Source organism: Cydia fagiglandana, chromosome 8 (genome assembly GCF_963556715.1).
Source record: "Cydia fagiglandana chromosome 8, ilCydFagi1.1, whole genome shotgun sequence".
NCBI lineage: Eukaryota > Metazoa > Arthropoda > Insecta > Lepidoptera > Tortricidae > Cydia > Cydia fagiglandana.
Genome location: NC_085939.1, coordinates 449,807 through 519,075, shown reverse-complemented (window position 1 = coordinate 519,075; position 69,269 = coordinate 449,807). Strand labels below are relative to the sequence as shown.

The window sequence follows — 69,269 nt, the reverse complement described above, 5'->3', positions numbered from 1 at the left end:
AAAGAGCTTGTAAACCTTCTTAAATTAGTAATTGACCAGAGGGACGATATCTCGTATCGTGTCTCATGTATTGCGGTGCGGTAGTCTGTAGCTATTATTCGCGTTTAGGTTTTTTATTTTATTTAGATTAATCAAATATCACCATAAATCTAAAGATCGTGATTAAATTGTAGATTGGCGCGTATTTCTTTTTTGATCATCCCGTCTGGATTGGCCTTTAACGTCACGATAAAGTTGTATCCAGACGAGACAATTTTTCGCCAATCTGATGAAATTCTCGATCGAACAGGGCCGTGCGGACGCAAATACCAATTCGATTCCCCGCACACACAAAAATGCCAATTTTCATAGTAGAATGCAAATTGTTGATTTAATTTGTGTACGTGTGGACGCTAGATGAGATTGACCAATTATTTTCCTGAACAAATCGACTGATTTCGTCAGTCCCATCTGGATACCCCATAAAGCAGCGGACTAAAATATGTTATGCGATTGTACAGTCAACGGTAAAAATATGGGTGTAGTCAACTTACTCAAAAATATGTCCCATAGTTCTTAATTCACTGACATAAGAGTTATGGGACATATTTTTGAAATTATTTGTACACCCATATTTTTACCGTTGACTGTATGCAGGCAGTCACTCTTGTACAATTTTTTTTTTAATATAGGAGGCAAACGAGCAGACGGGTCGCCTGATGATAAGCGATTACCGCCGCCCAAGGACATCCGCAACAGCAGAGGGGTTGTAAGTGCGTTGTCGACTTTAAGATGGGAGTACGCTATTCTCTTAAGGTCGCATCGGTCCGGAAATACCACAGGCGATAGTTCATTCCAGTTTAGCTGTGCGAAGCAGGAAGTTTCTGGTGAACGCACAGTTGCCACTGGCAACCATCTAGATAACTGGTGGAATCCAGAATTAAAAGAGTAAAAAAAAATATTATGAGGCTCTTTTTCGTAAAAATATTTTAAGAGTATTAGAATCATGCATGTATTATAAATAACTTCTAGAGGTAGTCTGTGATGAAAGAGACGAGTAATATAATGTTTGGTTCTCTTATTCCAGGACTCCTCTCTTTTCGCACAGTTATGCACTACGAGTACTTTTAACTCATAAATAGATTTACCCGAAACCCCAAATTATATAAGGTAGAAGTACTAGTGCTCGACGCTGCACTAGTATTCGACATGGGCACTTTATGTCAAAGTGACAAGGATTAAATTTGAATATAGAAAAATCTTCGCCGTTCAAATTTAACCTATATTACTTTGACATAAAGTGCTCATGTCGAATACTAGTGCAGCGTCGAGCACTAGTACTTCTACCTTACTCATTCTAAATTGGGCGTAGTTCAAAGGAGGAGGTAGAAATAAAAAAAAGATTTATTTGACCAATTAAGTTTGTTTTATTGGACATTCTGCTATTAGATTTCTAAGTCTAAACATAGGTATCGTAAAAAGAGGACATATTTTCACGAATATTTGGTGCCAGCTTTCATTTAAGGAAGACTTGGAAAATTAAACAAGATAATATTATTAGCAAGAGTTAAAGTACCTCTCCTTCATATAATAGGTATGTATTATATTGAATGAATGTATCTTTGGTATTATTAATGATTACAATTATGTATTTCTAAGCATCATAACGAATACATTTTGCAAAGGACGGCAAATTAAATACCTATTAGGTACTTGAACTCTAATATAAGGTTTCAATATTACACATGAGTCTTAAATGTAACATTTACTAAATAAATTTACACACACACAATATACCTCTTCATGTAAACAAATTAATTCATTGAATAGGCAAGACTTCGGTTTTTATATGATATAACTTGGTTACATTAAAATAAAAAGATGTATCAATGTTGTTTTACACATGATAGTATGAGTATTTGGTATAGGTACAAACATTATGGTATTAATTTATTTCTTTATCAACGAGTGTAAGGCCCCCCCCACATCTGGCGTCTTTCGAGCGTCGGCGTCTGTCGGCGTCGGTCCAGCTCTATGGAAAATGACGTCGCTGCGCAGTTGCGTCGACGCTGCGACGACGTTGCGTTGACGTCGGCCATATAATTGTAGACGCCGACGCTCGAAAGACGCCAGATATGGGGGGGCCCTAATGGGTTCAGTAAAGAGATCCTATGCCGTGTACACACTCAACCAACCAAATCGAACGAAGGGTATTCAGCGTTTGCCTTCGGAGATACACATACCTCTCGCGTAGAATCATCGTCAAGATGACAGTTATTTCAAACATTTTGGCTGCGCTTAGTTACTAACTTTAATAAGAATAATTACCGGATTTTTATTACTTTAACGTAACGTAAAGCGGGCCACTCACACACCTGCCGCAGGGGCAATATTGGAATTGGACCCTTAATTGCCTCCTTAATTGTGATGTGTGTAGAGAAGCAGGGGCAATTTTTAGATTGGGCCTGCAGCAGGGCGGCAGGGGCGCAAGACCTTCCTAGCTCCCTAGATTGTATCTACCGCCCTGCTAGGTTGTTACATGTGTAGTACGATTGGGACAATTCCAGTCAGTTCATTGGCGACTACCGAACCAAACGGAGGTCACTTGTCACAATGAATAAAGAAGTCTACGCCTCGGCTAGTCTGTGGCCATGAGTAAGCCCATTCTAATTAAAAAAAAAAGAACGTGAAATTTGGACACGGGTAATAGATGTATACAGGGTGATTCAGGAGACGTGAGCAGGACTAACACTGCACATTTCGTAAATTATAAGCAACTGCTTCGTATGAGTATTAGTGAGGTTAACGTTAATTTTCTAGTCGTGTTGAAAAAAAAAAGTTTATAATTTATTTACGACATGCATGGTCACCCTAAAATTAGAATACAACTAGGTACCGATATTCTGTGTCAAATTGAATGAAATCCCTGTCATCACGGTCAGTTGAGAGTTCATCAAAGAATATAATACTCACTAGGAGAAGAACGGTAACTCCATACAAAAAAATGTCCCCAAACGTTTATACGTTTATACTAGTAGCGCCGCGTTGTGTACCAAGAACTAAAGTTGACAAGCGGTTTAGCCTGGCGGGTATTGGTAGGTAGTAATTCTGTTGATAAACATATTTGTTATCTTCATATCACGAAATATATGATAGATGCAAATATTACCCCTTGTTTGTGGTATTATCAATTGATTGAAATAAAAGGATTATTTATGTTTATAACATTGTATAATTTTATTCATTAAAAATATGTTTTACATATAGAAATATACACTGAAAATTAAACCCTGACAACTTAATAAAAAAATTGACATTAACTAATAAAGCGCATTCACAAAGTTTCCAGTGTAATACAAATAACATTAGGCATGCCTACCTATTACACTTTAAACACAGATACACTACACTTTACACACGGCATTTTTACACAGATTTCTAACTTGTATTCTTACATTTCTTCACGGTTAATTAATACGCTTTCCAGATGCATTATGACTCGGTTCCTTCTAAACCCACTAAAACTGTGAATTTCACTCTGGCTGCTTCAACAGCCGTTGCTCCGCATTTAGCACATTTTCTATGTGCATTGGTGTAATCCATGTAGGTTGTAGGTACAGACTTACAGTCTTAAGTGGTAGTACCGCTACGTTGTATTTATTATTTACAGATTTAATAAATAAAATTTTCGTTATGAACTTTAACCACAGCAGTTGGACAGAGTCATTGACAAATATATTTTTTATTATGGTGGGTAGACGTACCTACCCTCCATATATTTTATGGACATTGATAAAGACAGTTGGAAGCAAATATTCAATTTTAAAACTGAATCGCGTATAATTAAGTTTTAAGCGTTTTAAGTCCCGTTTTATGATTAATAATGTATAAAATTCGTGATAATTTAAATCAGAGTTGGGAGCAATGTTGCTGTAGAAAAATGTTTTTATTTTTATTACTCGCAACTTTTTCTCGGAGGCCAACGCACACATAGAAGCTTCAGGCGCACACATGCGCAATTGTTTGGGGACATAACTTTCTTAGGAAGTGAACAGGCCTTGGAGTTCATTTTCTTCGTAATCAATATGCTGTCATTACGGTTAAAGAGGTTTTATGTTTATTAATTAGGTCTTGTAGGGTGACCATGATAGTAGAGAATTAAATTTGCCCTCACCAAAAAGTTAAAAAATAGGAAAAAGTGTGGTTGTTTTGCCTAAATACAACGGTGATCTATCAATTATCAGTTACTGAGTGTGCAGGATTAGTCCTGCTCACGTCTCATGAATCACCCTGTATAAGGGCCGGCCCCATATGTGGGATAAAAAATACAAAAAATATTTTTTATTCTCATCGCGAATTCAATACTACCAGTTAGTACGCCAAATTAAAATAAAGAGGTCTTAAAATTCTGCTGTTGGCATTGTAAACCTGAAAATCAATGAATAAATAATGTTTATTTTTAACACAGGAGCCCTTCTCGTCGACGTGCATTCAGCGGGACTATCACTTACACACTGAGTGACAGGCTAGTGTGTAGAAAACAGCCTAAAATTGCTCCGACCGCCGTGCGACCGGTATTGCCCCTGCGGCAGGTGTGTGAGTGGCCCGCTTAACATTTCACGTGACACCTACGGCATATATAAAAAAATCATTCGACGCGAGGTAAGTATAGTGATCTGTTGTCTCAAAAAGTTAATAAGGAATTAACATAAATGAGGACAATACCATTCGGTAGATATAATCTACGTATAAACATAGTACTTGCATTCAGCTCTATTACAAAACTTACTTTCCTGTCAGCTGGTATACAATTTTGGCACGTAGGGTAGGTTTACGGTTAACTCCGACACTTTATCCAATTTTAATTCGTGAAAGTTTATAAAATACTTGTATACATTTATGACTGAAATTTATAAAATACTCGACTTGTCAAATCAATACAAACCTCTTAGAGAGCTAGATAATATCTACCTATATAATATAACGTTCTCAATTTGCGATCTAATAATCTAGATCTAGTCTGGATCAAATGACAGGTTTTGTAGATGACGCTGTACTGTCTGGTCTATTTTGTGGTAACTGTGATGACTGGCCAGTTATTACTTAGTTAGTTACCTAACACACATTGCCTAAGGGTTCCCCCAAATATGTCAACGCGGAATCGGCAAAATCCGATGGAAAAAAGCTTTATGTCTGCGCAATAAGAGCGAAAAAGTCGTCGTTCGGCTCGGCTCGCATCGGCCGGCGCCGGCCGACGCGTCGTCGGCTTCTTTGCTCTTATTGCGTGGACATAAAGCTTTTTCCTATCGGCTTTTGCCGAATGCGCGTCGATATATCTGGGGAGACCCTAACAGAGTAGTAAGAAATGTTGACAACTATGAGGACGGCAGGCGTAAACAACCATAACATCGACCAAAGTAAATCATATAGTCTGGCAAGCCAATATTCTCCGAATAAAAAGGAGGAGGCGGCTACTTAGTTGCGAAAAATGTAAGCGCAAGGGGGCTTTTTCTGCTGAAACATTGGTTTGTGAGACTGATAATATCAATAGATAGGCGTACCGGACCGCTACGTTGGTCCGGTACGCAAGTTTCTTTCTCGACGTTACTTATACCTGAGGGCCTCCCGCGAACCACGTTCGACGTGTTGCCTCTCTGCCGCACTCGTAAATTCGTACGTAAGTGTGACAGGGAGGCAACACGTCGAACGTGGTTCGTGGTAGGCCCTCTGCGTCGTTATCGGACGTACGGTGAACCACTTTCTCGCGATCAAACAGACCTCGAACCCTACCAAGGGGGCGGTCCGGTACGCCCGTCTATTAGATTTTTACAATGGATGTCGGCTTAGCCGAATCTATTTTACATATAATCATAAAATAGTGGTGTGAGCATAGCAAGGTCGATAGATAATTCAACGAATGGGCTAAGTTTTAATTAAAGTCAATGTGGTGCTTCACCGTCTATACTTAAGGGAAGATCATCTATAAGCTCTACATACTTTGAACTGATTTTGTTTTGAATGTTTGTGTTTCAATATTTTTCTATTTTGAGAGCAACATATATACAATCTACTCTTAACTAATCCACATAAAGTAGATAAAGTTTCTTTTTTTAACCATGTTGATGCCTATTCTACTTAAATCAGCAATAGTGTAATGTCCTAAATGTCACCCTTTTGCTTTGGTTTGCTTGCTGAAAATGTGGGACTTATTAATATCATAAGAGATTGCTTAGAAACAAATTTATAAGAAAACCCTGCTTTTAAAACTAACTAACACAATAACTTACAACTTCAAAAGAATCAGCACTCAATAAAAAAAAATATGGTACCTACTAACTAAAGACACTAGACGCTATATGGAGGGTAAAATGTTACCTTACAATATAATCTTTTAAAATTTTTAAAGTTATTTTTTTTAGTGCCTTCCATTATATGAAGAAAATAGGTATAATGTTCATTTTGCAATAAGGTCAATGCGGAGAAGACCGTATATGAGGGAAGACCGTCTACAAACTGTTTCGTCGCTTTTCACTCTTGCGTTTATACACATCAGCCGGCCTAGCCAAGCTTACAATCGCTATCGCTTCGACATCGAAAAGCATTATGTCTCTCTATCACTCTTCCATATTAGCGCGACAGTGACAGTTGCGCTTCGATCGCTACGGAGCGTAAGCGATTGGCATCTTGGCTACGCGGCCAGGTCAATTCGAGTTTTAATTATTCAAAATTATTCGATATGATACTGATCTGATCTGATCTGTCAATGTCATACAAAACTAGTCAAAAGTGGCATTTTTGGTCGGAAAAATATTAGTTTTGACTAGTATCATATCGGAAATATATCGGGTAACTAAAACTCGAATTGGCCTGACGCTCTTACGGGGTATCGTCTTGGGTCGTCCTATTCGTTTTTCGTCAAGTTCTTAAATTAGTCCTATTCTGCTTTCGTCACCCATTCTACATTGAAAGCCACCGACGATTGTGACGAATGTAGAATGGGTGACGAAAGCAGAATAGGACTAATTTAAGAACTTGACGAAAAACGAATGGGACGACCCAAGACGATACCTCTTACGGATGGTTGATGAATGATGAAGCAAGAGCTAAGTTCTTCCTTTCCGACTTTGCCTGAACAGAGTACATACTTATGTAGGTACCTATAGTATACAAGAACAAAAGTTCTTTCCCTATGCGCGTCTACCCAACAATACATTCGGTCTTACCCACATTGCGCTTCATCAATCATCTAATACCTAAAACTAATCAGATTTACTAGATGCATTGTAGTTAACACCAATTTGTAATTAATTATCCACTTCGAGTATTAAAATATAGTAACTAGACAGAAATTGACACATCTGTCAAAATAAGTCAATAAACCCTCTCGTAGAAGATTCGTAAACCAGATCTAAAACATTTTTGAGACACATTTGAATTACCCTTCAATTGGCCAAAAACTTGGATGGTTGTGAGTTCAATCCTCCTTTGAACGCAATAAAATTTAGGATTCAGTAGGCTTAACATAGGAGCACCACGACAGTAAGAGTAGGCGCGCACGAGCGACTTTGTCTCCGCAACTTTATATTTCGTCTCTGTCGCACTTGACTTCGACACATGAGTGCGACAGAGACAAAATATAAAGTTGCGGAGACAAAGTTGCTCGTGCGCGCCTACTCTTACTGTCGTGGTGCTCCTGTGCTAAGCTTACTGTTGCAGAAAAAAATTGCAAAAAGACGGTCAAAGGTAATCACGGGCCTCCCGTTTCCTGTTGCCAATTTAAGGGTTATATGCATGCGAATTTATAACAACTTTAGATTACAATGCACTAGTACAGTAAGGAACTAATACCTCATTGGATAAGTATTATAATGATACACAATTAGAATAGAATAGAAATTCAGTCCACATGTCGATTATTCTTGCGAGATGCGTAGGCTTCGTTCGCCTTTCAATGTATCTTAATCTAAACTCCACTCATGTCCACAATTATAGATATAGACGTAGGAACCTGACAGCGGTTTAACACAAAATATGGTTCAAGCATATTTTTTACAAAATGCCAACCTTGCAATACACGTAATGTGGAATTTATTGAACCGCTTTTGGGCTCATAGTCGCAGCCGGCTATAAATAATAATGGCTCATAATAGTTCGAAAATTTGTAATGTACAGTCGACGTCAAAGATATGTTTACAATTTTGCACCTTACTCCTTTGTAATAAGGCGAAAAGTGTAAACATATCTTTGACGTCGACTGTACTCGTACTATTACGCTAAAAAAAGTTGAAGGTGCGACGCGGTAATCTTATTACACGCCAGAAAACGTCAGTTCACGCTAATTCTGGACACCAGTGTGTGTATAACGCGTTCGAAACGCAATTATAACAAAATATCGTTAAGGGGTCCACTGATTAACCGTCCGCCGGACGGTATCGGCCTGTCAGTCAGAAAAAAAATTTGACAGTTCCGAACAAGACCGTAGTTATGCAGAAAACGACCAACTCAATTTTTTTATCAATGCAGAAAGCGACCAAAGCTACTAAACTTGAGTTAGGGTGTAAGTCACTTTGACAAATATAAAATGTTGGTCGCTTTCTACAGAACTATGGTCAACTGACAGACCGATACCGTCCGGCGGACTGTTAGTCAGTGGGCCCCTTTACTCTATAGTTCGTTTTTTTTAGCATTAGAAAGAACTCCGCAGAAGTAAGCGTACAGTTTTTATGAGGCTCCTTAATTGTTAATAATTATTGAATTATCTAATGTATCATGGTCAATACATATAATTTACTTCAAATTATTACCGCTAAAAGTGCCGGATTTGGAACCACGAGCTTACTTCTGCGAAGTTCTTTCTAATGCTAAAAAAAACGAACTATACATGGTGGAGTGGCACATTTATAACAAAATAAGCATCCATTACATATTACATGTAATATGAATATGATTTACAATAAGAAGTACCCCAATTGTGGCTAAGGTACGTATAATTATCATAATTCATAAATTGAGAAGTATAAAAAAAAACAATATTAACTTAAAACTATCATAAGCACCATAAAAAATAATCTTTGGGTTCAACTGGCAAGACATAAGATAACAAAATCACATTTAAACTTAATAATCTATAAAAATAATACCTAAAACTAACATAGAATTCAGTGTCCTGTCCTGAGTATTTAGTGTGACATATATCTAAATCAATAGACAATGATATAATGTGAAACATATAATATACAGCAGTCAGTTAAACTAATGTGTTATGTACGATTTATGTATTTGTAAAAGTCAACCGGCGTGAAATGTCTGGATAATCGCATATAATATGACACTATACAAAGAAAATTTTACAGAAAAATGTTGTGCTATGTACCTATATTGTGCGTATCTTAACACATTCATTACAGATACAGTACACGCTAGGTGTGTTCATTTTGTATTGGAAATGGGGCGCTTGGCACTGAAAGTGTTATACTATGCTGTATTTGATGCATATTATCGTAAACATCTCTTTCTTCAATTTTTAGCGCGTCTTAGATGCATGATGTATGACATTGGTAAACGTAGACGTGCAAACGAAAAATAATTAAAGATCACACAAGAAGACATCAATGGACAAATAAGAATAATTCACATCAAAGTTTTTTTTTGTCAAAGGAATTTGAACCTTCTATATAGTAGTTACATTCCATTTTTTAAAGCCGCAGGCGCACGGGGCTTCGATTTCTCAAGACCTCGCCTCGCCTTTTCATTATTTACGATCAATCGTTTCTGCTTCCTCTTTGGTTTTAACTTTTCCAACATATAGGTACCCAAGTACAAACTAAGTACTACTGTAAATAACCAAGAGCATAAGGGGTCGTCCAGAAATAATGTGATCACATTTGGCCTATTTTTGATCCCCCGATCTGCCAACAAGATCACGTGATAATTCTGCCCTGCTTATCGCATGTGCAGTACTTGCACGAAAAACATCGTTTAAATAAAGACTTATTCAAAGAGAACAAGATAAACAATAAAATTGCATGTCTTTTCAACTGCGATTACTGCATATGTTGTTAGCACGGCAGAATTATGATGCGGGTACCCTTAGACGCCTCGTGACAGTTTAAATACCTTGCGTGAGCGAGTTCTCCAGCACGATGTCGAACTCGTCGAGCGGCTCTAGTATCTGGCGCAGGAAGGTGAGCAGGCCGCGCTTGCGCAGGAAGCTCTGCTCCTCGTACATCTCGCCGGTGACGCGCGTCTGCGACATCGGCACCAGCATCCTGTGCAGCCAGTGTTCCCTGCACCAAACATAACATTATACCAGCGGTCGGCAACCTTTTAGCAGCCAATGGCCACATAGTAGTTAACGGGGGTGACGCGGGCCGTACTTTGTTAATATTTATGACTTTATGAGACACTGTCGTTTGTCACTATTACATACAAAATAGCCAAGGCGGCACTCGGGCCGCAAGTGACAGTTTCACGAGCCGCAGGTTGCCGACCGCTGCATTATACAGATGCAGTGTATAATTGATTTCCATCGTATATTCTCGGAAACGTTCGTGTTTGTCATGCTACTTCAATCAACGTCAGCACTTTTTGTACCAAGACTGACTGAAATAGCAAGACACGTTCGCGCGTTCGTACGTTTCCGTTAAAATACTATGGAAAATAATTATCTGCATCTGTAAATCAATCAATATTATAGGACAATAATAACAAATTGTCTGGTGACAAGCAAAAGTCACTAACTAACACCATTGAAATTATTGGACAATAAACCGTGTTATAAGAGTAATAAAGTGCATTGTTACTTAAATTTTTTTGATAGTACTTAGTGACTTTTGCTTGTCACCCGACGAAATGTACCTAATCCCACAGTAAGCTCAATAAGCCTTGTTGCGGTTACGATATAATATACAGGGCTTACCAAAAATGGTGCTGGTTTAAGGGCAAATTTGGTATTGTGTTTTGATTAGAATAAAGTAAAATAGAAAACACAAAACAGAAACATAAACACTTTGCAGATGACAAATCCAGGAATCTCTGTAATCCGTCAATAGTTTTTTTGCCTGTCCGGATTAGCGAGGTCCTACTGTAATATGTAGAATAGGCCGCTCCATAGAACGAAGCGGCGCGATTCGGGCACGGCTACACAGATTTCATCGCGAAGCGACTCAATCTGTCAGCTGCAATCTGACAAAGAAAGCAATCTGACAGCCAGTGAGGGGTAGACCATACGTAATCCAACTTACCTATTGAAGTGTGAAGTTTTAAAATAGCTGGCAACATACCACAAGGAATATTCAGTCATTAGAACGGGTCGAACGCGATATAATTTCATTATTTTTACTTATCTGTCGTTTCAGCTGGGTTGTAGTTACCAGCTGTAACCACGGATGACTGACGTCCCAGCAAAATGTCAACAGAGATATGTGTAAAGAACGCTAACGTACCTAAAAAGCAGCAGCAATAGACCAGCTCACCTCAGGCTCAGACAGATGAAGAGCTGGAACTTGCCGTCCTTGCCGAGCGAGCGGCCGGCGGAGCTGATCTCGTCCACCAGGTGGCAGTAGCAGCGCCAGATGGCGCGGTGCTCCTGGTCCTGGCGGCAGTTGTACGCCACGCCGCACTTGCTCGCCTGCGCCTGCGGGCTCGGCTCGTCGCACAGGCTCATCTTGAACTCCTCCTTCACTTTCGCTATTGTCAAAACTAATCAAATCAATATAAATGTTATACATCATATTATGTGTTAAGGCTGAGCTTAACCATACAGCGGGGAAATGCGGCCAGTGTCCTGGGGGCTATGCCTGAGGTGACATAAAATGTCGTCGAAAATTGATGAAGTAAATATGTAAATCTATATATATAAATGCAAGTGTCCTGACTGACTGACTGACTGACTGACTGACTGATTCATCAACGCAGAGCCGAAACTACAAAAGGCAGAAAGTTGAAATTTGCACACCGGTGGCCTATTTTATAAAGCTACAAGTTACAATTTACAAGCGGAAGTCTCGTTCTAACACATAGGGTTAGAAAGAGACTTCGGCTTGTAAATTGTAACTTGTAGCTTTATAAAATGGCCCACAGATTGCATTTATAAAGTGTACAAGAGATAAGAAGCGATTTTGAGAAATTCAACCCCTAAGGGGGTTAAAAAGAGGATGAAAGTTTGTATGAGGTTAAAGTTTTCTTTTAAGCTAGGAATTTGAAACTTCGTAAATAGATATATTATTAAAATACAAGAAAACTAATTTCAGCGTTTTTGAAAATTCATCCCCTAAGGTGGTGAAAAAGGGGTTGAAAGTTTGTATGGATATCAAAAAAAATTTCAAGTGGTGGACTTGAATCTTTGTATTTAGGGACAAATTTATCTTTGAATCTTTGGATTTGTATCTTTTATTAGAAGACAGGAAAAGTAATTTCAGCGTTTTGTAAAATTCATCCCCTAACAGGGTTAAAAAGGGGTTGAAAATATTAATCCATTACAAATGCTTTGAAACTTCGTAGAAAGGCATAATAGCCGATTACAAAAAAAGTGATTGCAACGATTTTGGAAATTCAACCCCTAAGGGGGTTAAAAAGGGGATGAAAGTTCGTCTTCGGGTGCAAATTTTATTTTAAGCTAGGAACTTGAAACTCTGCAAAAAAGTATCAAATTCAAATACCAGAAAACTAATTTCAGCGTTTTAGAAAATTCCTCCCCCAAGGTGGTGAAAAAGGGGTTGAAAGTTTGTATGGATATCAAAAAATTTTTCGAGCGCGGGACTTGAATCTTTGTATTTGGGGATATTAATAGAAGACAATAAAAATAATTTCAGCGTTTTGTAAAATTCATCCCCTAACAGGGTTAAAAAGGGGATGAAATTTGTATAGGGTTAAAGTTTTCTTTTGAACTACGAATTTCAAACTTCCTTAAAAGATATATTATTAAAATACAAGAAAACTAATTTCAGCGTTTTTGAAAATTCAACCCCTAAGGTGGTGAAAAAGGGGTTGAAAGTTTGTATGGATATCAAACATTTTTTCGAGTGTGGGACTTGAATCTTTGTATTTGGGGATATTAATAGAAGACAATAAAAGTAATTTCAGCGTTTTGTAAAATTCATCCCCTAACAGGGATAAAAAGGGGATGAAAGTCTGTATGGGGTTAAAGTTTTCTTTTGAGCTACGAATTTGAAACTTCCTTAAAAGATATATTATTAAAATACAAGAAAACTAATTTCAGCGTTTTTGAAAATTCATCCCTATGGTGGTGAAAACGGGGTTGAAAGTTTGTACGGATATCATGCATTTTTTCGAGCTTGGGATTTGAATCTTTGCATTTGGGGATATTATTAGAAGACAATAAAAGTGATTTCAGCGATTTGTAAAATTCATCCCCTAACAGGGTTAAAATGGGGTTCAAAGTTTGAATCCATTACAAATGCTTTGAAACTTCTTAGAAAGACATAATAGCCGATTACAAAAAAAAGTAATTGCAACGTTTATGGAAATTCAGTCCCTAAGGGGGCTAAAAAGGGGATGAAAATTCGTCTTGGGGTGTAAATTTAATTTTAAGCTAGGAACTTTAACTTTTTGCAAAAAAAGGTAATAAATTAAAAAACATGAAAACTAATTCAAGCATTTTTGAAAATCATCCCCCAAGGTGGTGAGAAAGGGGTTGAAAGTTTGTATGGAGATCAGATATTTTGTGAGTGCGGAATGCGGAACTTGAATCTTTGTATAAGGGCATAGGTAGGTACCTATTATGAGAATACAAGAAAAGTAATTTTAGCAACCAACATCAAAATCCACTTGACTTAAAACTTCATACAACTTGCTAAAAAAGAAAAGTACTTAATTTCCTTAATTTCAACATTGCTTGGATATGAAAATTATAGGTACTAAAGATGTAAAATGTTGAAGATAAGATTCCACGCGGACGAAGTCGCGGGCAACAGCTAGTACATAATATATGTATTATGTTAGCAACTTGTGAGTTACTATAACACTATATAATTTAGTATTTGCGTCGAGTGATGGTTCCTATGAGAATTCATTTTTATATGAATAGCCGTTACGTAGAGTTTCGTATCATCGCCTGGGTTTTGACACTTTTCCCAAAAAATCTCTCAAATTTGAAAGCATTTTAATCTGTTAAGGCGAAAAAACGTTTTTTTAGTATTCCTAATTATCAGTATACACCACTAAAACTTTTCAATTCATTGGTTAAGTTGGTAATAAATGGCCCCGAAGGCAATAGGCGATGTTTGGGCATTTTTCCCAATGTTCGCCTATGGCATGCCTTGCCGCTAATACTTACTTTTCTGTGACTTACACATGCTAAGTCGTATCTCCTTGGAATGTGCTAATATACTATGAACCTTAACTACACCAGATGAGGCATATATTTAAAAAACGGGGTAGTAGGCGAAGTTTGGTAACAGTTTGAAGTTGTTTTCATACATTTACTATAATGAAGCTAGGGCTGCCAAAAATTTACCAACATGCCAAATAAAGGGTAGTAATGGTAAATAAGTTAAAAAAAAATATTTTTAACAAAAATTTTTAATTGTTGCAAAATTGTTGTTATTATCGTAATTGACATCAAATCAACCTTATTTACACAAAGTGAGACATAAAAATACCTATTTGGTACCTACTCAATATCGGTAAGAGTAGAAATAAACATTTGCATATAGCGTAAACTAAAATAACCAAACAAAAGAAAATATTTAAATTTGGGAACAAGTAATGTCATCCACCAATGAATGTGGTACAAAAAATTTTTCAACCCTAGGGGTAGGCGAAATTTGGCAACAAGATGGACGCAAAGTACCCTCACCAATGTTTTATCCAATTAGGATTGTTCATTTTCTTTCAAATGTTCTATTTCGAAAACCATTTCGAGATATAAGGTTTTTAAACAGTTTCCGACATTTGCTGCGATATAATAATTGAGGATATTGAAGATATTTCAACAAATATCCTTATGACCTTAGTTTGACCTTCTCCTGGGCTGAATGTAAAGTCATTGCATAATAAAAGTTATCGAACCATAGTAAATAAATTGTCATTTAAATGTCATGTCAAAGTTATCATTGTCATCGATTGTCATAACAAAATTTTTCAGTTAAACCGCTGCGCTTGTTTGTTACAATTTGATTTATAATTAATACCTAAACAGTATATTTCATTGCTTGATAATATATCAAAAACCTTGTTCCTATGTGTGGGAATGATTCACAAAAATAATAGTTCGAATCCACGAAGACCTACGACGTGAAAGATGGTGCCGTGAATTAAACTTGGAATACCTACCTACTTCACGTGTTACACACAGTATTGCTGTGAGAATCACGTCGATGTAAGTATAAAATTAATATTAATTTACTACAATTAAGTATTTAAAAGCTCACTTTATTGGTAGGGTCATGGTATCTATTTATTTTCTGTGGTAATGTAGCCAGAGTATCTAAAGGCAAACCGTTAAACAGAGATGGTGCCTACTAGAAAGAAGGAATATACAAGAATACATAGCCATACTCAAAATTCAGCCTGAAACTGCTTTAAAAAGATATATTTTCTAATTTCCAGGTACATGTTGCAGTTCAAGCTGCTGATATCATGGTGGACAAGACTTAATAAAGAGTTGTGAATAATAAAACATGTTTTTGTTTACCTACTTTTTTATTAATTTGGGAAATATGTTATATATGTTTCCAAAAAAAAATAGTAACTTTACATTAAATGTATGTTTATCATGTTCTCCACGAGCATCTGACAATGATGGCTTCTTGTTGACCATCCAGAAGAGAAGTGTATGGTTTGTTATTTACTCTGTTCCCAGGCATTATTTACGGTCGTAAAGTATTACGACGATTAATAATTTATATGACGTTCATTTCAATACAAAATGCTCAACTTTGTTCTGGGCCCAAGTGCAGTTACATATCTCACAGCTGTATCTAAATAGGAATCACGATGACCTGAAATAATAGGATATAATTAGTAAAATTGGCATGTTCCTAATATAGTAGTATAAGTATGTAGTACAATATCCAAACAATGGTGACAAGCCGGTAGAAAGCACCCACTGGGTGCTAAGCTACCTTTAGCAATGGACGCTTGTAACGATTTTATGAATCCAATCTTCTTACAAATCGAATCAGTTAAAATATATATGATGTAGGTAACTTACATTTGTATTTTTGCTCCCTTGATTTCAGCCAAGTTATGGTTGGAGTTGGATGCTATATGGATACATACTCCAATAAAACTAAGTTATATTATATAACTTAGGCAGATTTCTGGAATCAGCTTTCTCAAATTTATAGCGTAGGTATTTTGAAATTAATGATTCAAAATAAACGATCTATCACCGTTTAAAACTGAAGTTAAAACACTGGTTTAAAAAAACGTGTGGTCGGCGTCGCGAAAAAACCTCACTAAAGGTCAACTGTGTGAAGTTAGCCGCAGAATGTTCGAAGAATCTTGACACCCGTAAAAAATACTTTGTATTTAGCAGTTTTATGTAAGGCTTACATTAGAAACATTTTGTTAATAGCAACTTATGTCAAACTAGGCAAAAATAGGTAGCGCAGGCAAAGATACGAAACTCTACGTACGTAAAATGTTTGTAGACAATTTTTTTAGAAATGTAACATTTAAGTTACAAAAATACGGTAAAAATATATTTCTTCATCAGTATTTTTAGGGTTCCGTACCTCAAAAGGAAAAAACGGAACCCTTATAGGATCACTCGTGCGTCTGTCTGTCTGTCTGTCTGTCCGTCTTTCACAGCCGATTTTCTCCGGAACTACTGGACCAATTAAGTTGAAATTTGGTACACATATGTAAGTTTGTGACCAAAATACGGACATGTAACGTAAACAAATGAATTTTAAACATGGGGGCCACTTTTGGGGGGTAAATGATAAAATTAAAAAATAAAGTATTTCAAACTATATCAATGTTACATATCAAATGAAAGAGCTTATTGTAAGGATCTCAAATATTTTTTTTTTATAATTTTCGAATAAACAGTTTAGAAGTAATTCAAGAGAATAGGCAAAAAATGACCCTTTATCTCCGAAACTACTGGGTCTAAAATCTTGAAAAAAATACATCAAATAGGTGTATACCTATAGATGACAGGAAAACCTATTAGAAATGTACAGTCAAGCGTGGGTCTGACTTAATTACTTAGGTTTTGATCCGACCCCTACGGATTTTTTAAAGAGATTTCACTCACGTTTCACATAAAGAAATACATTTTTAAAAATTGTGTAATGTACGGAACCCTTGGAACGTGAGTCCGACTCGCACTTGGCCGGTTTTTTTCAAATTAAACCCAATTAAAAGAGGCTTGAAGGAACTGTCATTCCATAAATGTCAAAATAATTCGAAAACTGACCAAAGTAATCCCAAATGAAGAAGTTCTTGCCGAAGAGGCGACTGGACTTGAACCCGCAGAGGAAGGCCTGCTCCAAGCACTTGACCAGCCCATTCTCCCCGCACAGCAGAACACTAAGCGAGTTCGCGTCCTTGTCTCTTTTCGACTGATAGTGCCATTTCACTATCGCGTTCACGCAGTCACCTGTAGGTAGAAGTTATGTGTACTTTTATTGTGCAGTGTACTGCAGCGCACATGCACCGTACCCTTTTTTATAGCGCGTCCCGTTTTCGGTTTAAATACAATACTGAATAGTTTCTTTGAAGGAGCTCAGTTCTAAGGAGACTATATCATAGAATAAATAATAGTAAAAGGAAACTTCCTACAAAACCGAAGATTGACAGCGGTTCAGGGTCGATGCCTTTCGGCTACTTAGGGTTGTTAAAATTCAAGCCATTATCTTATTTGCACGCAAAGGGACGTCAAGCTGTGTCAACCCTTATAATGGCTTGGAGCTTTTGCTGAGCCGAGTTTGGCCGAAGTCAGAGGAGTTTCGCACCCCTGAGTAGAGTGTGAGTCTCGTGCGGCAGAGGGGCACTGACCGATCATGTGCTGTATGGTGGAGGTGGAGAGGTGCGTGGCGGCGGCGGCGGGGGTGGCGGGGGTGCGCGGGGCGCGGCGCGCGGCCACCAGCAGGCGCTCGGTGGAGCCGTCGTCCACGCCCGAGCCCAGCCAGCGGTGGCACGGGAACCTGCACACCCACACACAAACAATATATATTATATCTACGTTTCACAACATAACTAACATAAAATTATCGAAGAAAGATAACAATTTTTGGACGATAATTAAATTATGAATGAAATTTTCATGGATGTGACTTTAGATGCGGTGGGTTCGGCCAGCAGTTTTTGAAAAATCGTGGCGCTTTACAAAAAAATATGAATATCGATATTGAGGCTGCGACCTGCTGTAAAAAAGGCTTCAACTTTTTACCTAAAGGCGTATCCAGACTAGTAAATTTTTCGCCAATCTGATTAAATTGCCCGATCGAATTAGGACGTGCAAACTCAAAAGCCAATTTGGGTCACCGAATTCAACCGCCGATCCTGAAGTGCGAACGCAAGAATACCAATTTGTGACGCAATAGCATTTTTTTTATGTAGAAGGCTCTAATGTCACCATAAATTGAAAATTGATGCCAATTTTATTTCTGATCAAATCAGTGGATACCTATCCAGACAGGATGATCAAGTCGACTGCTTGTAGGTACAAGCTTCAATCTACAAGAACGCAAGGTACCAACGTGTAGGTATGTCCCGTGACCTCGTTCCTCACGTACACTTGGTCGAGCAGCCACCGCGGCGACAGTCCGGAGTTGTCGTGCCCGATGCGGAGCGTCGACAACACGCCCAGGTCTTTACCTAAATCTACAAGAACACAAGGTACCAACGTGTAGGTATGTCCCGTGACCTCGTTCCTCACGTACACTTGGTCGAGCAGCCACCGCGGCGACAGTCCGGAGTTGTCGTGCCCGATGCGGAGTGTCGACAACACGCCCAGGTCTTTACCTAAATCTACAAGAACACAAGGTACCAACGTGTAGGTATGTCCCGTGACCTCGTTCCTCACGTACACTTGGGCGAGCAGCCACCGCGGCGACAGTCCGGAGTTGTCGTGCCCGATGCGCAGCGTCGACAACACGCCCAGGTTTTTACCTAAATCTACAAGAACACAAGGTACCAACGTGTAGGTATGTCCCGCGACCTCGTTCCTCCAGCGAACTGATATACATGGAAGTATTCTGTCCGCTCAGTTATGACCCAACGTAAACTATTCGATTGTAGGCGGTGCTTACAAACTATTCGATTCGCAACTTCAGTTCGTCCGAGATGACAGTCAGTGACGGATGGCTAAATTGATTTATAAAAACAACGTTTTTTTGTAATTAAAAATGTCTTCATGTGTCGTGAAGTAGTGAAGAAGTTATTTTAGTTTATACCAAGGATAGTGGAATCACTTTTCACTTGTAGTAAACAGATAACTTCAGTAAAATTTGGAATAAACATGACGATTTGTTTTCAATACTACCGTGCTAAGCTAAAACGTAACAACTGCATACGACTTTCATAACAACATACGACTTTTTAAATTGCAAGGATAATAGGGATGGTGTTATGCCAAATGAAGTAGACTATTTTATTAACTTGTGCTTGGTTTAGGAATTTTCTATATAATTATAAATGTAGTAATGAATTCGTTCTTACAGATTTGTATTTTCCTTTTTTATTTCATGAGATGGAGCTGTAAAAAAACTACCTAATTATTTCAAATTAATAATCAAATTTGATATTATCATTTTACATTACTTTCCATTCAGATTCCCACAAGATGCCATTCGCAGAGAACTATGGAAAAAAGCTGTCCAATTAGAGAGACATGAAATTAAGTGGAGGCCTGGAAAGATATCTAGAATATGTTCTATTCATGAGATATAACTCGTGAGATAATCATACCCGGTCTCCTATATGTAGATACACTTCCACTGAATTAATTTAACAAATACACACATTATCTGAAAATGTTGATCATTCGAATCCACCCTCTACCGTCACATATATGTAGGTTCTCTCTCAAGCCATTTCCGTCAGTAGCAAAGAGCGGCAAAGTTAGAAAATGTAAGCGCGCGAACGGGTGTGGTCCCATACAGAATTTTAATTTTGCACCTTTTTCTACTGACAAACTTGCTTCACCGGCTATATAAAATATTTCCATTGGAACTGAAAGTGGGGATTTATTGTGACTCCGCCTATTCAAATATTTTTGACCCGATTCGTGTACCCATGTAAATTTTGCAGGCTGTATATAGCCAGTCCGAATTCTAAGATCAAGTTTACCATACATTTACAATGGCGTACTTGATCTTAGAAAAACGGACAGACTATACCTGAACGTGACTTCGCACTGCCATACAAATTGATAATAAAATATACAAAATACTTATTATAGCGGAATACATTTAAATACAACAATGATATATTTACTTATGTTGAGTTAGTCTGTCATTTCATAACAACATTTTAACTAGTTATCTTTTAATCTGCATTAAATTATTATACGTGAATTATTTGACTGGTTCATCAATGTATGGCATAAACCTATCCCTGTCCAAGTCATATTCTAATCAAATATGAACCGCAAACTCTTAGCGGCCAGTACGTACAGCAAGAAGGTTATTAGCGGATTAATGTCGCCGATTGGTAGTTATTGACATTATATGCATTTCATCTACACTTAGCTATGTACCATTAGTGTAATAAAGATGACTATTATTTTGTTTACCAGCTTTGATTACAGGCTCTGTAAACGCGTCGTCTTATTTAAATGTAGGCGTAATTTTGTATGTGTGTTAATTTGGCCCGAGAATTTGAACGGTAATGTTCCTAAAGGCGGTTTCCATACTAAATATATGCGTTCACTGCGTTCCTCACGTACACTTGGGCGAGCAGCCACCGCGGCGACAGTCCGGAGTTGTCGTGCCCGATGCGCAGCGTCGACAACACGCCCAGGTTTTTACCTAAATCTACAAGAACACAAGGTACCAACGTGTAGGTATGTCCCGTGACCTCGTTCCTCACGTACACTTGGTCGAGCAGCCACCGCGGCGACAGTCCGGAGTTGTCATGCCCGATGCGCAGCGTCGACAACACGCTCAGGTCTTTACCTAAATCTACAAGAACACAAGGTACCAACGTGTAGGTATGTCCCGTGACCTCGTTCCTCACGTACACTTGGTCGAGCAGCCACCGCGGCGACAGTCCGGAGTTGTCGTGCCCGATGCGCAGCGTCGACAACACGCCCAGGTTTTTACCTAAATCTACAAGAACACAAGGTACCAACGTGTAGGTATGTCCCGTGACCTCGTTCCTCACGTACACTTGGTCGAGCAGCCACCGCGGCGACAGTCCGGAGTTGTCGTGCCCGATGCGCAGCGTCGACAACACGCCCAGGTTTTTACCTAAATCTACAAGAACACAAGGTACCAACGTGTAGGTATGTCCCGTGACCTCGTTCCTCACGTACACTAGGTCGAGCAGCCACCGCGGCGACAGTCCGGAGTTGTCGTGCCCGATGCGCAGCGTCGACAACACGCCCAGGTTTTTACCTAAATCTACAAGAACACAAGGTACCAACGTGTAGGTATGTCCCGTGACCTCGTTCCTCACGTACACTTGGTCGAGCAGCCACCGCGGCGACAGTCCGGAGTTGTCGTGCCCGATGCGGAGCGTCGACAACACGCCCAGGTCTTTACCTAAATCTACAAGAACACAAGCTACCAACGTGTAGGTATGTCCCGTGACCTCGTTCCTCACGTACACTTGGTCGAGCAGCCACCGCGGCGACAGTCCGGAGTTGTCGTGCCCGATGCGGAGCGTCGACAACACGCCCAGGTCTTTACCTAAATCTACAAGAACACAAGGTACCAACGTGTAGGTATGTCCCGTGACCTCGTTCCTCACGTACACTTGGTCGAGCAGCCACCGCGGCGACAGCCCGGAGTTGTCGTGCCCGATGCGCAGCGTCGACAACACGCCCAAGTTCTTATGCTGCAACGTGCAATCATTACATTTATGGACATCATTAAACATTTATAGAACATCCTATAAAAATTTACTAAGTCCCGCTTGTTGTTGTTACTGAGATAACGATATACTTATATTAGAGATGTCACGAATATTCGACAATTATTCCGTATTCGGCCTATTGGGTCACTTTGCCGAATATTCGGTATTCGGCCAAATTCACTATTCGGGGCATCTCTAATATGTATATATAATATTCAAATATGTAGGTACATATTTAAATGTATAGAAAACCACTATGACTCAGGAACAAACATCTGTGTTCATCACATAATAAATGCGCTTACCGGGCCTCGAACCCGTGCGGAACTCACATGAAAGACGAACTCGTTGGTGTTGCGCGGTATCGGTATCTTGGGCGTGGAGTCGCCGTGGACGCCGGATATCGCGATCCAGCAGTTGGCCGTCGTCTGGCTGGCCTTGCGGGACGGCGCGATCAGCACCCGGTACGGCAGCTCTAAACATACACGACAGGTTATAGGTGATTCGCCAGTAACTATAGACACGCCGCACGCCTGCCCCCGCCCCCGCCCCGCCCGCGCAGGCGAGCACTCGGTTAAGCGCGAGGTCTATATAGCCGGTTTTAGTAATTGGCCACCAAATGAATTCTATTCGCCTATAAACAAACTTCATTTTAGTATAAAGTTGCAATAACTAGCCAGTCTTCAATAACTAGCCGCGTATACTAAAATTCTGTTTATAAGTGAAAATCATTCATTTTTAGTTTAGGGTGGGCAATTACTGGCGAATTAGGTACCTTAAGCTTCTAACATATCATTTTTACAACATTTCTTTTATGAAATTTCATCACTTATCCAATTTATATTTGGGCCAATTTTTAATTTGTTGTCGTTTTCATCTTTTCGTCAAATTGCGAAAAAAAATTGTGGAAAAATAGATTTCTGTTTTATAGCGTATAAGCGCAATATATGCCATCCTAGAAACGTATGGACATTCGTAACGCAATGAAAAATGAAGTACATACATTTTACGTGCGAAGTTGAGATTTCTTTTTTATTTCGTCCGTCTTCAAACTTATCAAAAAATCTACAACAAAATAAAAACCTGCCCATTTACGATAACTTTATGACAGTTTGCTTATTCCGTCGGCTCAGCGACCCAAAATGAGACTTGGCCTCCGACATAAGACAGCGCCACTTTTCTCGGACCTGTGCGACCTCTCGCCAATTGTTGTCTCAAAGTTCGTTGAACTTCGAAGTATGAAGATCGAAACATGAACAGAGCATACCTGGGCCGTCCAGCAGGAAGACGTCCTATCGGATGCCCCACAGGTATCGCTGGTGCAACATGATAAATGCGGTACTGCGCGTCATGCCTATATACTTACTTAACTTTCAATAGACTAAAATAAATCTCAAATACGTACTAGTGGTGGGATAAGTGTTGGTGAAGCAGAAGTAATCAACAGCGTTCAAAGTCAGCAGATGATACAGGAACTGCTCTCTCTCCTCCTCACATCTTAAGAAGGCGGTCTTCTTGTACTGGGATCGGAGCAGCGTGGTGTCGGCCAGGAGCTCTCGCAAGTGCTTGGAGAGCAGTTTCTTCTCTAGGGAGAGACGGACCCAGGCGCGGGCGTAGCCTATCTCGGTTTTAATGTCGGTCATAGCTTGGATATTCCTGAAAATAAAATGTTAGCTAAGCGACTCACCTAGGTTTGACGTTAAACTTGAATGGGAATATAGCAAACGTAAAACAACTTTGGGGCAAAAAATCGCAGGCAAATTCTAATCGTATGAAAAATCATGACAAGCGTGGTTTCAGAATGGCCGAGTCTATCCTTTGAATTATTCGCACAGGTGGCAAGGTAAGAATTCATCATGAAACGGCACTTTTTGATTGCAAATCCTTGATTAAATTTGTTGATGAAAATACAATAATCGCTATATGTATGCTTATAAGTTTCGAAGAATTCCTTGATTCATCACGGATACCATCATCAGAACTGAGTTAAAGTGAGAAAAAAACAACGGGTTGCACTCCGGGAGTGCCGACAGAAGTGAAAACTCAATGACTAATCCAAAATGTCTGCAGCACTATGTATAATTGACCCATCCTCCTTTCTATTGAAAAACTTTAGTTCCGAAATTGCTGGCCAGTGAGCTTAAATTTGTAGCGTTAATTGTTTAAAATTCGTATAGAAATTGTAAAGTTACCTTGCAGACCTCGCATCTAAATATATTTTTTGGTCATGATATTTTGAGTTTTATTCACCAGTACTAGAGTTCACTTTTATTTGCGATTTCATCAAGATGTACCTTTATTGAATTATATTTGAGTGATATAAAGAAAGTAACTGTGAGGTCTTCGTATTTCAGCCCGTACAAGATTAAAACATTGAGCTTTATTGCTTAATATAAAAGTCTAGTTTTAAATAATTGACCTGATTACGATACGTTATGACTAAAGTTCTTTGGTGAATAACATTGTCCGTGACACATGACGTCAGTGTTACGTTACGCGTTACGCTGAATCGAGTTTATCATTTTTTCCCCACCTCAAAAAGTGCTCAGCGCCGCTAAAGAAGTTTTCACTTAAAAAATGGGATCTATTTGGAAGTAGGATAAACCTTTAAACAAAAAAATAATTTTCCATATCCAGATGCGATCCAGAAATGACGCAACAATTATAAAAAAAATATTCAACTGAATTGAGAACCGTGTTGAAAAATTCCAAACCTCATATCGAAAGTGAGGCTCTCCGGCAGCGGTCGCAGCGGGCTGTGCTGGGCGGGGTTGCGCTCCAGCGTGCCCTTGTTGCTGAGCCGGTCCCGCGAGGAGTCCCGCGAGCCGCCGCAAGAGCTGTCCCGCGAGCGCGCGCCCGGCGAGCCCTGCGCCGTCTGCGCCCCCTGCGCCTGCTGCGCCTCCACCTCCGCACCCACCGACGATAAATCTATACATACATTCACAAATGTTTTCTCCGATATGCTCTAAAATGTTCATTGAATCAAAAATAACACGCGAAAATCTTTAATCTTCATTATAGACGAAGTCCAATTAAAAAGACTTGTACTGTTTTAGCGAACGCGAAGTAATCTTTATTATAGACGAAGTCCAATTAAAAAGAATTATACTGTTTTAGCGGGCGCGAAGTAATCTTTATTATAGACGAAGTCCAATAAAAATAATTTGGCCAAGCCCGAGATAGCTCGAGGCATTTAGTGTTCCGTACGGCTACCATCAGTTTGGCATTGACATAAACGATATCGTGAACGTAATTTACTTCCTATAGGTATATCTCTTTCGCACTAATATGTCAGTACGAGCGAGATGCATAGAAAGTAAATTACGTTCACGCCCACGGCAGCGTTTATGTCAATGCCAAACTGATGGTAGCCGTACCGCTCGCATCGTTACATTTTACAGAGGTTGTTTGCCTGTTTTTAGGATACCGTATTCAACTACACACACAGAACAATAGTACAAAGTGTCTGAGTGCGAAGGCCGAAGGCCGAGCTTTAGCAAAATGTCATCGCTTTAGCACAGAGCAATAGTACAAGTGTCTAAATGTGAAGGCCAAAGGCCGACCTCCGTGTAGCCCGAAGGCCCGAAGCGTCCAGGATGTCAGTGCTTTAACACAGAACAATAGTACAAGTGTCTAAATGCGAAAGCCGAAGGCCGAGCTCCGCGTAGGGCCGAAGGCCCGAAGCGTCCAGGATGTTAGTACTTAAACACAGAACAATAGTATAAGAATCTAAATGCGAAGGCCGAAGGCCGAGCTCCGCGTAGGGCCGAAGGCCCGAAGCGTCCAGGCTGTCAGTTCTGTGTTTAACCACTGACATCTTGCAGGCTTCGGGCCTTCGGCTCTACGCGGAGCTCGGCCTCCGGCCTTCGCATTTAGACACTTGTATTAATTACCTGTGTTTAGAACTGACCTCCTAGATGCTTCGGGCTTTCGGCCCAATGCGACTTCAGCCTTTGGATCTTGCGACTTAGACACTTGTACTTAAAAATACTTGGAAAAGTTACGGGAGGCGCGCGTCTGTCGGACGCTTCGGATCTTCGAATCGCTCCTTCGGCCTTTGCATTTAGTTAGATTCTTGTACTATTGCTTTGTGTTTGAATACCGAAGTCGAGCATCTCGCGAATGCTTGATGTATTATAATAATTTAGAGTAAGGCCAAGCGCGTACCACGATTTTTTGTCCTGCGATAATTTTGTCGCAGAAATGCAACGTATGTGTTTATATGTTAGTGCGCGCATATGCGACAAAAAAATCGCAGCGATTTTAAATTGTGATTTGTCACATTTTTCCGCGATTGTTCGCGACGCGATTGTCGCAAAGTGAATTGCAGCATGCGGAGTTGTATGGCCCCGCGCGCACTATGATAATAAGATCGCACTATGGTAATAAGATAAGGTCGCAGATTGATGTATTTCTGTTTTCTTTTGTATTGTCTTATTTTATTGAGGTGTGCAATAAAGAGTATTTGTATTGTATTGTATCGCACCCCGGCCGGACCTCAGTCGGCATTTCGCTCTCCAAACCCCAACATCTCGGCACCTGCATCTCCAATGGAGTCTCAAAATGAGACGCTAGATGTTGACCATTTAATTATGGAAATAGACGGGGATCACCTTTGTGTTATAAATGCTCAAAGTCATACAGCAATCGCATATTAAAGACACGTTTCATGACAAGCGACTGGTACGAAATCCATGTTGAGAATGAACAAATCGTCGACTTTTTCATCGCAGTGCGCGCAGTGAATTTTCTGCGATATATTACAGCGCGATTCTAAAATCGTGTCGCAAAAATTAAAATCGTGGTGCGCGCTTGGCCTATAATACCTTAAATGTATACTCCTTCAATTTGAATTTTGAACTTTATTTGATTTTGTTTCTAGTTCTATGCCATATACAGGGCGTCCCACGGCTATGCCACATGGAGGGAAAGTACCCTCAATATTGTAGATGGAACATTTTACTGAAAGAAGACATTATTTTAATTTAAAAAACAATTTAAACTGCATTCATAGATTTTTAAATAATTACACGATTGAACCGGGAATCAAACCCGCTACATCAGAAAAAAAAATCATCCTGTAGCTTTATCATACCGATCGAAAGGCTTCATCATAAGGATTATTTTTTGCTAAATAACATGGTGTCAGAAACAAAAGGAAGACCATGAATTTTAACATTTGATGTGAAATTTAGCGAAATAATCAAAAGAGTGCGGCTATGTATTCAACAGATTGAGACTCATTTTGAGGATTAATAAATTAAATTGATTAATTTGGAATTAAAAATGTTAAAATTCATGGGCTTCCTTTTATTTCTGACACTATGTTATTTAGCAAAAAATAATCCTTATGATGAAGCCTTTCGATCGATTTCTGACACTATGTTATTTAGCAAAAAATAATCCTTATGATGAAGCCTTTCGATCGGTATGATAAAGCTACAGGATGATTTTTTTTCTGATGTAGCGGGTTTGATTCCCGGTTCAATCATGTAATTATTTAAAAATCTATGAATGCAGTTTAAATTGTTTTTTAAATTAAAATAATGTCTTCTTTCAGTAAAATGTTCCATCTACAATATTCAGGGTACTTTCCCTCCATGTGGCATAGCCGTGGGACGCCCTGTATATAGATTTTAATATTATTTAGAACTGCTAAAAAACAAGATCGGCTTACTTTAAATATTTCGCCAATTTTACCTTTGTTTCTAAAGACTGTGATATTTAACTGTCATATACTATTAACGTCTTCCAAAATTATTTTCTCGTAACAGGACTGAGGGGCTACCGCGAAAACCGAAATTCGCGATTTGCGGGGATCTTTCTCTTTTACTCCAATGAAGGCGTAATTAGAGTGACAGAGAAAAATGCTCGCAATTTGCGAACTTCTATTTTCGCGGTTATAGCCCTGAATCTTGTTGTTCACCGATCCGTTCAAAAATATACATAAGTACTGAATATAATTAATAGATATTATAATTATACAATTAATACAGAAATGTAATGGTACTTAATGAAAAGGAATATTGTGTATATTGTTTCGACGAATCAGATACTCTCAATAAAATCTATACATGAGGCCAAAGCTGTTCATAAATATTAAATGACTTTATTATTTCTATACGCCTTACTAACTCTATGTGTCCTATTGTGGAAAAAAAAACACAACGACAGTCAAGAACGGAATTCTTAATTTGAATTTTTCAGATTTTTGAGATGCCTAGTCCATTGGTTGGAAAGCCCGTTCGAAATTTAAACTTATTTGCAATATAATAAGGTCGTATTTTGTAGATCTCTCTCATACTTATGGTAGGCTATTGAGATAAAATTAAACATCCCACAAAAATAAGCAAGCAGAATTAAACTTTGTGTCAAAGACATAAGTCATAAATTTCAATGCCAAAGTTTTAACTAAGGATGTTTCTCGCTAAAATTACTGCCTTATATGAATTGACCAGTGTAAGCATCAGTTAGCTAGCCCTAAGCAACCAAAGGTCAAGCTGCAGTTGAAAAACTAATAAAAATAAAGTTAAGCTGATAATTTTCCCGCCGTCTCCATGCTTCTTTAAGTTGGGTATTGACTGGTCAGCTGCCTGTTAGCTATAGTTTTCGCGAAAATCGACAGGACAGAGGTGAAAATTTTTGTATGAAAACTTGCAACTTTAAATGCATTTTTTGACGAAACTATTGCAGTCTAAAATGAAGTCAAAATCAGTCCATCGACTAAATTTTTTGCAAGCTTTCTAATGGTACCCCACACGATTCTTACAAATGAAAAAAGTTTCAGCCTACCCCTCTCAACCCCCTAAATTTCCCCCTTTAATAAGAAATAAGCAGTTTTGACTTATTTACAATATGAGTGGTGGTAATTGCTATAACTGTTCCAAATTTTAGGTATCTATGTCAAACGGTCTCTGAGAAAAACGTATTTAACTGATTTGCAAGACCGAAGTGATCCCATAAGTGTTCCGTAAACAAAGTTTTGTACGGAACACTAAAAATGTAGGTACTGTTTTAGCGGACGCGAAGTAATCTTTATTATAGACGAAGTCCAATTAAAAAGAATTGTACTGTTTTAGCATAGGCGAAGTAATCTTTATTATAGACGAAGTCCAATTAAAGAGAATTATACTGTTTTAGCGGGCGCGAAGTGCATTACTATATTGTTTTTTGCCTGTTATATATGCCTCGTCAGGAATAGCAATTCACGGAATCAGCTTTGTCCGTCCGAGAAAATCGAATCTCATCCACGAATTGCCATTTCCCGGTTTCTACAATATTAATCTCTTAGGCATTAATCTATGGAGAGGTTTTGATAAGAACGGATATTTTGCGCTTGTCTACGTGAATAGCCATATGAATACATTTAAGCTGTATTTCCCTTTCCATTTTGTGATTGTGTTACGCGCTTCATCAGACGCCAAGCTTGTGTTTTCTAGTGTCATTTTCGTGCGAGTGCCGTCTATGGAGAATAATTTATTAATGTTGCAATATAAATTAGATACATCGTGGGCGCATTTGGAAAAGTTTTACATATTTTCGCTCCGATGTAATAATAAAATAATATAAAAATTTTACCTTCCAATAAAATTATTATTATGTTTCCTATCCACATCGGATATCTTCATTGAGAGAGTAACGCGATCGTTGACCAATGATGCCGCTAGCGTCTATGTAGTCGCTCCGCCCCACGCCGTGACGTAGTTCCGCTTCCACTTCCTGCGAACCGTTGCTCGCTTCCCGCCACTCGCCACCGCCATGTCATTGTTGAGGAGAAGTACCGTCGGCATAAAAGTAGCATAGTAGCCTGCCAGGAAGGCATTACTCAGATATCCGATGTGGATAGGAAACATAATAATAATTTTATTGGAAGGTAAAATTTTTATATTATGTGTTCCGTACTCCACATCGGATATCTTCATTGAGACCTGTTTATTATCTCCTGGTGGCGAGTTAGCGGGCGCGCAAGCGATAGGGCTACACCTACTGTCATAGAACTCAGAGAACGAATAAATATGTATACACCATATTGCAACCCATGAAATCACAGTGACTCGTTATAATGTGAATTACAGGAAATTGAGAATTGAAATTGTAATCTCAGGTTCGAATCTGACGTTAAACTGGTTTAAGAGAATTCTCATTCGAAATCGCATCCGATCCGCAGAATCTCGGCGAGTCATGTTCCCAATTAACATAAGCGAAAATATCGCTAAGTGAATAGCTTTCCAGCCAATTTAGTTATTAAGTACATCGTGGATCAAAAGCAATCGTAGGCGAGGCCGGCTTGGATGAGACTGTGGCTGAAAGAAATAAGCGAAGTGTCCCCTAACATTTTGTGTAATTCTCGCAAGGTGACGTACCCAGACTACCCACTTATACTGGGTCTATACTTTATTCCGGAGCTTCTAAGAGTCCAGTCGGTAAGACACGTTATCTGGTTTAGAGCCGAATTTCGGACACAAAATAATAGCGTTAAAGTTATCTATGTAATTGCCCGGGCTACAGTGTAGTAGAGTAAGGTCATTGACCCTGCTGCCTGATGCTAACAGCAAAAGTGCGGCAGCTATTCTATCGTACTTCTTCTAACGTACCTAACGTTGTAGGGCTATTTAAATTAGGGCAAGTAGATGTCTCGCGTCCCAAGCTGGTGCTTTGGGAGGCGCTGGTCTCGCTATTAATGGCGTTGGAAGAAGGCATAGTGTCCGATAGTGGTTCATACACAGCACTTGTGAGAGGCTTATGAACGAGTATCGTTCTGAAAGCTAACATGGATAATAGAAATAGACGTCTGAGATAGCTCGCTACTTCACTGGATAGAGGTACCTGGCAGTTGATCTTATTTTTGATGCACCATAAAGACCGTTTCTACATTGTGGCCGTACATGCAGCCTAGACAAGGGGACGATCTAGGGGCTCCCGTTACTGTTTTCTATACAAACACAGTACCGGAATCGGGAATATCCGGTTCTTCCATATTAGTGAGACAGTGACAGTTGCGTTTCGTTCGCTACGTAGCGTTAGACCTTGGCATGTTATATGCATGCGCCAGTCACGCCAGTAGCGGACGTCACTCCTGATCCCGCCAGCTCGGTGTTGGAGCGTCCTATCTGACAGGAGCTACGCCTCATTCTTAAGGTCGTTGACTCGTAAGGGAGGGCGGTCTGACGTTGTGTTCACTAGGACCGCCAGTAAATTGCAAGCTTACCACAGCTGCTTTAAGACTCCTTATCACGCCGTCGCAGTACACAGACTAGGCTGGGAGGTGGAGACATCCATGCCAAGTCTCACAGGCAGCTGCCAAACGTCGTGGTAGCAGTTCAATGAGTCTGTTAAGAAATACCGTGGCACAGTGCGAGGGCTCTCGAAAGCGGAGGCCGGCCAACAAGGCGCCTGTCAGGTGAAGACAGTCTCGGCGTCTGCTGGGCGCAGCTGCCACTCGGGCGCGCAGTGACTTCTTGATAAACCGTTGCCCTCGGGGGTTGTACCGACCTGGCAAGTAGCAAGCAACCAGCGCGACCTGTAGACGATCTGCTGGCATCAGCAGTTTTTGCGACAGCCGTAGTAACGGAAGGGATGTAGTGTCGCCGTCGTTTTATGTATACTGTACCGGTGCGGTTGTATGTTTACACTTCTGTCGTCAGCGCTGCAGATGCGGCCCGTTAACGGTTACTCTTCGCTGAAAGGGCCTTACCTCGTACATTGTCTACCAATATTGGAGATTGTAACGGACTGCTTGCATAAGATGAGGAAGAAAGTGGTGCGAGGCTTTCGGCAGCTCCGTGTTGCTGGGGACTGCGAAGGCTTCACCTTCCTCCATGAACTAAAGTTTGCGAATTTGAGACTGAACAGAAGGCATTGAGTCTCATTTCTGCGAGAAACTCTGCAGCAAGGCAGGCCTGTATGTCGCGAAAAAGAAAACTTTCAACCGGGGTGTTGTGCCGCGTGTCCCACGTGATGTCTAGGAGCGTGATGGTCTAATTCGCTTTATCCGAAGAGACACCCTATATCGAGTTAGTATAGGGCATCGAGTTAGTAGCATGCTTTTAAGGAAATCGAACTGATGAAATCAAGTCTAAAATCGATTTTGGCGCTTAGCGTAACAAAACTGTTTCGATAAAGTCGAATACAGACAGATGGAAACTGCTGGAGTCCTCCTGGCCCCTTTCTCTTAGCACCGGAAACTCAAGCTTGTTCAGGCGCAGCGGGTTTATTTGTCCCATTTTGTTTATTATGGGCTTTTCGCACGAGTTCGTCTTTGTAAGACGGAACTTAAGCTGGAGAGCGCGAGCAAGCAGAGATAATTATGTGAAGTCTGCAGCCCTTTTCGATGCCTTTCACCTCGGTTTCGAGCGGCCGCACAGGGCCTTGTCGCTAGCTGTTCTCCGGTTGGACCACTCCATGGCCTCGAGAAGTCGTAGGAACTTCGAAGCGACACAGCGAAGTCGATCAGCACCTTTATGAAGCCCGGGAACACGACGTATTTTCCTCTGAGTATCGACATATCTTACCGCTTTCAACTCCGGGCAGTCGAGCCGCGCTAGGACGGGGCTCTTTACGACCTTGTCTGCCGTCGCCGGAGGATTCTTTAACCGAAACCAAGAGCTTAGCGGTCTGTTCGTGCTGTGCCATACCATACCTATACCTGCACCATAGCTATAGGCGCTCCTGCGTACCTCAATGGAACCACCGGTGCCTGAGGCCGGGCGGCTCATGGCGGCCGCCACTCGTTCGGGAAGCGCTGGTGCGTGAGGCGAGGACCCATCGTGGCGGCACGCTCTAGAGGCGCTGTCGCGTGAGGCGGGCGGCTCCATCGTGGCGGCCGCCGCCACCGGCTCGGGAGGCGCCGTTGCGTGAGGCGAGAGGCGCCATCGTGGCGGCCAGCTCGGGAGGCACCGGCGCATGAGGCGGTCGCCGACTGGCTCGGGAGGCACTGGTGTGAGGCGAGAGGCGCCATCGTGGCGGCCAGCTCGAGAGGCGCCAGTGCGCAGGTGGTGGTGCCATCGTGGCGGGCGGCATCATCGTGGCGGGCAGCGCCATTGTGGCAGCCGCCGCCGCCGCGTCGATGCGTAATGCGAGAGGCGCCATCGTGGCGGCCAGCTCGGGGGGCAGGCGGTGTCATCGAGCGGGCGGCGCCATCATGGCGGCCACCGTCGCCAGGCTCAGGTGCGAGAGGCGCCGTCGTGGCGGCCAGCTCGACAGGCGCCGGTGCGCGTGACGGACGTTACCGGCACGGGAGGCGCCGATGGCTAGGCTCGTAGTTGCACGCATCATCACGGCGACGCTGTTGCCCTCGGCGGTGCCATCGTGGTGGCCACCACCGGCGCGTAGGTCACCAGCGACGTCATGACGGCCGGCAACCAACGCGGCGATCGTCGCTGTACTCGTAGCATTTCCACTGCTTACACGTAACTTACCTTCCTTCCGCTCGAGCAGTCGGGACGCAGAAGCGGTCCGCCTTCACCTTGGCGCGATCCACCCGCGATGCGCCCGCAGCTGCAGGAGCGGGCGTGTGACGTCTCGCAGAGCCACGCGGATCTCTCGGAGTCCCGCTGGACTGGAAGCGTCCGCACCGCAACTGCAGCAATAGGAGCGGGCGTGTAACGTCTCTCGGAGTCCCGCGGACTGGAGGCGTCCGCACCGCGACTGCAGCAACAGGAGCGGGCGTGTGACGCCTCTCGGAGTCCCGCGGACTGGAGGCGTCCGCACCGCGACTGCAGCAACAGGAGCGGGCGTGTGACGTCTCTCGGAGTCCCGCGGACTGGAGGCGTCCGCACCGCGACTGCAGCAACAGGAGCGGGCGTGTGACGTCTCTCGGAGTCCCGCGGACTGGAGGCGTCCGCACCGCGACTGCAGCAACAGGAGCGGGCGTGTGACGTCTCTCCGAGTCCTGCGGACTGGAGGCGTGGCCCGCAGCGTCGCGGTGTCTCGGAGTCACCTTGGACGACAGCAGAAGACGCGGCGCGCGCGGGCGGGGGCGGGCGCCGGGGGACGGGGCGCCCCGGTCGCGCCGCAACTAACAACACGAGGTACTCCCAGGCTCCTGCCTGAGAACCCTCCGCGAGTGACGAAGTAACTTCTGAACGCCAATAAAATTAGAATATCTTAAACTGGCTCACCGGATGGTTCGAGACAATCCAAACCTCCTTATCGGCGAAGCGCGGCACCCGACACCAGCGCGCGCCGTCCGCCGCCGCGCCGCCCGGGCGCCGCCGCCGCCGCCGCAGGCACGATGACCGCACGTTCCCTCTCCGATGCGGAGCGACTTGTTACCACTTGTTAACAAAAACCACTGACGCACTTCCTACTTCGATCTCGAAAGTGCGAGTTAACGGTAACGATTTTAGCAGCATGGAATGTGAAAATTAATTTAGCAAGAAAAAAGTGGGTAGAATCGAAAAGCACCGTTCGATGACTTCGATCGCGAGACCGCCAAAAGACTAATAGTGGCGATCTCTGCCATATCTCACTATTTAATCGACCGAGCTTTGGATCGGAAATGTTAAAGCACCATGCTGCAAAAATATACGCAAAAAATATTTGCGGACCATCGGTCAAGACGGTCGACGAAACAAATGACATGGCGGTGGCGAGTGGCGGGAAGCGAGCAACGGTTCGCAGGAAGTGGAAGCGGAACTACGTCACGGCGTGGGGCGGAGCGACTACATAGACGCTAGCGGCATCATTGGTCAACGATCGCGTTACTCTCTCAATGAAGATATCCGATGTGGAGTACGGAACACATAATAATTACATATTCAGTATCACTTTTTAGCGACAAATTTATGAATACCTGATTGTGACCATAGGTAAGGGTAATGTATGTGCATGGGCATTCTATTTTTCGTTATACATAATAATTTTTAAAACTTTTTCTTAAAATGCATATTTTAGAATACTTGAAAATCTCTTTCTTTTTCTGTTTTGTGGTGGAGAAAGAGGCTTAATTAGGCGTAAATTTAGATGTTACATTCGTCATTCAAGAATTGATTATATTAGGTACAGTTAGCAGTCAGGTATTTGTTTTTTTTTAAGTAATACTTTTTCCTACAATTTTCCGCTAATATTACTTACAGTCTAGCCGCTTCCGTAGCACACACCAGGCCAAAGCTGCGTGTTAAACATTTGGAAAACAGTTACTTACACAACACATACAAACGTTTTATTAAAATCGAGCCACCCACAGCTAAATATTTTGCCTGCCAGTCCCCTATAAGTGAAAATATTTTCAGTGGTAAAACTTATATTTAATAGGAGTTCCGGTATGACGTGCATAATTCTAGGAGAAACTTAGAGAATATAACCAACGGAGTGGTCATTAACAGGGGTTCCCCTCTGTCGAAAAAAGGCGGCCAATGGTAAACCACATGTCAAACACATGTATGGGCTGACGTTTATCTGACATGGCTATGTTGACGTTACGTATACATTTGATGTGCCCCTCCCCCGCAAAAAACGGCAGACTATTTTGTACCGAAAATTATAGACATGGTGTCTCCGTTGGTTATATCCTCTAAGTGCAGAAATATTATGTAGATTATTAAGAAACGAGTAAATACGCGTAACGCGTTTGTAAAGTCAAGTGTAATGTATGAGTGTCTAATATATATGTAACTTACTTTCTTAGTTCTTTAATTTTCCAACAAAAGAGCTATGGAACATATTTTTGAGTAGCATAGTGTGCACCCATATTTTTACACTTGTATGAACAGAACAGTCGGCACTAAAAGTAGCGAATCAGACTAAGAGTGAAAAGCATCTAAGATTATCTAACAGCTTTACAAAAAGAGATAGGGTAATTCGCCAGTAAATTTAGTAACTGGCCAAAATGAATTCTATTTGTAGGTGAATAGAATTCATTTTTAGTTTCGGGCGGCCAGTTACTAAGGGCCCCCCCCACATCTGGCGTCTTTCGAGCGTCGGCGTCTACAATTCTATGGCCGACGTCGACGCAACGTCGACGCAACTGCGCAGCGACGTCATTTTCCATAGCGCTGGACCGACGCCGACAGACCCCGACGCTCGAAAGACGCCAGATGTGGGGGGGCCCTAAAAGTGGCCAGTTACTGGCGAATTACCCTACCTAAGTACATATAACTCTATTATGTTGACATTTAGACTGTAATGGACCGTCTCTTGAACGCTAACTGTAGAGATTTATCTTTATTTGGAAAAGCATTCTTAAGTGGCAGATACCTTTGGCGCATTGATTGTACTAATACTACTAATGGTGCTGACTGTACAAGACAAACTTGACCGTAAAAGACCAATAATAAAACAGACATTCAACATACCGGGCGTAAGACAGTTAGGGTCTATAGGCTTCGTGGAGTTGCTGCACTGCTCCAACTCCTGGTAGTTGGTGAGGTGCATCCAGAGCGCGGACTTGCCCATCTTGTGCTGGACGCCGTGCGACCAGAGCCGCTCCAGCAGGTCGCATAGCGACGAGATCATCGTGCTCTCCTCCACGCCCGTGATGGACACTTCACTGCCGAGGCCTAGGTCGGTCTCCTCCGTGCCCATTTTCTCTACTAACATACGCTTTGTCTTGCTTTTGCATTCCTGTTTAAAAGGAGCATTTTAGAATAAGGTACTTGCTTATGTTGATTTTTATAACATGGCTTCTACCCTGATTTAAACTTTCACGATTTTTAAACATTATTCAATTGCACAACGGGATTTACGCGATTAAGTCCCGTTGTACAATTTAATAATAGCTTCTACCATCCACAAATACGTCTCGCGTCGAATGACGGTCTCTATGACAGTTCCTTTAAGTCTCTTTTGGTTGGACTCAATATAAAAAAACACGTTTTTTCACGTATTCTTCAAAAAAATTACTATTAATATTTTAAGTGACAGCTACTCTGTATAAAAATGAACTCTCATAAGTCATAAGGACCATCATTCGACGCAAGAAGTATATAAAATTTAAATTTGCTAAGGCAAATGCAATCTTGATTCGTCAAATATAGAATGTGGCTAGGTAACGGATAACATACCTATTATAGACAATTTCCACGGAGACATTCAAAATGCGACAGAAATTTAAAGCGCGGCGATTATCGCCTTCGAGAAGCGACCAATCGATTAACATATGAAATTCGTACCTTTAAAAGTTTATCGACGAAAGTTTTGTGGTTTTGCGATATAGCGGCGCTCGTGACTTCGGTGGAGAGCCTCCTGCCTATATCTCCGAGCAACAGTTCTGGCGTGCAATCCTTCACTTGCCACTTCGCATTCTTTATGCGCTTCAAACTATTGGTCCTGGAATATTAGATTATATATTTCTTTTAAAATTTAATGTTGATTATAAATGATCAACGTTGAAGCAAGCACATGAAGCAGAAAGCAATTTGCTGTGATTTTGCAGTACTAGTCTAGAACATTCACTACTGAGGAAAAGGTACATAAAATACTAAAATACACAAAAAAATATTTCAACAAAATTTATTTCATATTACAAGTTATGTACATAAATGTCGATATCTGATGTAAACAGATAAACCTATTCCGTTACGCTTTATAGATTCGTTAATATAATAATCTTTGCTTAAAGCTAATTTATGAGGATATCAAGAAATCATTATGTTCACGTTTATTGCAGTGAACATTTTATTGCCCACTGTTTAGTTAAGGCTAAATTTAAAATTTCTAACCTAATAATTTTTAATTTGCGACTGTCAGGGCTCAGAAACCGTATTATTTTTAAACCGGTTCATTCATTCCCCCGGGAATGAAGAGTTTCGTTTGCGGTTACCGGTTAAACAACTGTTCTATTGAGATATATACCAGTTTATACCAATTTGTTTTTTTGTGGAACGTAATTTACCGGTGAAATTGGAAATATCGAAGCTAGATAGAACGAGTAAGTTATTGCTGTCTTTTTCACGTATGATAACGAGTTAAACCGAGTTTCTGAAAGAAGAGAGTAACCGGTATTATATCGTTCCCCGCGAACCATAACATTCTGTTCCGTCTTTTTACCGGTTGGAAAAGAGAACGTAATTTTTTAACGTAGTTCGCATTCCAACAACTTACCGGTTTTTAATGGAAGAGTTTGGAACTATATTAACAGGTATTTTAATACCGGTTCCGAGCCCTGGCGATTGTATTTTAAAAAAATGCATTGTAGAAATATAAACAATTGTAGGCTAATACAATACTGAACGAAAATACGTTTATTTAACGTAATTGCACAAAATAGAAATGAGATAAGACATCACTATAAAATCACATGACAAACTTGCGAGGGCTGTAGTAGCAGAAACCTAGCACTTTTTTTTAATTTCAATATCTCGATAAAATGATAGCAAACATGATGTGACAATATCTTTGAATCGGCAGAAATAGTGTACATATTGAAGTGGTACAAGATTAGCTCGAGTTAGTATCGCCAAGGAGCTAACATGCCACGCGGAATCGCCTAAAAAGTGCAAGGTACATTCGCCATCAGATATATCGGAGCGGCCAAGGTGCTCACAAGTATCTGAACACGCTTCTATTGTTAAGGCGTTATAGTGTGTAATCAGATAATTATGGGCACCTCGGCAGCTCCGATATATCTGATGGCGGCTGGACCCTAAACATTGCTGCTACAGTCCCCACTACAAAATCTACACAACACATGCGTTGGATATATGTATTACAGGTGTCAATAAATTATCACACCACACAAATCAATTGTGTAAACAAAACTTAAATACTTATCTTATACTTCAAATAATATCAAAACGTAAAGCGTTAATTGCATTATTAAGATTTTAAATTCGGTTAATACCCGACATTGTAAGTAGTAAAATAAATTCATTAAGTGAGTAAGTAAGTAACGATTCGTATAAATCTGAGCTTGAGGGTATTTATGTAACTATATGCCTAGCACTCAAGCGGCGCGACAATATCTCGTAATAAAAAGACGGGTAGTCCATCTCGCGTGCGAGATATTGTCGCGTCGTCGCTCCTGTGCTAGGCCTACTGAGCAGGCCATACGTCGCAGTTGCATGCACTTGCGATTACTAACAGCAATCATCACATCAGACAAACATACACATATATTACTGATAAAAGGCTCAATAAATTCAAATACAATACAAATGATAGATGCGCAAAATTTTATTCGTGGTGTTAAAATAGCTTTTGACTACTTTTAACCAGCTAACACAGCGGTATACATTTTGATTTGCTACTATTACCAATCGCGAACTTACTACAAAATTACGCCGCATAAGGGCCATAATGGAATTAAAAAATTTCAATTGCTCACTACATAAAGCAATTGAAATAGATACCAACTCCTGTTGAACTTAAATTCGCAAAACAAGTGACAGTAAATTGAGTAAAATGATTAAAACACGATTTTTTTTTCTCGTTGTAAGTTATCAACTGCATTGAAATCAAATGGTTTATATATATATTATATATTTAAAATTTGAAACCTAGAATTCGACCTAACGGCTTTTGCTAACCTGAATAATGTAAGCGTCTTTTTTTGTAGAGAGTTTCGGGCGTTTATCCTCACTACTGCTACGTTAACTTGTTACGTATACGATTTATATGGGGTCATCCATTAATTACGTCACACGAATTTCTAGGTTTTTTGACCCCTCCCCCCCTCCTTGTCACACTTGGTCACATTTGGCAAACCCCTCCCCCCTAGTGTGACGTCACATTTTTTCTACGAAATCGCCAAATCGAATTAAGTAAGTACCTAAGTATTATTAATATTTTATTAATATATTTTTGACGATATAAATATTGGTAATTTTATAACCCAAAACTGCATAGGAAAGAAAATTAAACGAATAAAAACGATTATCGTTTTAAAAACTTGTTATTTAAATGTACAGCGAATAAAAAAAATAAAAAAAATTTTGGGTTACTGATGAAGTTAAAGTGACGTCACAAAGTTTGTGTCTCCCCCCTCCCCCATGTCACAACATGTCACATTTTCTTGACCCCTCCCTCCCCCTAAACGTGTGATGTAATTAATGGATGACCCCTATTTATAGTTGCCTTTTATAGTATATTTACACCAAATCAAGTAAAGTGTATTTAGCTGCCTTGAAGCATCGAGTATAGCAGCCACATGCAAGTCAAGATAACATGCTGACCAGTTATCAATATAACTTTTGAGTATTTCTACAATAGATACAAGCAAATTCAACTTTCACAATAATATGGAAGAATTGGATATAGATACACATACCTTAGAGGCTATAATAAATCGTCTGCTTATTACATAATTACAAAGAAAAAAATCTAGGAGATTCAACAGATTTAATAAAATACATTTTATTCTGGAAACATTCAATGTTTCTACATTTACACACTACACGGTAGTGCTAATTATTCTAATAAAAAAAATCACTAACCACAACATCCAAGTCAATGAAATCACATGCTGCCAAGGAAAGCGGGTCGATCAAGGCTCGGAACCATTCATAATAAAAAAAAAAATACCGGTTTAGCTCCGAACCGAAATAAAGCCTTAGCTGCCTACTGTCGTGGACAACGGAATTTAACTGGTTTTAACCAGTAAAAATAAAAACCTTTAGGTTTAAAATACTGCTTCAAAAGCCGATAAAATAAAGTTTCTAAAACGAAATCAAAATAAAAGTTTTAGGTCATATAAAATGAAATTGTTTGAAAAACTAACCGGTATCCGAGCCTTGGGGTTGAATTATATAATGCTCCTTAGTCTTTATAAGACTGCTAGAGATCAATACAGGTACAATTACCTAATTGCTCACCGAGTTAACAATTAACTTAAGGTAATTAAATTTAAATTCGTTATCAACATATTTAACGGCAATGAGAATGAGCAACTTTACGGTCATTCTCGACAAAATATTAGATCATCAGTGATTATACGTTAAATGAACTATGTCAATTTTATTATATTAACAAATATAGATACAGCACTGGTAAATAATAGTATTTGTTTTTTTTTATGAGACATACTAAAGTCTATTTCAATAGAACTTGCTAACTATGTAAACAAACAACGTAACTTTGTTTTATCATTGTTTCTCTTTGAATTTTCACACCACCTCATCAAATACCATTGAAACCATACACATATACACTATTGAAACGGTTCGTTCCGTAAAATACATAAATATATAACTGTATCTTGGATATTTAATTAAAAGTTTAAAATGGTTTCATAAGTTAGGTTATTAGGACCTGATGGAATGACGGTTTTGTTTCTTTTAAATTCTATAATTGTCTATGATGGGTAGTGTTGTGACTAAAGTTTGTGATATAAACCCGCTACACACTACCCAACCCACGCTCTGTACCTACCACCGCGGTTATAAAATACATCAATACATTATTCTTAAGTACTAATTTGTCTTCTAATCGTGATTAAACAAATTAAAAATAAGTAACTACTTGTTTTTTACTTTTTGTATTTTATTATTCGATGTGGTTTGACATTAGTAAAGTAGTAAGTAGGAGTCTTGCCCATCACTAGTAAATTCATCATTCAGAGACAATTTCAATATGGCGGTTTGTTTACATAGTTAGCAAGTTCTATTGAAATAGACTTTAGCACTAAGACAGTATAATTTTACGGTTTTACTCTCACTAAGCGAGCGAAATATGTCCAGCGGAGTGACAATTAGACACGCCTATACGTGATTTAAACCGTAAAATGATATACTGGAGTACAGCTCTTTCAAGTTAATTAGTATCTATTTTCGTATAATAATAATTAGCTACTGTTATCTCGGTGTGCTGCGGTATGCATGCAGGCGTGGACACGATGCTATGGCTCGGCGAACCACGAGCGAGAATGCGAAGGCAATACCCTTACAATCCATAACCACGATTGAAAATGGCATGAAAGCCTAGCCTAGATGACAACCATCGATAGAAAACGCCAATCGAAAGACAAAAATGTATGGGAATAGCCACTTTACGTAGCATCCCGATAATTTTTTCTTTTCGTTTGGCGTGTGTCGATGTAGTACCATTGTCATCTTGGATAGGTCGTCAGCTTGGAACGAAAATACCAGAACAGAACAAGTGTTTCAAGGCAAAGCTCGTCAATATTGCCCAACCATAGAAAATATGCAACGTTATTACGGATCACACGTAGAGTAAATTAAGTCATAGTAAATGTGAATAGTTTTCTTCTCATCACACTTGCTTGAAAAGGACGATTTTCGACACAATAGGAAGTAATCGTTTCTCTTAGGGAAAAAACGGTTTTTATTATAAGTATTAGTCATGTAAATGTTATTTTTGGTATAAAATTAAACTTATGAATAATTTTCAATCGTGGTTCTATTAAGAATGGATCTTTGCCTTCTAACCTTACGTGAAAAATTTACAAAATTGTGGATCAATATCATGTTTTAAATGAGTTTATTCCCACACAAGTGTGATAAAGAACATTTTATGAAACACTCAAGATATTACGACTGTAAATTATGATCATAAAAAACCATCTTAACGTAGCATCGGGTTTGCCCGTTGTTAACATTTCTTGGACATGTCGCTCATACATTTCGAGCGAGCGAGAACAATCGATTTACTTATATTTAGTCTATAAAGTAGGAACGGTAAACGCGCGGCCGAGCCGCTAGCGCTTATGAGCCCCAACAATTTTCATTGTTCAAATGGATTTCAACAGTAACAGAAGGGCAACATTGACGGCTTCGCCTCTAACGCTCAACACAAAGAAACCCAAAACGCCATAAACACGGCAGTGGGAACGGAGCACAGTACAGCCGGTCGGAGTAACGGTAAAGCATCGATTCTCTCGGGTGGAGGTGGAGGGTGGAGGGTGGAGGGTCCTAGAGCGGCGGGGCGCACTCGCACCTGCGGTCGCTGTGCGGCGGCGGCGCGAGCGCGGCGGGGTCGAGGCGCGCGGGGAAGGCGCGGTAGTAGGCGGCGCGGTGCGGGAGCCGCTCGCCCGGCGCGCCCGCCTCCAGCTCGGCCCCCGTCCCCCCCGTCCCCCCCGCGCACCCCCCGCCCCCCGCGCACCCCGCCCACACGCTGTAGCCGCGCGCCGGCCCCGACTCGCCCACCCGACGTCTGCAACAATACCAGCACCCGGCCTTACTCCCCATCGCGACACACCGTACCCGACATTCGACGCTTCCACGTCCACATAGTTATTATTTCAATGCTATGCTATAAAAAACCGTTCTAGGCGACATCGAGGTTTGTCATATTGGACACGATAAGTTTCACATTATTTTTACATGTATTATAACGAAATTATATAGCGTTATAAATTAACGCAATTATTGACTATGACCAGAAGGGAATATATAGCGACATTCTTCATATTATAAGTTTTTTTTTACTATAGTAAGCTCCATTGGCATTTAGGAGTCAGTGAAACTTGCCAAAAAAGAAATGACAGAACGAACTTCCTTCTACTTACATACCTATATCGCAAAATTCAAGACATACATAATTCCAAATAGGGTTTAACCTCTAGAAAAATTTGCAATCAAATTGATTCAATCAACACAAAAACAGAATCGTACTCTGTCCTAGGGATTGCAAACCGGTTAACCGAAAAACCGGTTTAGAAGGACCGAGAAACTAACTAACTTGAAGTGACAATTTTGTCATATGTAATATCATTAATGAATTCAGATAGTAATAGACTTTTTTGCAAATACTTTTTTTAATCACTCCCATCGCTGCTCCTACACTGACGTCGTCTTATCTACGACCGAAGTTGAATAAATATTACATATACGGACTAGCTCGTGCCAATATGAATGTGTTAGTAAATGCGAGCGAGCAACCGATGCTGGTACAGTCGGAATCAAATATATCGGGGCGGCCAAAGTGCCCAAAAATATCTGAACATGCACTTTAACGTCTTGGCAGTAGAGCAGTGTTCAAACATTTGTGAACACCTTGGCCGCTCCGATATATCTAATGACGATTGTACACTACAATTGTCAAAATTTGGTTAGAACGTTCAAAACTCATCGAAAGTGCATTTATTAAATACAGTCATGGCAAATGTACTAAAGTAAGAACGCTAAGCACGAAAAATTCCGTACGTTGACCTGGCTGTTCTTTCCTGTCCCACTCACACATGTTGTCAGTGCCATTGACCGCTGGCAACATGGGCGGGACAGCAATATTACAGTAAATTACACAAGTGCGAAAGAGATAGGAGCAGGCGGGTACCTAAATATAGGAAAGTACAATTTCACTGTACTGTTACCAGTTGCCGATTCGCACTGTATAATACCCACTTTTAAAATAAATAAGCTGCTTTGTTTAGTTTTAGATTATATTTTATGTTATTCGTGCACTTTGTAAATAATGTACATAATGTTTGTTTGTATTTCTCTGATGTAAGTGAATTATAATTCTTTTGGAGAAATAAATTCTTAAACCATAAAAACCATAAATTCTTCATGCTCTGCGTTCTTACTTTAGACGTTTTAGTACCCAGTTGGCTTTGATTGAACACATGTATTTTGATGTAGCCCCATGACAACAAACAATATCGTGCAAATACCTGGTAAAGCAGTTAGTTAGTATAAATTATAATAGCGTCGTAATCTTAAGGCGTACTTAAGGTCCGATTTATTTGTAGATTGATTCACCAAAACTGTCGTTATATAATTTATCGTGAATCTGTTTTGGCCTTTACGGCTCGGCGACCACATTACGGGACTTGCGACGGCCGCAGCGACAGCCACAGGTGGGAACGAAAGGTCTGATCGCTGTGTCTCGCTCCAACCTATGGTTATCGCTGCGCTGCCGCCGGCGCAAGTCCCGCAATGTCGTGCCGGAGCCGTTATAACACTAAGCGCCCTCTTGCACCATTCATTAACCCAAGAATAACCGGTTAAACCTGAATTTACAATGGTTACCGGTCCAATTTGACACTAGGTTACCGGTTTATCCGGTTAATTCCGGGTTAGTGGAATGATACAAGTGGCCCTAAAGATGCTATAGCTTGTTATAACTAACCTCGTGATGGCGACGCGGTGGTCGAACGCCTGCAGGTTGGCGTCGTACTCGCCCCAGCTGGCCATGATCTTGTTGTCGATGAACGTGGCGAACATCTGCGTCTCGAGGAAGCGCGACAGGAAGGGCCGGTGCCGCTGCGGCTGGTCCGACAGGAACGACGCCTTGTCGAAGTTCACCATCGACTCTCGCGTCGACAACCATGCGTCGCGATCCTGAAATATGTAGCCGGTCAAACAAGTTTGTCAGGAAAAAAGAGCGAAAATAAAATTTTCTGTGGGACGATGAGCCTTCGCGCCTACATTTTGATTTGCGGGTCTTTTCTACTGACGGAAATTGCTTGACAGAGTATTGTATAATACCCCGTTATAACGGTGTATTGCCATTTGTTAGCGCCGGCCACAGACATCGCGGAATCGCAGTGACGCGTCGTAAATGTCACGATTTTAATGCGTGTCCTCTTAGTGAATTCGTAAAGTTTACGGCACGTGACTGCATGCGATAAAAACGGTACGCTTACGATGCTTCGCTGCGATTCCGTAACGTCACCGTTTATTAAACAGCGGTGTAGTCGGACCTTTATCCTATTGTATACTGCTCCTCGTCGTGTCGGCCCCGGCCTCACGCTGCCGTGGACTTGGTGTATGTATACCTGGTCGGGCTGGATGATGAAGTTCTCGTACGCGAGGAACATGTTCACGAATCTGTTGAGGAAGCACTCGCGCACGGCGCCGTTGAGCCGCGCGTCCTCCTGGTACTGCTCCTCGTCATTCAGCGGCCCGCGCTTCGGCACCGGCATCACGCTGTCCGCGTCCACTTGGTCTATGTTTACACCTGAAACAAATAAACCGGTATTTTAAATTCCAGCCTTTAGAGTCACACGAAGGTAGCCGCAGTCCTAAAATGCACCACAGTGCGCGCGACAGAGAGCGCTGCAGCGCGTCGGCGCGGCGACGGGCTCGCAGACTGCCGTCCCACTCTAACACCATAGTCTATAGAGTCGCACCAAACAAAGTCTGCAGCGGATTTGATAGCCCACGCAGTGTAGTGTTATGTATACGTCATAATTTCATAGAAGTTTGACGTTTAAAATGACACTTGCACTGCGTGGGCTCTCAAAATCGCTGCAGACTTTTTACGGTCTGACTATAAAACAATACAGGCTTTCGACGAAGCCATCGACGCAAGACAGTCGTGCGGCGTGCGAGGGGTGGGTCGCGCACACCCGAGCTGAATACATCGCCATTGTTAGTAGCTCGGTACTACTTACAGGGCTAGCGTGTCTTATTTGAAATGTTACTGTTATCACATTCACTGCCCCCGACGTACACTGCGTTCACCGTCATACAAGTTTGTTCCTAAGCCACGCCCCATGGCAGTGAATGCGTTATTTGTCAGTTGTGTAAAAATATGTGACAACCCGACTGTGTTATTATGCGATGCCCGCATTTACGCAAACATCAGACGTCGATTCACTGTTACTTTGTACTCACCCGTCCGCTTGACGATGTCGACGATGCGCTGCAGCGCGTCGAGCCGGCGCGGCGACGGGCCTGCAAACTGCCGTCACACTCTAACACTGTGCCATACAGTACGCACGACAGAGACCGCTACACTCACCCGTCCGTTTCACGATGTCGACGATCCGCTGCAGCGCGTCGAGGCGGCGCGGTGCGCGGCGCGTCGGTGAACCGGGCGGGGACGCGTTCAGCGGCCTACTCTCGTCCCACTCTAGCACGTCGTTAAACGAATGCTTGCGACGAAGACCGCCTATACGAAAATAGGACACATTTTAAGCGTGTATGGTGCACTTAGCTTTTACGGACATTGTGATCGGGTCAAATATACTTTTCACGCCACTGTTCGGAAATGTGGCAATAGATGGTCTAAAACCAAGCTGGAAAGTAGGCAATAGCTGTAGCACCTGAAGCACCACTACTACAATGTTTCATTGTTGTCATCATCTGTCATTGGTGACAGTTCGCTACAGCAATGAGTATCATTTAAAACATAAAAATCAATAAAAGGTCTTTTTTTGCGCAACTTTTTCCTTCAAAAATAAAATTAGGTTATTTATAGCACCAATTTCTTGTTTAAAAAAAATAAATATCAAAACCATTCACTTCATTTTTTTTAACAATTATCCATTCAGTTCACGCTTAAGGCGTTTTTTACTTTTGTAGCTGTTTGTGGTTTTATTAGCAAAAACGCTTCTAATTTTAGAGTCGGTTTGAAGCAAATAACAGAAAAACGCCTCTTAATAGTGGTAAAAAAAGTAAAAAAAGGCGGGATCTGAAAATACCTACTGAATTGGATAGTGTAAATTATGTTTGACTAAAAAATATAAGAAACGCGTATCTACGCTCGCTATAAAAATGAGTTCTTCTAGTGAAGAAAATGATATTCTTACGCCTACCGAAATTCAAGAGACAGTACAGGCAGTGGCTAGTAATTTGCTACCAGAGGAATCGCGGGCTAGTACTTATAGTTATGCAAATGTTTTCTTATTTCCTCGCAGTAGTCGTGAAAAGCACTATGTAATGCCTCGGCCGGAAACGCTAAAGATGGACTCGTATTATTCGAGGGCCTCCACTAACGTGTCGGCCCTCGAACTCACTCGTCCATCTTTTAGCGATTTTCCGTCCTCTCCTACAATGTACTATTTCACGCCACTGTTCGGAAATGTGGCAATAGATGGTCTAAAACCAAGCTGGAAAGTAGGCAATAGCTGTAGCACCTGAAGCACCACTACTACAATGTTTCATTGTTGTCATCATCTGTCATTGGTGACAGTTCGCTACAGCAATGAGTATCATTTAAAACATAAAAATCAATAAAAGGTCTTTTTTTGCGCAACTTTTTCCTTCAAAAATAAAATTAGGTTATTTATAGCACCAATTTCTTGTTTAAAAAAAATAAATATCAAAACCATTCACTTCATTTTTTTTAACAATTATCCATTCAGTTCACGCTTAAGGCGTTTTTTACTTTTGTAGCTGTTTGTGGTTTTATTAGCAAAAACGCTTCTAATTTTAGAGTCGGTTTGAAGCAAATAACAGAAAAACGCCTCTTAATAGTGGTAAAAAAAGTAAAAAAAGGCGGGATCTGAAAATACCTACTGAATTGGATAGTGTAAATTATGTTTGACTAAAAAATATAAGAAACGCGTATCTACGCTCGCTATAAAAATGAGTTCTTCTAGTGAAGAAAATGATATTCTTACGCCTACCGAAATTCAAGAGACAGTACAGGCAGTGGCTAGTAATTTGCTACCAGAGGAATCGCGGGCTAGTACTTATAGTTATGCAAATGTTTTCTTATTTCCTCGCAGTAGTCGTGAAAAGCACTATGTAATGCCTCGGCCGGAAACGCTAAAGATGGACTCGTATTATTCGAGGGCCTCCACTAACGTGTCGGCCCTCGAACTCACTCGTCCATCTTTTAGCGATTTTCCGTCCTCTCCTACAATGTACTATAAAATGAGAGTTATTTGTGGGTGATCGGTCCGCTACCTCAACGAGATATTACAAGAACATGTTTTTGGTTCAAAATGTACTTATTAAGGATTATTTCTTTCAATGTCACATTCTTCTCTCTCTACTTTGCTGAAATATAAAAAAAAAACCGTGAACCGGGACCAGAGCTCGGAACCGTTATTGAAATACCTATTTATTAATATCATTCCAAAACCGTTAATTAAAAAACCGGTTGATTAATGGAACGCGAACTAAAAAATTACGTTCTCTCTCCTAACCGGTAAGAAGAGGGAACGGAACTTTATGGTTCGCAGGGAACGATATTATACCGGTTACTCTTGGCTTTCGGAGACTCTCGGTTAAACTTGTTGTCATTCGTGAAAGAGATAGCAATAGATACTCGTTCTATCTCGCTTCGATATTTTCAATTTAACCGGTTAATTTCGTTTCACAAAAACGGAAGGCGAACGAATTAGGCACAATTAGGCGAATTAGAGTTTATTTTAATAGAACAGTTCTTTAACCGGTAACCGCAAACGGAAACGAAATCCTTTTCGTTCCCGGGTGAATGAAAGAAACCGGTTTGAAAAATAAAACGATTTCCGTGCCCTGACCGGGACATATATATAGGTACTCTAAATGAATGTGCTTACCCGATGGTAAAGTGCAGCTGCTGCTCATGTCACTCATGTGTTTGTACGAGGTCCCGTTTATTGGCACGCCGAGTTTCGTGGGCTCCGTTTCCGGTCTTTGGATCTGGGGGTAAAACGTAGTATTTTAAGGATTTATAATAACATAACATACCTACATGCATTAAACTATTCCGCTGAGCGAGTCGCACTCTCGCACATCGAGTTTTATAATAGTAATTGTATATTTTTTGTTCATATATTCACGTGTATGAATTAAGATCCATTTGTACATTAGGTACTAGATTGAACTCTTCAGTATACGTATAATCTATGGTGATTGAACGTGCTTAATTGGTTTAATTGAAGCAAATTTATAATTACTTAGATCTCAGGCGACGTTAATAACGATCCTTATTAAGACGACCCAAATTAACGTACCTATATAAACTTGTAGGAAATGGAATGAATTGCAAATAGTAATATTTATTTATTTTATTTCATAATTTTATACAAATACTCTTATATTCTAATTTAGTCTGTAGAAATCGATTTCATTTAAATTTTATTAGGATTTTATTTAGAAAATTGTGACATTGACAAATATTGACGTTTCTAATTCCATAATCATTCGGCATTGTACATATAATTTTAGTTTTGATTTAGTCCAATTTTATTTTATTGTATTTATTGCAGTTAACGCATGTTAGATATTAAGTAATGTAATGCCAATTAGCACGTAAGGTTTATCTGTAAGTGCTAATTGATTGAAGTGAATAAATGATTGAAATGACTCGCCAAGTGGTAACCAGTTGTTTATTGCTTTTAACTTACAATAGAATAATTCATACAGTGAAGTAAATACAAAACATCTAGGTATAGGTTTAACGTGTGGGCGGAAGGCGGTACGCTGCGGCATTCTCGTGGCTCCTCTACACGATGGGCCAACGCCGGCCACTCCAAGTGACGCATTTATGCGTTAGAGGGAGCAAGTGATATTGCTACCTCATTCTACCGCATGGTTGCGTCCCTTGGAGTGGCCGGCGGTGGCCCATCGTGTAGAGGAGCCATCACCCCTTGTTCGGTCTCTCACGGATAAGGACATATAGGCCAGACTAAAGGCTTTTTAACAAGCTTTTATTAGGTCGACCTGTATGTAACTAACTATGTAATGGAATCTAAGGTAACTAATTTACCCATCTTCCAAGGATCGTATCGTCATGAAAATTGGCAGCTGTATCTAGTTCTGATGACAATACAATAATATGGTACTGTTGAACTGATCTGATGATGGAGACAGGAGGTGGCCATAGGAGCTCTGTGATGAAACAACGCAACCTAATTGTGTTAGGGGTTTTTAGAATTGTCTCGATGAGTATTAGTTGTCTGTCGTAAGAAAAGTACAGTCGGCGATAAAAGCTTGTACCAAAAATGATTTTTTGGCAAAAACTTATTTTTTATAAAGGCCAACCGTACGTAGTGACATTCTCAACTCGTGCTCATTTGTTGGTTCACCGTGACAAACTGCTGTGGAATAAGCTCTCTACCGAGGTTTTACGAAGTTACTACAGTATAGCGTCCTATATGCGCCTAAGGTTTTTCATACTGTCGTTGCCTTTTTCAGCATAATAACGGAAACTTGCCTGATGTTTGTCCAGGATGTGGTTGAGCTCCTCTATGAAGGCCGTCCGGTGCGGGAACACGGGCAGCTCCTCGGGCAGCTGTATGTCCGGTTTGTCGATGTCGACGAGACACAAGGCCGCCTCGGAGCCGAGCGCGATGTTCCGCGCGCCGCTGACCGCCGCGCTGTCCGCGTGGAGACCTGTCAAATATTATACTAATATATCAATTCTGCCTTGCTTGCATATTGCGACATGATGCGGAGTCAAAGCCTATTCCTTCCTGTATTAACTCAAGTGTAATTTATTTTACAGACTGTGTGTACTGTGTATATAATTTTATGTGTTGTTGTTATCCTTTTTTTTTGTTATTAATCTTTTGCCCTCTGCTTTGTCGAATACCTACATGACCTTTCTTTCTTTTTCTTTATTTTCCAGGGGCTCAAGGTTAAGCAAACACTTTCGGCAATCGTGCACTCTCGCATTCTAAGCTACCTCGGCCACGTTTCGACCTGCAATGTTACCTGATTCTTACATATGTTTGTACAAACAGCACCACTCTTAACTGTACACCGGTGGACCTTATTACAACAGGCATAAGGTCCACTAGTGGATAGGCGGATAGTTAACAGTGTGGCTTAATAACGATTCTTAACAACGATTTTCTTTGTCCATTGCAATAATACGGACCCATGACGAAGGGCACCGGCGCGTCGAGGAAGTGGTAGAGCGGCGCGGGCAGGATGGGCACGTACACGTGCGCCCACGAGAACGGCAGCAGCAGCGACACCATGCACTCCGCCACCAGCATCAGCTTACTGTAATCTGCAACCATTCATACAATATTATATGTTAATCTTACACTAATCAACCTACTTCCACATATATAATAGTCCAGAAGCCGGATGCAAGAAACCCTGGTAAAAAAATAGGTAATACAGATTCTGTGGGGGTAGCTACTACTACTCTTGGTTGGGTTGGTCGCGGCTTAACTTGGCAAATTTTATGTAAGGGGCAAAAATGTGGTGGTAAGTTTCTTTAACCTTGACCGTTAAAAGGACTATACTTACCACTGGATCTAATAAGCACCTGGTGCTCTAACAGCACGCATGTGAACAGCTGGACCACACATTCCACTCCTAACGTAGAGAACATCACTCGAAGCGGGTAGTCGAGCAGCGGCAGCTCTTCAGGTAAATTTGGCATTCTTATCACCTGGAACAACACTTCATTCTATAATATATGTCAAGACTAATTCATACTTCACAGTTTGCAGACCTAGATGGCGTTGTAAGACTCCGTACCATTACATACACTGATAACATAACAAATAAATAAACAAATAAACTGCACATCGGTGGACCTTATGCCTTTTGTAATAAGGTCCACCGATATTCAGTTAGGAGTGTTGATGTTTGTACATTATTCCTCTTGTGTTGAATGATGGTTGGGTGGTATTCCACCTGTCCAATTTATTGTCCAATGTGTATTTGCGTATTAGTACAGTCATTATATCCAAAAAACCGACCCTACCCGTGAATAATTAGTTCTTGGAGTTTCTTTTCGAAGGTCCCTCGGGGGGGTCACTGGGAGTGTAAATTCAAAAAGTAGGCTGAATCAGGCTCCTGCGTATATTCGAAAAATGTTTTTTTTTCCAAAATAACGGTTTTTCTTCAATAACTCGGCCATTTTTGATTTTACAGTAAAACCGTAAGGACAAAAATTGTAGGAAATTTGATTCTCTACAAGTTAGTCCAGTCATTATATCCAAAAAACCGTCCCTTCCCGTGAATAATCAGTTCTCGAATTTTTTTTTCGTACGTCCCTCGGGGGAATCACTGGGAGTGTAAATTCAAAAAGTAGACTGAATCAGGGTCCTGTGTATATTCGAAAAATGGTTTTTCTTGAATAACTCGGTCATTTTTGATTTTACAGTAAAACCGTGAGGGCAAAAATTGTTCAGAATTTGATTCTCTACAACTTTGTTTCCCTTCATTTATGCCGTAAAGCGTGGAACATAGGAGATAATGATAATATTTTGAATTTGTCGCGTTTTTCAGGTTTAATTTCTATAATATCGATTTTGGGGGAAAGAAGGTGGGAACCAAAATTGTTCAGAATTTGATTCTCTACAAGTTTAGTCCTCTTCATTTATGTCGTAAAGTTGAAAATAAACGAGATGTTGAAAATATTTTAATTTGTCGCTTTTTTCAAATTTTATTTCCAAACTATCGATCCTAGAAGAAAAATTGTGAGGAACAAACTTGTAGAGAATAAAATTTTCTAAAATTTTGGTCCTCACGGTCTTACTGTAAAATCAAAAATGACCGAGTTATTCAAGAAAAACCGTTTTTCGAATATACACAGGACTCTGATTCAGTCTACTTTTTGAATTTACACTCCCAGTGATTCCCCCGAGGGACGTACGAAAAAAAATCCAAGAACTGATTATTCACGGGAAGGGTCGGTTTTTTGGATATAATGACTGGACTAACTTGTAGAGAATCAAATTTCCTACAATTTTTGTCCTTACGGTTTTACTGTAAAATCAAAAATGGCCGAGTTATTGAAGAAAATCCGTTATTTTGGAAAAAAACCATTTTTCGAATATACGCAGGAGCCTGATTCAGCCTACTTTTTGAATTTACACTCCCAGTGACCCCCCCGAGGGACCTACGAAAAAAAAATCCAAGAACTAATTATTCACGGGTCAATATCTATAATGACTGTACTATATCACATTTTACTTAGTGAGAGAGTGAGACGAAATGCACATGGGACCAAGAAATTGGACAGGTGGAATCAACCTAAGACAGTTTCTTGAAGTCTCTTTTGGTTGAGATTAAACTAAAATAAAAATTGAGGACTGCCAACCATCTAAGTGGTGAAGATGGAAATGTTGTCACATAACGTTGTGGCAAAGAAGCTTGGTCTATTTGGGACATACCTCATGTCTTTATTATGCCATACAATTAAATACATAAATAAGTAGGCTACTCACAACAGGCACTGGCTCCAAGTGTGGTTCCGCCGGCGGCAGATACAGGCGCAGGGCCTGTCCGGGCAAGGGTACTGGCACTTCATAAAGAAGGTTGTAAACATATGACTCCGGACTAAGGCCCGGTCCGGGCTGTCTAGGCAGTGATCTGAAATTAAAGAACTTTTAGTTTTTTGTTTCGTGAACTGGTTACGTCATTACAGGTGAATTTTTAAAAGATGGCATGTGGATTCTACTTTACCAAGATCTCGACTTCGACTAATTGTTCTACTACGAGAAGGGTACACAGAGAGAAATGTCTACTCACTTTAGTAACATTTTCAGTTATTTTTGTTTTAAAGCTTGGAACAATATAGAGATCACGTTTTAGAGAAGTAACTTGGACCTAGCGTTCTAGCATGATTTGGCATGGTGCAGGAAAGCCATAATTAGTATATAAATGATTAGTCCTTACCTATATAAATTCTCTAAAAACAACTGCGCTACCCTCACATATGGGTATTGGCATATTAGAGCTATACTTTTGGCTACATAAAGTTTATCTTTGGTTACGTCGTAATAGGTGAGCGCAGCGCCCGAGTGAGGAGCCAGTTTGAAGGACCTGGGCAATGATCGAGAGCTCTCTTTCCCATTGTTTTTTCTGTGGCCGGGCGGGGTCTGTCCACTAGATAACTCGGTGATATACATTGCCTGTAGATATTTTGAAATAGTAAAGTGAAGTAAAAATGCACATGTTACAATAACAACACATAGTTCGAATTCTCTGAGGTAATTTTTTGGGCTTAAACTCTTAATCTGTTATACAAAAGGAAATTATTTCTTTTATGCAGTGTTTGCTACTAAATTTACTACAAGTGAACTGATACAAACCCATTTAAAAGGCAATTTTAACATCATATTTATATGGTTCAAATTCATGTCTTATTTGGAGATAACATGTTTGGGTAATGTAGGATTATAGGCTGCCCACAATCAGGTAAAATTATTGTGATAAAAAGAAATCTTTCTTAATTTGAATATAAAAACAGTAAAAAACCTGTAAAGTATGCATGGCACTGCAGATATTTCTGTTCCTAACTTCCTCATAGAAGATAAGACTAAAGCCATAGTAGCGGGAAGCATTCTCTCTGGTCACAACAAAACTGTGGAACTTTGCCTCTAGTGAATGTTTCTGTGTCCTGAACTGGAGGCCCGCAGGCAGGCAGAGCTGGAAAGATAACGTGAAGAAAATTCAGAGTCAAATATGAACATATCGTCGGGTGACAAGCAAAAGTCACTAAGTACTATCAAAAAATTTAAGTAACAATGCACTTTATTACACATGTAACACGGTTTATTGTCCAATAATTTCAATGGTGTTAGTTAGTGACTTTTGCTTGTCACCCGACGATATTAAATTAAACATGAATGAAGTTTTACATTTCACAAGATGCTTTGGACAGAAACCGGTGGAGGCAGATCTCCAGATGCAACCCTGATACTGACCACGATCCTCAGACATGAGGGACCAACCAAAGAGAGAAGTTTTAGATTATATTTTTATTTATACATTAAACATTTAACTATATTAGTGTTTAAAAGTTTTACTTTGGCTAGTTATACTTTATTCCATAACAAAAACATTTACTAAAAATGTTATATAATTTTATAATAAGAATGTACAAGAATAACATATAATTTTACTCACCATACAAACGGCATGTTCATCAAATGGATTGCTTTGAACATTGTCAGGGTAGTGAGCTAATATTTTCCCCTTATACGAGCGGTCCAAAGGAGATACATGCAAGTTGTCCCCTAAAACAAAGACATCATCTGTTAGGACTAGGACTCACAATAAAACATTCTGAACATATGGTGTTTCACTACTGACCACAAAGCCTGTCAGGTTCCAAGCCAGAATCAAAATCTAGCCCACATATAGCAAAATAATCTGCAAAACGACATCCGACTGATAAATCAGAGACAGACATATTCATATCGACCCGTTATTTACTATACGAGGCACTTTCTCTTCTAGTCTCTAATAATATGTTATTTTCCAGCATCTTATTAATGCTTCGTGGGCAAAGGTTGTAAAATATTATTCTTGGTTTTGCACATCTTCATTCCACACAGATTTTAACATAACAAAACACAATACATTTCTACAACAAAGTTATATTTACGCGAAGACTCGAAACGTAAATGATTTTTTTATACGTCAATACGTCATGTCATTTTTGCGTTTAGGGATGCCCATCCCATTGCTTGGATAAGTGAATGAAATGAATGAATCGATATGTTGGTGTTTCAAAAATTAAATCGAAATAAAAAAAAAAGCAGAAAGGGCTTTACATAAGAAATATCAATTTCCCGCTCGCACTTATGGGTGCGGCGTTCCAAGGTTGCGGTGCGGTGTGATAGTCTGTTACGGCTTTCAAGGACGCAGAGCTTGGAGGATATAACCAACGGAGACGCCATGTCTAAAATTTTCGGTACAAAATAGTCTGCCGTTTCTTGCGGGGGAGGGGCACATCAAATGTATAGGTACGTCATGTCAGATAAACGTCAGTCCATACATATGGTTGACATGAGGTTGACCATTGGCCGCCTATTTTCGACAGAGGGGAACGCCTGTTAATGGCGGCTCCATTGTTAATTACTCCGAGACGCAGAGCGGCTACCGCGAAAACCGATATTCGCAAATTGCGGGGATCTTTCTCTTTTACTCCAATGAAGGCGTAATTAGAGTGACAGAGAAAAATCCCCGCAATTTGCGAACTTCGATTTTCGCGGTTATAGCCCAGTTTTGAAGTGCGAGCGATAGCGATCTGCTTATCAAACCAAGGTCGCAGTCCGGTACGCCCGACTGTGATGGCTTTAAAATATAAAATTACAGACGAAGTGACACTGGCGACACTGCGAAATCAATTGTCAATATTGACAGATCGCTCAGCTTGTTTGCCAGATTGTTCATGATTGTTGTATAGTATAGGGGTGTTTCGGTGCGGTTACGTACGGGTCGGTTGTGTTATGTTAACCAACGGACCTAGGTGAGTTATTGATAAAACCCAAGGATAATGGATTTTGTACTTCTGTAACGCTACGCTGGAAAAACATTTCCACCAACTTACTTTTTGGAATGATGATTTGAGCAAACCCGGGGGGGTTTATGTACATAATTGCGGTAATTTCCTATTTGTTTCAGAATGTTACGAGGACGAGTCAAACATTTACTGCACTGTATTTTTTATTTCTCCTTCATATTTTTGTTCCTCGTATTTGCTGGTGCCATTGATTTAAATGAAGAGAAAAATGCTATTCCGGATCCCTGGGAGACTTACGGGTTTTATGGGGCAAGCCTCCTTTACCTCCTCAGATTATGTACCTTGCTGACAATACCTCAGGTGCTGTGCAATTTTGCTGGATTAATATTTTTCAACGCCTTTCCGGGAAAGGTAAAACTAAAAGGTTCCCCATTACTGGCACCCTTCATCTGCGTCAGAGTCGTGACTAGAGGTGACTTTCCGAAACTGGTGAAGACTAATGTTTCCAGAAACATGAACACTTGCATTGATGTTGGAATGGAGAACTTTATGATAGAAGTTGTCACAGATAAAGTTTTGAATCTGCCGAAGCATAGAAGAGTAAGAGAAGTGGTGGTGCCATCTGAATACCAGACAAAGAGCGGTGCTCTATTCAAATCCAGGGCACTCCAGTATTGTTTGGAAGACAATGTCAATATATTGGCAGAGACTGATTGGATAGTGCATTTAGATGAAGAGACTCTGTTGACTGAGAACTCTGTTCGGGGTATTTTGAATTTTGTGCAAGACGGCCAGCACCAGTTCGGCCAAGGCCTAATCACATATGCTAATGAGCAAGTGGTCAACTGGCTGACCACCCTGGCGGATAGCTTCCGAGTGGCAGATGACATGGGCAAGCTGAGGTTTCAGTTTTATTGGTTCCACAAACCTCTGTTCAGTTGGAAAGGCTCCTATGTAGTTACACAGGTATGTATATCTTTTCTACTTCTTTTCATCCTGTTATGATTCAGTTAAGTTATGTTTTAATGTATCGGCAAGACAAACAAATTATAGCCAGCATTCAATGAATGTAGTATGATACCTTTGGGTATGGTGCTTTTTGCATACTAGCGTTGCTCCCCCTCTGACCCTCCTGGGCAGTTTGGGTAACCTCTTCCTACTCATCCCCGATACACCTAACTCCAAATGGAGCCAAGCAAATTTAGGGTGACCATATTTCCTTTTGCCAGGCATGAGTCAGGGCCACTTTGGATATAGGTGTATTTCAGTTGGTTTCCGTTTAAAGGACATATCTTGGTCGGATGGTGTGTTTTAGTTAATATATTGTTACAGTAAAACTCTTAAAATAATTTGAATGATCCAGTAAAATAAACATGTCTTAGGCAGGAAAGTGTAACATACTGGAAAGGAAACCACATAACACATAAATTTCGTATAAATAGATTAATTATAGGCAAAGATAAAACAGATAGTACATTATTGAATAGGTTAGTAAGTGAGCAATACATGGACGAGGTATTTTGAAGATATATAAAATAGATAGATATATAGAAGGGGTTTCCCCTCATTCATAAAACTTTATGGGCCAGATTTAGTTAAATTATGTTTTATCCCTTACAAATAAGTACATAAGTCACAATCATAATACCTATTTTTATTCAAAATAGAAAATTGTAGAGAATGATTATAAATAATTGACATAGAATATACAGGTCTTTTATAACTTATATATTCAAAATAACAGATAAAGACAAACTGTTCATAGGTAGTTCAGGCCAGTAACGCCTTTATGAATAACACTATTAGTCATTACAAAGTGCTTATCACAATTACAACTACTGCAAGGTAGTTTATTAATTATCTATTTTACAGTTCAACGGGAGACGACAATTTCCTATTCTTACTTTAACTAAAAAAATCTAAACAACCTTTAGCTGTCGCTTTGATTTCTGTAGGCGTAAGGATTAATAATAAATGATTAATTGATTACTAATTTAAACTGCTCTTTACTGGAATATTGGTTTTTACAACTTATCTGATAATTTTATCATTCATACGCCCCTGATTACGCAATTATTTCCTATGAAACGAACAGATAGATGGCTATGACTAAACTGCAGTGGCGGCGCGTCCATAAAAGCCGATTCCCACCGGCTTGCCTGTTTTTGGAAGTTTGAGCATAGTTGTAAAGGAAATATATAAGCCAAATTATCCCCGGCTTGCCTATGGATATGTTTCACGCGCCGCCACTGCTAAACTGCAAAGGTTGACTCACGCTAGACCAGGCCGAGGCCGGGCCGCAGCTTCTGGCGCGTCATTTTCTGTGGAAAGCACCACATGATCACCGATCCGACCGACATAGAAAATGACATGTGGGTGTGGTGGGTCATTTTTAAGGGTTTCTTGTTGTCTAAGGAACCATAAACGGAAGAATACCTACTTCTACCCTAACAAACCGATATACGAAATGGCGGTATGCCATTAAAAAATTCCGACGGATTAGTCAGTGCTACTCTGCTAGTACACATATTATAACTTGTTTGGTTTACGTAGTGGTATTATCATTATTATACACATACAGATGTAGTGCATAATACTTTGCCATCGTATTTTTCTCGGAAGCGTTCGTGTTTGTCATACTACTTCAGTCAGCCTTTTGTACTGAGACTGACTGATATAGCACAACATGTTCGGTGTTTCCTTGAAAACAATATTATGGTAGAAGAGTATGCATTACATCTGTACGCGGTAGGCATATAAAGTACATAGATTGTTTTTATGTTTGCACTTCGATAACTCGGTAATGCTGTACAGTCAGCAGCAACAGTTGCTAAGCGAGCCATGTGCTCAAAATGATCTTGACGCGACTTTATTGTTACGAGAGTAAGAGCGTGTCAAGGTAATTTTGAACACCTCGGCCGCTTAGCAACTTCTGCTGCTGACTGTACAGATGTAATGCATAATTGTTTCCATCATATTTTCTCGGAAGCGTTCTTATTTGTCATGCTAGTTCAGTCAATTCTAGTACTTTTTAGGGTTCCGTACCTCAAAAAGAAAACAACGGAACCCTTATACTCCTTATAGGATCACTCGTGCGTCTGTCTGTCTGTCTGTCTGTCCGTCTGTCACAGCTTATTTTCTCCGAAACTACTGGACCAATTAAGTTGAAATTTGGTACACATATGTAAGTTTGTGACCCAAAGACGAACATGCAACGTAAACAAATGAATTTTAAACATGAGGGCCACTTTTGGGGGGTAAATGAGAAAATCAAAAAATAAAGTTTTTCTAACTATATCGTGTTACATATCAAATGAAAGAGCTCAATGTGAGAATATCAATCATATTTTTTTTATAATTTTAGAATAAACAGTTTAGAAGTAATTCAAGAAAATAGGCAAAAAATGACCATTCCCCCTCCTTTATCTCCGAAACTACTGGGTCTAAAATTTTGAAAAAAATACATAAAATAGGTCTTTACCTATAGATGACAGGAAAAACTATTAGAAATATGTAGTCAAGCGTGAGTCGGACCAATTACTTAGTTTTTGATCCGACCCCTACGGGTATATTGTTAAAAAAATTGTAATGTAGGGAACCCTTGGAACGCGAGTCCGACTCGCACTTGGCCGGTTTTTCTACCGAGACTGACTGAAGTAGCAAAACACGTTCGGAAGTTTCCGTGACAATACGGTGGAAAATAATTATGCACTACATCTGTAAGTCAATGCTTTAGGGTCACAACTCACAAGGGTGGGTTACATGATATGTAGTTTCTCTGTTTGTTGATAGCCATTTACTTATGTTTCTAGATGGGTGCAGAGAAGAGAGTGTCGTTCGACAATGGTTTGGACGGATCCGTGGCTGAGGACTGCTACTTCGCCATGAAAGCGTACATGGAAGGGTACTCATTTAATTTTATAGAAGGTGAAATGTGGGAGAAGTCTCCGTTTACATTGTGGGACTTTATGCAGCAGAGGAAAAGATGGATTCAAGGTATTCTTTTAGTAGTCCATACTAAGCAAATACCAGTACTTAATAAGATCTTTCTAGCCATATCATGTTATTCTTGGGTGACACTGCCATTGTCAACTAGTAATGTATTTTTAGCCGCTCTGTGTCCGATCCATGGCCCCCAGTTTTTGGATTTAATATGTGGATTTATAGGTGCTGTAAATATTTACATGTACATTTTCGGGGTAATTAAATCCTTTCCTTTAAATAGATACGGTCCTATCAGATGTATCATGTTTGTGGTCGGCGCTCTGGCAACTATACCACTTAATATTATTATTGAGAATATTGCTGTAATATGGGGGGTTTTAGGCAAAAAGCATAAATTTTATATTGTAAACAAGGAGGTAAAGGTCCCGGTGACCGTGTGATCCTCCTGTTTCGTATCACATTGTTAGGTTTTGTTACTGAGCTAAGCGTGTGCACAAAATACTTTAGTGAAATCATTTTGCACTTAATCTCGAGTGTGTTGACGAGAATGCGTGTTGATAAATGGAAAATTGGAATGAGCGGAAAATCAAGTATTGTTAGTTTCTAAATTAAGCATGTGACTGATTTTCTTTATTATCAAGCTATTATAATAAGCCAAATATATTTATAACCTACCTATATTTGCCTAGTCACTTCTGAGCAAAAATAGAGTACATTTCAACTCAATTTGAAATACGTGTAATGAAAAGCTATTATATGTATACAATTGGTTACATGATTGGATGATTGTTATTTCCACGAAATAATTTCACTATCTGTACATAAGTCAGAAATGAATAGATACCTAAATATCTTGTGATAAGTTGGCACCATGGTAATGAATGTTAATAGATAAATGCGTGTGTCATCTACCTAATATCTAGTATCGATATATAATTATGATTAGGTTAAATTTCGTCATAATTTGTGTTCGATTTTGAGTAGAATTCTTGTTGCTGTTTTAAAGCAAATCACTCAACTGGGAACCTGAGGTAAGGTTGGGTTTCCTCACATTTTATACCTAAGTAGGTATTTTTAACTTACGCACCGTGTACTTAATATTTGAAACAAATAAATTCGAATAAAATTAATCTTTAATTAATTATATAGTATTTGTAGTAGAATAGGTATTTAAATAGAGAATGACCGAGTTATGTTCTAAAACATAAGTGTGTGTTTGGTAAAAGATATATTTTATCTGCAATTCTGATCGTTTTGTGATGTTATTATGAAAACACAACATATTTTTTATATGTACCTACTCACGTACCTTAATATATTTTACACATAACATGTAAATAAACAGCACATCGTTATGAAATATCGGATATAAAAATGTAATGGAATGCATATTTATAATAGTTTACAAAACAGTGTAGCAAAGACAGTAAAGTTCGAGTATGCCTTGCATATAAGTATAGAGACGAACATATGTTTGTAAGCGATTTCATTGCTTTCAGTTTGAAAATTAAATAGATACTTATCTGAAATACGTATCACATTCAATATATTATTATACTGGCGTGGAATTTATTTACGCATGACGTCCTTGTGAAAGAGGGCCATTGGAACCAATTACTGTTTATTAGGGTTCTCGACCTTCCACTCATGCCGTAGGCACAATTGTTTGTACGTGACAGTTTTTATAACCGACACCATACATTACAGAATTATTTATAGTAGGTACCTATTCATGATTGTGAACACCCATTAAGTATACTTTTTTCTCATACATGCGCGGAAATATTGCCAGTAATGTCAGTGTGATAAATTGCTAAAGTTTAAGTATACCTACCTATCGAAAATCTGCGATATCTATCCTCTTACGATTACGAGCGCTTTTTTGAGACGCGCCGACAATGCATAGGTACAGTATTGACGGCCTAGGTCGGATAAATAGGTTCGGCACAAAATGCACACACTCCAGTACCTAATTGTTATTAATTTAAGGTACATACAATACCTACAATACAATACTCTTTATTGCACACCTAAATATAGAGACACACATACATATATATCTCTGTAGTAATGTGCTATTAATTTTCAATACAGGTACTTACTAAGATTATTATGAATATCATGATAAAATTATTAGATGGTCATTTACACCATGAATGTCGCCTGCTTGACACGACATGCGTAAATGTTGGGTAGGCACGTGCACTGTAGGTACTTTGTTGCATATTAACTAAAGGCAAATAAATACAGACACGTTACCCACATGCAGTCATGTCAACACTCTTATCAGTTATGGATAACGTAATAATTTATGTTCTGTAAATTATACACCGTGGGCTGGAGAAACCCGGCAGATTTTAACCACGCATTTCTGAGGTCGTAAGGAGCAAAAAATGTTATGAGTATCGGTGAAATTCGGCAAGAATTTTTTTTTGCGTTTTCTGCACACGACATGTTATTTACGACATCGTGGCAAAAAAAAACGAATAAGTAAAGTTCTATTTTTGGGCTGGGCTTTCGTTGGGCTGTTAATTGTTAAAGTAATGCCTGATTCTATTCATCAGTTAATTGCTGTTTATTTTGTACTACCAATAAAAGTAGAATAACGAAAATTGGAAATCACCATAAAGGTTAGCTGATTGATTGATTGGTTGGTTGAGGCACAACTTGATTGAATCCAATTCTAATTAATTCTTGCGCAAATGTTAGCAAGATTAGAACGCACACTTGTGTACCGAAATGACAAGAACACATTTTTTAAAAATAAAGGACATGAAATACAGATAATGGTGTAAATATTATGTTTAGGCATATTTTTGGCATTATATACATGATCTCGTAATTTATTGATAAATTATAGGTAAAAATCTCATTTAAATATATGCTACTGAATTCGATATGAACGAGTATGTAATTTTTTTTATAATATGTACAATAGCAATCTCGATTTCCCAATGTGTATTTCTACATTTTACTGAATGGGTGAATCAACTTTTTCTTGTCACCGGTTGCTATCGTTACGTTATCCTAGATTTAAATGAATCAAAAATGCTTTTTTGTAGTAGTTTTAGATACTTTCCGTAACGTAGAAATTAAAAAGTGGCAACATCGTAGTGTCGTCCCGTTTTCTTAGATTTATTTGAAAGAGACGAGACTATAGTGTTGCCAATTTTAAATTTCTACAAATTCTTGTCGGTCTATACCTGGCACCTGGCACATTAGTAAACCGCGTTGGCGGTATAACAGTTCTTCTTATAAACTGTGTCACTAATGCCACCTGGCTGACGGGACAAAATGTCAACAAGGAATAGTTGATCGACCCAAATAGACTAGACCAGTTTTATTTTGTATGGACAAATAATCTTACTTACGGCCACTATTACCAACTCACTAACGGGGTTAGCCGGTTAACGTTGGTACCTGCAGTTACCATGGTTACCAGTACAATTTGACACTGGGTTAACAGTTTAACCGGTTGGTGGGATGGTGCAAGTGACGCTTAGTGTTATATATTAATCGATAGATTTATTTGAATATCCGTTTACTTAATATAATAACATGAATAACTAAGCTACCATGAGAGTATCCAGTTTTTCTATTCGTGTCAAGACTAGTCACTTAAATGATTACTTCACATATTATTAGGAGTAGTATCTTGAAGTTCTAACACTTCTAACCTGATCAAATGCAATTCGAAAACAACGTCCTCAGTACATACATATAGTTCTTTGTTTTCTTCATTAGAAATAAGGTAAACAATCTTATTGTGTCTTTTAATTGAAAAACACATTTTAAAAATAAGTTACTGCAAATATGTAACAATTATGAATCTAATACGATCATTTATATTCTTCTGCTTTCATAAGTAGTAGTTATTGATTTTTTAAACGCGTTTTTCCATTAAAAGACCTGTCAAGATCGCTTACCTTCTTCCCAGTTCTTTCTAATGCTAAAAAAACGAACTATAGACAATAGACGCTTAGAGGTTTAGGGGGTTATCGGAACACACACGGTTACACAGTCCGGTCGGGTTCCGGATTACGGTTTGCTAAAAACTTTCGGTGCAGGCCTAATCAAATTTTAAAAACTTCGTTTTAATCTGTAATTGAATCAAATGATAAAGTAAAGACGCTAAGCACGAAGAATTTCGGACATTGACTCGTCTGTTCCTATCTCTATAGCACACGCGAGTAATTACGAGTATATCGCTGTCCCGCCCATGATGCCGGCAGTCGATGCTGTTGTACGAGAGGGACAGCAATGTAATTATGCGCTTGCGATAGAGATAGGAACATACGGGTTAATGTACGATTCAATTATGTCACCAGGTATTTTATTACACAACGAGGGTGGCAAAAATATTTGACACGTTTTTATTTGGAGCGCAATAAGAGCGCGTCATATATTTTTGCGGCCCTCTCTGTGAAACACTATTGCTAGTGACTGTACATACTCGGAAATGGGGATTTCGTATGAAAGTCGTGTGTGTCTACTTTAGAATTAAGTGATATTTATGTGAAAAGTTTCAACATTATTATGTTGTGCTCCTGCTGGGGAGGGACATGCGACTTGCAAAAGTATTTTTTTTGTACCAAGCAGCTTAACAAGAGGAAAAAGACTGCTAAGAGGCGTAAAATTATTCCAAAAATTGTGGGCAAGAAATAATGAAGGGAAAACAAGGAAGGTACATTGTCAAGATTTAACAATCCAGTTTAATGTTTGGTGCCTTACAGCGCCATCTATTTCAGCGGTTCAAACATTTGCTACAATATTTTGCATTAATGTATGCGTCTTAGTATTGCCTTCATCTATGAAACAATCATAAGAATAAACATGAAAACAAAGACTTGAACATCATTATATAGGTTTAGAGTTGATTTATATTTTTTATATGTATATTTTTTGGTCACAAACATTTTGATTTGTTTATGTATTCTGCTATTTCTGCTGGAAAGTAAATGGCGTTAATGTTACTAAAATGGCGTTAATGTTACAAACGCCTTATTAGTAACTGTACCGAAATGAAAATGTATGCCGCTGCACCGGCATTTAAACTAGGTACAGTCGCCATCAGATATATCGGAGCGGCCAAGGTGTTCACAATATCTGAACGCGCACTCTAACGCCTTGACAATAGAGGCGTGTTCAGATATCTGTGAACACCTTGGCTGCTCCGATATATCTGATGGCGACTGTACGTATTGCATTTCGAATCTTAATCGACGAATACAATTTTATTTTGCACTTTATTATTTTATATGATTCTTAAACCTACCCAGGTAACGTTACATAAGTATAATGTATGTATTTGAATATGTTACCTTAATTTATGCTGTGCAACAATACACACATTTTTAGTTACTTGTCTTATGTATTTTTTTCGTCAATTATGATTCTAAAGTCCCATTTACACGGCGCGAGAACTTGCAGGCAATATTCGATACATTGCTAACTACACAGTACAATGAATTCAGTCGTGCGACCAAATACCGCAATGTAACGAGAATCAGAGGTTCTTGATCTGTATAAATAGGGCTCTAGGATACCTGTTGTTATGGATTAGCATAAAACCGCAAAGCTTGACACAGAGGGCGCTGTAAAAGTTTAGGTGCCAACTGACAGGTTAAAACTTAACACTTTTAAAAATGGAAACCGGCTTCAAAAAGTATAAAAATTTAAATACCTAAATTTAAACGCTAGCAACTGATATGTTTGAGGAACATTTGAGGAGTGCCCTCAATTCGCCATGAGATCCCATCATCAGAACTGTATTTTGATTTTGCCAAAAATGGGATCAATCTTGGAAATACATATAGGTACATATACTAAATTATAATTTTAAACTAAAACATAACATTCCATATCGGCTCTGAAATGTTGAGTTCTGATGTAACATACAAAAAAAAAACGGTCGAATTTGATAACCTTATTTTGAAAGCTGTTAAAAATATTCCATTTAGGCACTGTTTTTTTTCACCTATTAGTTTATGCCCGTGACTTGGCCTGAATAATTTAGACAGACAGACGGAGTCACTCGTAGTTACTTTTGCAAATTATGATACATATTATAATATGGATCTGGACGAATACTGTCCCGTCTTATACCTATAAACGAGCAATTCTTGTATATTTAGTAATATAAATACATACATCGTGGATCTCGGCAACGGCTCTAACGATTACGATGAAATTTGCTAATATGGGGGCGAAAAATCGATCTAGCTAGGTCTTATCTCTGGGAAAACGCTCATTTTTGAGTTTTTATACGTTTTCCGAGCAAAGCTAGGTCTCCCATATATTATAGCGTTATTTCAGGCCTATGGAACTCTCCGCGCGAGCTCGGATTTATACCTACGAATCTTGTCCCGTTCACGGTAGAAAAGCAAGCCAGTTGGTTGCCACACGCGCTCACGTACGCACGTCACCGCGCGCCGCACTGTCAATTTTTACGATAGTTACAAGCTACGTACCTATACCTACTATTGATTTTCTTTAATTAAACATGTAATGTTTATTATGTATGACAAATGTATAGTTTTAGATATCTATCTATTTGAAATAGGTAGCAAATTTTTAATTTATTTTGGTAAATGTTTATTTTAACGACAGTAAGTTAACTTTACACCGGAAAGTGCCTACTCATTTTTGCTCTGGTTAACTTATAATTAATTACCTGTATTCATTCATGGGGTTCCTATTATTTTTCTTTAATGTGAACATTAAACTAATTCTTGCTGGGATTATTGCGCGGTTTATAAAACGGTGTAAACACTGCGCTTACTGCAGGGACATATGACCTTTTAAAATGACTATTTCGCAAACACGTCATAATTGGAATATTAGGTATAATTTAAGATTTAGCTTTCCTTTTATTTCACTCCGCTGTTTAAGTAGGTATTTATTTATCATTTCTAAGCGTCAGCAACCCTAGTGTTGTGCCGGTGCGCGCGGTGCGGGGAGCGGAGCATTGAAGGTCACTCCATTGTATTTTTGTGTAGGTATCAAAACGGTAGGTATTTGCGTTTTGTTTGAGAGATAAGTATATCTGTTCGTAAGAACTATTATATAATCTGTGGTTATTTACAAAGTTTTCAAGTGAATTATGTTAAAACTATCAAAAGGAATTCGCGTTGTAAGAAATACAAGATAATCTGGAAGTGATTACGGCGTAGGTATTAGATTTAATTGTGTAGGTATCTATCTATGGAATTGTTCCATTCAAACGACTGAGTCACATGTATTTTTGTTATAGACTGATAGTGGAAAACGTGTACCCATAGTCAACAAAGTGTCAGACGAAACCTATGCTCAGCGCCCTCTGTAGTCAGCAGTTGGCAATGATCAACACCCTTGATTTGATATTTATTCAGTTAGATATATTTCTGGAGTGTAAAGTGTGTAAAATGTAATTTGTGTGCTCGTGTATGTGTCCTGCGCTGATTAATATGTTTGGAGATCACGTAATTAGTGAATAGTGGTATAATTCAGATAATAAATTGAATATTATTACAGAATGTGGTTTTATTGTGTAAATCATTTAATAAGACCTTCAAGAAAACAGCGTAGTCCCATCTCAAAGGCCGGCAACGCACTTACAACCTCTGGTGTTGTAGGTTTGCCTACTAGATATATCATTAAAAAAATCGGTGAGCTTTCCAAGTGGGCTCGTAAAGATAATTAATTAATTATATATATAGTACCTGTGCCTACACATAAGAGACGTACTATTTTTTGACTTGGGAGAGGAAATGGAAATGGGCATTTTCATTTTAACTTGTAGGTAGATTAAAGCGGGACTTAAGTTCTATTTATGTCCCGTCACGTCTGTCACATAAATGTATGGGGTTTGACATTCACCGTCAGTTTTGTAGCGATACTTACACGAAACGAACCCCACGCCAAAAAGCAGCTCCCATACAATAGTACATTGTGCAACATGGGGCGTAATTTGAATATTGCAAACGAGAGTAAGTTAAATCGCGACGGCTTGCCGGAGCGATTTATAGACTCGAGTTTGCAATATTGTTACGCCCCGAGTTACACACAATGTTTTTCATCACACTTGCGATACAAAAATTAAGTAAGTATATATATAGACAAAAAACTGTTAATTATGGCACTATAAACTTCATAACTCCCTAGGGAGAACGCTTTTTCTATAACTCCCGCTAAACCTGCGTGCATTTACTGAGCGAGTGTGATGACAATGAAGTTTTAAATCAACATGATGCTTAAAAAATTACATGTAACTTACCATGACTACCTATTTAAGTATCGGCTCGATTCGGGAAATGAATAAGAGATGCACTAGATATGAAATAGTAAAGATATGTGACGTTCCACGGCAAAAGGTACCTTATGGCGGTTGGCGCCGCGAGTCGGGAAATTAATTAGAGATTCACTAGGTATGAAATAAAGTTATGTGAAGTTCCACGACAAAAGGTACCTTATGGCGGCTGGCGCTTACGTCGCAATAATATTGGAGCGACGTTAATAATCGTAAGCGCGCCAACCGGCATAAGGTGCCTTTATCCGTGGGACGTCACATATCTTTACTATATCGTATCTAGTTAATCTCTAATTCACTTCCCGAATCGCGCCGTATATCATCTAGACTTATGTCTGCTAGTAGTTATTGCCGC

At 39.7% G+C, this 69,269-nt stretch overlaps 2 protein-coding genes and 1 long non-coding RNA gene across 4 annotated transcripts; 1 reads left to right on the top strand and 2 right to left on the bottom strand.

Moving 5' to 3' along the window:
- Positions 1–10,085: 10,085 nt before the first annotated feature.
- Positions 10,086–55,882, bottom strand: LOC134666398 (DENN domain-containing protein 5B). The gene is made up of 23 exons (XM_063523526.1): positions 55,527–55,882; positions 55,341–55,450; positions 54,690–54,860; positions 54,108–54,343; positions 53,657–53,801; positions 51,726–51,870; positions 51,346–51,480; positions 50,680–50,858; positions 49,061–49,163; positions 46,552–46,701; positions 45,584–45,765; positions 44,935–45,146; positions 42,802–43,017; positions 37,083–37,239; positions 36,267–36,534; positions 24,687–24,900; positions 23,378–23,628; positions 22,305–22,447; positions 21,836–21,954; positions 17,950–18,098; positions 17,369–17,551; positions 11,454–11,667; positions 10,086–10,265 (listed from the first exon to the last, which is right to left on the bottom strand). Exons 1-23 carry the CDS (start codon positions 55,630–55,632, stop codon positions 10,088–10,090), a joined length of 3,966 nt encoding a protein of 1,321 aa, XP_063379596.1. The 5' UTR covers positions 55,633–55,882; the 3' UTR covers positions 10,086–10,087.
- Positions 37,407–42,774, bottom strand: LOC134666399 (uncharacterized). Its single transcript, XR_010098503.1, has 2 exons — positions 41,531–42,774; positions 37,407–40,938 (listed from the first exon to the last, which is right to left on the bottom strand). It is a non-coding gene; the product is annotated as an uncharacterized LOC134666399 (long non-coding RNA).
- A 704-nt stretch (positions 55,883–56,586) lies between the features above and the next one.
- Positions 56,587–68,141, top strand: LOC134666397 (beta-1,4-mannosyltransferase egh). 2 transcript variants are annotated; one of them, XR_010098502.1, is made up of 4 exons: positions 56,587–56,688; positions 56,844–57,648; positions 60,495–66,932; positions 67,716–68,141. XR_010098502.1 is itself a non-coding variant. In XM_063523525.1 (3 exons), the coding sequence occupies exons 1-3, from the start codon at positions 56,669–56,671 to the stop codon at positions 61,065–61,067; spliced, it is 1,398 nt and encodes a 465-aa protein (XP_063379595.1). In that variant the 5' UTR covers positions 56,587–56,668; the 3' UTR covers positions 61,068–68,141. The 2 variants fall into 2 exon arrangements, 1 of the variants encoding a protein (XP_063379595.1); XM_063523525.1 differs by having other exon boundaries at positions 60,495–68,141.
- The last annotated feature ends 1,128 nt before the right edge of the window (positions 68,142–69,269 follow it).

Excerpts from the sequence above, each read along its gene's own strand:
- LOC134666398 (XM_063523526.1), bottom strand. The coding sequence starts at position 55,632 with ATGAATATGTCTGTCTCTGATTTATCAGTCGGATGTCGTTTTGCAGAT. Across the intron at positions 46,702-49,060 it reads CAGCTGCACTTTACCATCGG|GCGGTCTTCGTCGCAAGCAT; the intron begins GTAAGCACATTC and ends ATTTTCGTATAG. Across the intron at positions 17,552-17,949 it reads CACCATACAGCACATGATCG|GTGACTGCGTGAACGCGATA; the intron begins GTCAGTGCCCCT and ends TTCTACCTACAG.
- LOC134666397 (XM_063523525.1), top strand. The coding sequence starts at position 56,669 with ATGTTAACCAACGGACCTAG. Across the intron at positions 56,689-56,843 it reads ATGTTAACCAACGGACCTAG|AATGTTACGAGGACGAGTCA; the intron begins GTGAGTTATTGA and ends TATTTGTTTCAG. Across the intron at positions 57,649-60,494 it reads GCTCCTATGTAGTTACACAG|ATGGGTGCAGAGAAGAGAGT; the intron begins GTATGTATATCT and ends TTATGTTTCTAG.